This window comes from Coptis chinensis, chromosome 8 (assembly GCF_015680905.1).
Source record: "Coptis chinensis isolate HL-2020 chromosome 8, ASM1568090v1, whole genome shotgun sequence".
Taxonomy (NCBI): Eukaryota; Viridiplantae; Streptophyta; class Magnoliopsida; order Ranunculales; family Ranunculaceae; genus Coptis; species Coptis chinensis.
The window spans coordinates 84,146,603-84,218,208 of NC_141463.1; the positions used below are offsets into that span (position 1 = coordinate 84,146,603).

The 71,606-nt window shown below is 35.4% G+C and overlaps 6 protein-coding genes and 1 pseudogene across 12 annotated transcripts in view; 5 read left to right on the plus strand and 2 right to left on the minus strand.

Annotated features, from left to right (window-relative positions):
• Window positions 1-4,694: 4,694 nt before the first annotated feature.
• On the plus strand, window positions 4,695-9,128 carry LOC147483660 (uncharacterized). Its single transcript, XM_086578141.1, is given in 5 exon segments — window positions 4,695-5,287; window positions 5,452-5,607; window positions 6,812-7,123; window positions 8,595-8,816; window positions 8,818-9,128. Coding segments are annotated over 5 exon segments (1,449 nt in total). The 5' UTR covers window positions 4,695-4,732; the 3' UTR covers window positions 9,022-9,128.
• Window positions 9,129-9,817: 689 nt separating this feature from the next.
• On the plus strand, window positions 9,818-13,069 carry LOC147483661 (protein ABIL2-like). Its single transcript, XM_086576960.1, has 10 exons — window positions 9,818-10,077; window positions 10,227-10,358; window positions 11,004-11,086; window positions 11,183-11,333; window positions 11,533-11,632; window positions 11,734-11,826; window positions 11,938-11,980; window positions 12,068-12,132; window positions 12,248-12,390; window positions 12,688-13,069. The coding sequence occupies exons 2-10, from the start codon at window positions 10,263-10,265 to the stop codon at window positions 12,856-12,858; spliced, it is 945 nt and encodes a 314-aa protein (XP_086433086.1). The 5' UTR covers window positions 9,818-10,077; window positions 10,227-10,262; the 3' UTR covers window positions 12,859-13,069.
• A 2,519-nt stretch (window positions 13,070-15,588) lies between these two features.
• On the plus strand, window positions 15,589-42,407 carry LOC147483662 (Insulinase (Peptidase family M16) family protein). Its single transcript, XM_086580144.1, has 19 exons — window positions 15,589-16,023; window positions 16,784-16,859; window positions 17,363-17,409; window positions 17,572-17,684; window positions 22,160-22,233; window positions 22,351-22,446; window positions 22,540-22,659; window positions 25,552-25,785; window positions 27,046-27,194; window positions 29,278-29,434; window positions 30,195-30,350; window positions 30,993-31,372; window positions 33,218-33,367; window positions 37,973-38,155; window positions 38,818-39,021; window positions 39,164-39,270; window positions 40,310-40,463; window positions 41,140-41,261; window positions 41,773-42,407. The coding sequence occupies exons 1-19, from the start codon at window positions 15,637-15,639 to the stop codon at window positions 42,011-42,013; spliced, it is 3,150 nt and encodes a 1,049-aa protein (XP_086436270.1). The 5' UTR covers window positions 15,589-15,636; the 3' UTR covers window positions 42,014-42,407.
• On the minus strand, window positions 17,712-20,158 carry LOC147483663 (uncharacterized). Its single transcript, XM_086576209.1, has 4 exons — window positions 19,991-20,158; window positions 18,885-19,037; window positions 18,690-18,741; window positions 17,712-18,529 (listed from the first exon to the last, which is right to left on the minus strand). Exons 1-4 carry the CDS (start codon window positions 20,156-20,158, stop codon window positions 18,225-18,227), a joined length of 678 nt encoding a protein of 225 aa, XP_086432335.1. The 3' UTR covers window positions 17,712-18,224.
• Window positions 42,408-47,362: 4,955 nt separating the features above from the next.
• Window positions 47,363-49,400, plus strand: LOC147483664 (expansin-A8-like). Its single transcript, XM_086580146.1, has 3 exons — window positions 47,363-47,972; window positions 48,285-48,597; window positions 48,804-49,400. Exons 1-3 carry the CDS (start codon window positions 47,828-47,830, stop codon window positions 49,105-49,107), a joined length of 762 nt encoding a protein of 253 aa, XP_086436272.1. The 5' UTR covers window positions 47,363-47,827; the 3' UTR covers window positions 49,108-49,400.
• On the minus strand, window positions 47,824-62,175 carry LOC147483665 (pentatricopeptide repeat-containing protein At1g06143 pseudogene; annotated as a pseudogene). Of its 6 annotated transcripts, XR_015205780.1 has the most exons (4): window positions 60,712-62,168; window positions 55,971-58,769; window positions 55,305-55,368; window positions 47,824-47,960 (listed from the first exon to the last, which is right to left on the minus strand). The product of XR_015205780.1 is annotated as a pentatricopeptide repeat-containing protein At1g06143 pseudogene, transcript variant X2 (transcript). The 6 variants fall into 6 exon arrangements; XR_015205781.1 differs by lacking the exons at window positions 47,824-47,960; window positions 55,305-55,368 and having other exon boundaries at window positions 55,643-58,769; window positions 61,500-62,175; XR_015205779.1 differs by lacking the exons at window positions 47,824-47,960; window positions 55,305-55,368 and having other exon boundaries at window positions 55,643-58,769.
• An 8,864-nt stretch (window positions 62,176-71,039) lies between these two features.
• LOC147483666 (superoxide dismutase [Mn], mitochondrial-like) overlaps window positions 71,040-71,606 on the plus strand; it is a 6,315-nt gene continuing 5,748 nt past the window's right edge. The window contains exons 1-3 of the mRNA XM_086580714.1: window positions 71,040-71,391; window positions 71,460-71,506; window positions 71,580-71,606. The exon at window positions 71,580-71,606 is cut by the window's right edge and continues 99 nt beyond it. Of these exons, the coding sequence (XP_086436840.1) occupies window positions 71,088-71,391; window positions 71,460-71,506; window positions 71,580-71,606 (378 nt within the window). The 5' untranslated portion in view covers window positions 71,040-71,087. The remainder of the gene's footprint in view (window positions 71,392-71,459; window positions 71,507-71,579) is intronic.

Genomic DNA, 71,606 nt, shown 5'->3' on the forward strand with positions numbered 1-71,606 from the left:
CTAAGAGCATTTGTGGGAACAAAAGGAAGCAAGATAAAATCTGTATTTGGGATTGTAGAAAAATGCATATAATGTGATATCTAGTGATTTTTTGTTTATAATATGTAACGCAAAAGGAAAATAATTGAAATGAAACGAAAGTAATCCAATAATCGTAAATGGCGCTCATTTTTCGTTTTCAATGCGCTTATGAACATATCATCCTTTGACTGGGTGGTCTGTGAGTTCATATTGAGATTTTTTTTTAGCTATAACATTATTTAATTTGTACTCCCTGAGCAAAGTCTATATGAATTTTTTTGGTTGATTTTCTACATTTAGTTATTATGACTACAATCCGAGGATGGTGCCGAAGACTTGAACACCAAGTGAATGCATAGGATTTTGTATTGTACCTCAATATGTTGTGTTGCTTATCGGTTTGGTGGCAATGAAGACAAGTTCTGATACTGCATTCACAATGACTGGTGTGGTTATTATGGTTCCTATAGTTGTTTTGCTATGTTGATTAGGGATTAGAATTATTTAGTCCCTTCATTGCATGCTAATTAATACAAATATTTAGTCCTATCTCAATTTCTCTTTTAAGTTTACATCGTTCTGGCTTCTCTTTTTCTTTCTCTCTCTCTCTCTCAAATCTCCTCTCATCATTAAAAAAATTAAAAGGCCTACATAAGAAAACCATTAGTCTATTTCTCTAAATCAGGTTTGATTGTTACTTTCAATTATCTAAATCATGCGAATTCCCTTTTATTCATCAAATTTTCAATTTTTTTGAGATCTTGATTGGTTGATTGTTTCATTTGAGCACTAATTATTTGATGAATTGATAAAAAAATAAATAATATGAATTCATCTTTGCTTGGATTGATTCACTGCTCAAAAGTTATTTGAAATATGAAACAGGATTGGTCGTAGATTGTAATAAGGTAATCCACCAACTTAAGAATCAGGTAAGAGTGAGTAATTGTAATCCCTTTGACTTAAATTTTAGATGTTTCAGTTAACTTAGTGTTGGTATCCTTTTTAAAGAAGCCGATTTGGGGATTTGATGAGATCCTTTTTGAATTTGGGATTTGCTTTATACGTTTAATTTCTAAAATTTAGTTTTGGGTATTGTTTACAACATGTAATTTTTGAAATTGGGTTTTGGGATTGAATTAAGAAGTAGGAACTAAAGTGGCTTTAAGTTTTTTTTTTCCAGACTTTATGTTTTTGAATTATATTATGAAATATTTTTTCATGTTTTCTATCTAATATGGCAGTTCGCTTCTCATTTCTTTATTAGGAATTATTTTTCTTGGCCATGGAATATGATTGTTGTTGTTTGTGTTATAAACCAGTAACTAAAAATATCAATATTTACTTACCGGCAAATGTTATTAAGTTTCTAATATTGTTGGAATATGGTTGGAACGTTTCATTAAATTTTTCTTCAAATTTCACAGAGTTCTCTTTTGAGCTTGCAATAAACAGTACCCTTTTGTTGGTGATCATGTTGATTCTTTACTTGAATCAATGTACTTTTATTGCGGCCTTGCAGGTTTCCTTCCATTTGGGGGTAACAAATTTTGCGCTATTATAGGTACTCTTTTTCTAAACTTCACTATTGTTTTCCTTTTATTTTATATACAACATTCAACTTTATAGCATCATATCCCATATTGATCTATGCTTGCTATTTGTAATGGAAACTATTCTCATAAGAACCTTTACAACCTATTTTTGAAATACACTTAATATCTTATGCTTGCTCTTGCGTACAATCTAAGTGAGAGTTTAAATAGGTTTGATATCTACATAGGTTAGACTATAAAACTTGACCTCTATTTCTTAATGGGAGTCTAAATATGTTATGGAGCATTGAGCGTTTCATAACCATGTGAACTGATAGATTCTACTCCATGAACCCCTCTTGAATCTCCAATATATATGCAGAGTTCTAGCAGCCCCTATATATGCGGTGACACGAGCGACTCAATTGAATTACCATAGGTTGTTAATGGTGAATATATATAACAAAAGAATAGTTGCTGCCTCTGCTGCACTGACACATTCATACTATGCATTTTACAAGAATGGGCTAGGGGGAAAGGATAGTAACACTAGCCATGAAATACCTATAACTCTATAAGGGTTTGTGCTATGGCGTTGCATAAGTTGGCATACAGCGTACTCCTTAGTCATGAAAAAAATGACCTGCAAGTAGCAATATCACTTGCAATATAACACTGGAAGGCATGTAGTCACCATTACTGATTTACTTCTTCTCCCACTTTTGTGTTATTATTATTATATTGGATATATGGTTTTATTGAGATGGGTTTTTTTTTTATATCTGCAGCAGCGTTGCAATTGGTTATATCATAATGCAAACCCGGAGCGAGTGGATTTGTGCGAGAATAATGATTAATTTATCAGAGAGTAAGCTTTATTTATTTATTTTTTGGGCTTAATTGAATGCTTAGTACAATGGTTTAGTGTCTCACTGTTACTTAAATCGTGTTAATCAATCCTTGGCGAGAATAATGTGGGAAGCCCATTGAGAGAACCTTAAGTTCCATAGTAATTGAGTACTTGGTCTGTCATTGGCCATTTGCATTGGTGTTGGAGTATGACAATTGGGTATATCAATTCAATGGGAACACCCAAAAAATTGCAATGAAATATTAATAATTTGCACTTAATGTTAATGTTGTCGAAGTTTGACATTTTCTTTGTTTGCCAGGATGATTCATGCTTTGGTTAAATAGTTACACAGTACATAATAACATGGCCAATTCCGCTAACATCAACCCGTCTTACAGCTCATCTCTCCTTGGGAACCGATGATGAAGCCTTACATACTTTGGTCGAAGCTATTGAGATATCCCATAAATTTATTTACTTTATGCACATGACCTTATGATGCACAATCGATTGAGTGAGTAGAATATGATATTTGCTTCAATCAAGTTGTATATTTTGTCTATGTGTGTAGCAATATAACACTTGAAGGCATGCATACTATTTAGGAGCTTAGAAATCTGAATGTGTTATACACATTTTCAGAATATTGCAACCAAGCAACTTCCCATAATGAAGACATTTATTCCACTGCTATATTAGATGGTGGTGTAGTGCATAATTGCATATTTCTTGAATTTAAAGTTGTTTCTCATCTATTTTTTTGTGCCAAATTAAATTGTTTTGTAGGTAGTAATCATTCATTCATGGAGCAAACATACTTTGAATTAGGGGTGGGAATTACCCTAACCCGCCTGGCCACCGACCGACCCTAAGCCAATAAAGCCCTCCACTCGAGTTTAGGGTAGGGGCGGCTAAGACATTTATTCAGCCACCAAGACCAAGCACAGTTATAGTTTCACATTTTCACTTATAAATACACGCGTCTGTAATTGTCCAACTTTTGATGGTGGTGTAAATTTATCACTTACACTCTCGAGGGTATTTCCAATAACTTGACTTATATAACAAAAACTTGTCAACTTATCTAGCGATTGAGCACTAGTCTAAAAAAAACAAGACTTTATTCATTTGATCATCAAATCAAAGTTTTATTATTCTCAATTTATTTTCCCACTTATTTCTTATAAATTATATTTTTATTCACATCCAAATCAAGTCTAAAAAGATTTCCGTTTTTAAAGCGAAATCTGAGTAGTAATGACATTTGTAAAAGAAGAAAATATATAGGTAGGCCTAAAACCCGAAACCTAATCCGGCCCTAAAAGCCTTTAAAGATGGCATTCATTGTGACCGGCCCTCCCCCTATGCTAACTTTAGGGCGGGCCGTCATCCCGGCTTTAATATCCTGAAGGGCTTTTAAATGTTTACATACTTTGAATCCTTGAGAATTATATAACATAAAACATTAGGGTTTAGGTTGCCTCTTAAAACTATTTAAAACATTGGAATTTTATACTCTTCGGTAAGTTTTGTTTGACATCGCGTGCATAGCACGTGCATCTTGCTAGTTTCCATTATGAATGCTTATCACATATATTGACAATTTTCTTAGACTCTTAAGCTTAATATTTACTCCACATCAACAAACAATAATAAAATATTTAAATTCCCATAACGATTACACACTATCATTTCATAATTAATACAACATAGAATATAAATAAAAAACAATACTCTACCTGACATTAAATTTGTCTCAATCACACAATAGTGTCAAATTATGAATATTCATGTAAGAATTAAATTTATTTCCTACTTCATACCCAAATCAATAACCTGATCACCTCTATAATAGTTCGGAACTACTAGTTCCTAAAGCTGTCTTGGTATGCAAACTTGTATTCTTAGTATATTGCAAATCTTAAAACTTTAGAAAACATCTAAGCTCCCTAATGGACCTGCGTTTATGACTTGCGAACTACATACATCAATCACTAAGCTAATGTTGCAAAGAACAATATTTATTTTTTTATTATGTTATTAGTGGTGTGTTTTTTTTATTTAAAGATCTGCGCTAATGCCTCTATATTTCCAACCCACTAGAGCACAAATTGGTAGAATTGTATCTTTTGTAATTGTATAATGTCTCATAAAATTTTGCCTAAAACATTTTGATCGACTAGCAACCAATTTCAAAGTCACGAAAAAGGCCCGTGGATGTTTTTAAGCCCAACAAACTAAAGCCCATTTACTAACATCATTAAAACCCTAACAAGACCGAAAGAAAAGAGGTGGCAGCTCAAAAAACACAGAGAGAGCAAAAATGGTGAAAGAAGAAAGTGAACACGACTACGAAACAGAAAAAGAGAAAAAAAAGATGAAAAAATTACAAAAAAAACTCAAATCAGCCCAACAACAACAAGAATTAATCCAAAAAATAAAACTAGAAGCAATAGAATTAGAAGAAGAAGAAAACCCAGTAAAAAAGAAGAAGAAGAAGAAGAAGAAAAACAAAGATACTACTCAAGAAGTGGAAAATGAAAAAATTGTTATGGAAGAAGAAGAGAAAATAGAGACAATGGAAATAAAGATTGAATTAGTTAAAGAAAACCCAGAAAAGATAGCACCAATAGTTGGGTATTTCCCATCTGGGTATAATTGTTCTTCAGAAGAAAAAAATGGCCCATCAGTCACTGTTTATACTAAGAAACCAAGAAGAGTACAAGTTGTAGTTAGTCCTAATCAAGATTCTAATATTGAGTTTTTTGGTTCTACTCATGAAGGTGAAGGCCCTGATTGTCAGATATGTACTTATGCTCTTGGTGTTCTTGATAGAGATACTCATACTCTGAAAATTGTTCCCATTGCTTCTAACAAGGTATGCTTCTATTTTTTTGCTAATTTTACAAGTAAAGGTATCAAATTTACATTGCTATAGTAGGTTTTTAATTGCATTGCCAGCTTGGACTTTGGAGTTCAGCTACTGGAATTGTAACTGTCAACTATCTTGTGATCTTAGTAACAGGATGTTTATGATTGCAGATACTGAGATTGGAACCAAGAGTTAAAGGTTTAAACTCAGATGAAAAGAAACTTCCCAAGGAGTCAATTGAAGAAGACGTAACTCCTGCAGAGAAGGGTCACCAAAAGAGAATTGAGCTTACGACTGTGTTTGGATCAAAGAAGGACCAGGCGAAGGTATGTGTATTTTCCATAAAATTACAAGAGCTTACTGTAAATTTTCACCGATAGGATCTTACTATTTTAAGAAGATAATGGTAATGTTTGCCAAGAGTATTCTTGGTATTTGGTGTCTAAGTTTTGTTGCATGCTTTATCACGAATAGGAGGGTGTAGTGATCCGATCAATCTATGTGGAAGCAGAATTTAACCCAGACTTGGCGTTTCTTAACCCCGAAAGCGTTACTTAAATGCGAAGATGTCGAGTTAGAATTTGAATAATTATTAGTTAAAAAGAAAGAAAATGTGTAGAAACTATCAAGTTCACGTAGTGACATTCAATACTTTGAGTTTAGTGTCACTGATCAGGATTTTAAATATCAGTTAGAATTCCAAGTGAGCAATTTGTCATCTGACAATACGTTATTATAGTATTCTGGAGGAAAATATGGCAAAAAGGTAGAAATAATTTTCGATAATGAGGCACTAATACATAATAGATACGCGATTTTGCAAAATTTAATAACTTTGTGATACAATTAAATTACTAAGGGCATCTCCAATGGGGTGTGTAAAATTACACCTCCACGTAGGTGTCATTAGGATTTTACACCTCTAATTGTATACTATTGTATAGCTTATAAATATCCACACTCTATACTCCCCAATGGAGAAGTGTAAAAAAAATTAGATTTTAAACTCGGACGTCACTTAAAGTGACGTCCCTCTTTAATTTAAACTAAAGTGACGTCCGAGTTAAAAAATTACTTTAGAATTAGAAAGGGACGTTACTTAAAGTGACGTCCGAATTTTTTTTTGTTCGGACGCTGGTTAAAGTGTCGCCCGAGCTATTTATCAACTGATAGCGAGATGGGGAATTCCCTACCTCCTCTATCAACTAATACTCTATTATCTACGGTATACCACCCCCATTGGAAAGAATTTTTTGATATTTGGAGTGTAAACTTTACACTCTATACGGTTTACACCCTCCATTGGAGATGCCCTAAGAAGGTCCTAACTAATGCTGTATTGGTGAAATACGGGGTTTTGTCTGTCTAGTCATTTTTTTTTTCTGTATGTTTTAGTTACTTATGTTTATGGCTTCTGATTATGTATATGACTCCTTAGCCTTTTCTTGTATGTTTCTTTCTGTTTTACTCTTGGATATTCTTTATAAAACTCGTAATGTGACAGGAGGTAGGTTGTATTGATTTCCACAGGATAAAAAGCATGCGGATATCAAAGAAAAAAGTGCTCCCAAGGGCCAGGCAGTTATTGATAAAATTGACGGTGTCAAAATAAATAAGAAGGCATTAGAAACTACTGTTGGAATTCATTCTCGTAATATCCCGCCTCATGATACAATTGCTGTTACACCAGAAAGGGCATATCCTTTAGACCAGATCATTCTAAGTGCAGAGTGGGATCACCTTCTGGATATTCTGGAACACATGCAGTCCGGAACTAAAATATCCCCAGATGCTTATCCAAGTTATGTTTGCAACCGCATAGATAAACTAATGGAGATCAAGGTAAGCATTATTTGATATTTTGAAAGGAACATGTCTCTACCATATGTTACACTTGCATTTGAGGGTTGGGTTCTGATGCATCTCACTGATGGCTTTGTCAAGTGAGACGTCTAATAGCCCCAATCTTTCCCGTCAATGAACCTAACAAACTTATCTCTTAGAGGACCAATTTGTGATTGATGATTTCAGTTATAGATATCTGCTTAGCTAGTGCTCGATAATATTCACACTAGGGGTTTTATATTGGATTGTCTCATTTGGCTAAGATGGCCTTAGCATCTTCTGCTTAATGTCATACTTCTTTCTGTTAGATATCAAAATAATCTCTGAAACGGGGCATTAACAAATGACCAATGTAAAAACTTGAAGGACAATTGGAACAAGGGGGTAATTCATAGACTTAGGTTCGGAGGCCATAATGAGTGAGCTGTGTGCTTTTGTTATGAACTGAATGAGTTTTGGGAAAGATAAGTTGATATAAAGTTGAATATTTTGGATAATGTCAATCTTTAAATTCCTTTAATATTTTATTCAAATCTCCTGCCTCTCTCTCTCTCAAATATACTAGAATTACTGCATAGCAGTGGGGAAGTGAGCGTAGAAAGGGTAGGAGATGAGAGGAGGAGGAAGATGAAGAGAAGGGCGGAGAACAAAGAGAGTGAGAGGAGGAAGATGAAAAAAGAAACATAAGAAGAGAGAAACTATAGTGCGTTGTGTGTGGTGTGGCGGGGGGGGGGGGGGGAGAGTCATTTTACACCCTCTCAAAAAAATAAACCCAACTCAAGAATGTTCGCATACGCTCTCACTTCATAATTGTTTAGTCTCTTACTGTAGCTTATCACATGGATGCAATAGTTAGTCTTTGAGCCAAGTGTTTCACTCACCGAGACTCTGTATAATAAGTTTTGTTTTGTTTTTGTTTTTTCTTTTCTTATATTTTTTTTCTTTAAACCTAGCATGTTCATATCATGACTGAATGAAGTAGCATACAGGTTATTAGTGCAATGAAAACGAACATTGTGATCAGTTATCCATCTTGTAATATATCATCTAATAGAAATTAGAACCCTCAGCGTTTCTCAAAAGTTTAGGTTTCTACTATTTAATTTATTTTAATGTATTAGTATTATTCTTAACTCAGTTGCTTCTTTGCTGTTAGTTTGGGCTGTGTGGCCTTGTGGGTGTGGTTCCTACTAATTATTATATTTTTTGTGTATTAATATTATTCTTGACTCAATTGCTTCTTTGCTGTTAGTTTGGGCCGTGTGGGTGTTCTGGTTCTAAAATTTAGTAGCTGGCTAAACTTAAGCTTGATGTAAATTGAACAATTATATGAATATATTACCTTTTACAGATCCAAAAAAAAAAAAAAAAAGAAAAATGATGCTCTTTTTTTATTCTTGTTTTTCATTCATGTTCTTGCTTCTCAAGTTATATATTATTTATTTCTAAATCTATTTTTAATTTACAGGACGAGGAGGAAAAGAAGAAGCTTTCCTGCATTTGTTCCTACATAACACACTTGATCAAGTTTAAAGACCAAAGATCAGCTAATAGTGCTTCTACAAAGAACCATTATCTTCCAGGCATCTTGAACAGAAGGTTTTCAACAACATTTGCAGACTCTGATTCTAATCATAAAAGGAATTTTCCTTCAATTGAGAAAAGAAATTTTCTCATCAGTTATGTTCTAGGTGCTTGCACTCATTGTTGATGGGTACCGAACTGATATGTATGACATTGCAAGAGATTTGAAAATTTCAGTTGGTACAGTGAGAGAGCATTATACGAATTTGGGTTGCAAGCTCAAGTTGGAGAACAAAACGCTATATGCTACACTTCCAGTTCCTCTAGAATTCCCAAAGCTAAATACAAGGAAGCGCAAAAGAAGAAACTAGAAAGCTCTGTCTATCCATGCTAAACGAATGGTCTTTTGCTTTTCTTTATGTAGTTTTTCTGTTGTTTGGACCAGCTTGTGAGAATAATGATAATTGTTTTGTCCCCATTCCTCTGCAATTTAAACTTATATTGGTTCAGGCCGTACAGGTTGAAGGTCTCTCTCGCTCTGGAATCATATCTGGAGTCTCGACCCCATTATAAGTTTAACAAAACCTGGTGTGTCCAAAATGTAGCGTGGAGGGACTTTGAGCCACCTTGTTCTTTCGAATGTAATCTCTATGAAGTCATTGCTACATATGATATCCCAAACTTTACGAAAAATGTTATAAGAGAATGTTTGAAACAAAAGTTTGTGCAAAATGTGATTAAAAAACATTTGTCAGAGATTAAAAATTAAGTTGTGTTTTGGACTCTGGGTTGTTTGTTCTATTGCCAATTCTAAACAAGTATCAAAATTAGTTGAGGCATGATATATTAACAAAGTGAGATCTGGCCTGACTATTCCCACTTTTATTAACAAAGGTCAATTTTCTACACCACCTTTCATCATGCAATGTCCTGCTACGTTTGAGCATGAGTGGGATTTGTGTTGATTGTGGATTAATGCACAATCAAGGGTGAAGAGTTGGTCGTGCCCGCGTTAGATTTGAATTGTATTTGTTAGTTTTCTCAGTCAAGCAAGGAGACAGGATAAAAATAAAAAAATGAAGTTGCATTCGCATAATGGTTGGCATTCTGTTAACACCTTTTGTTTGGGACCCAGTATTCCCAATGATTCTGTTTTCACATTGTTTTTGCTTTCAAAACAAGACGACTTTTGCACTCACTCCTGTGGATTCCTTAGACTACCTGCCAACGTGCTTTCCCTAACTGATGTTGTCCCTTCACCAGCACCTTTCTTTCAACTCTCTCTCCAGTTATAAACTTCACTCAAGTCACCATCAATCAAGGCGACAAGGCCTTCTTACTTTTTACTTTTTAAGAACTGATTCTTATATGGGAAGTGGATTTTGTTTTGTAATAGGTACAGCTGCATAAGCAGAACAAAGGAACAGGTAAAGTTTTAAGACACATACCTTCTTTTTATATATATTTTGTTGCTCTTTGTTTACGTACTTTGGTCTGGTTTGGTTATGTAACTTAAGTACTTATATATATTGTTAATGATGCTTGAAATGAGTTTGGCTTTTATTTCTTGTTGCAGAAGAAGGGAAAACTTACGTTTAGCTTCCCTCTCACGATGACCATGTCTTCATCTTCTTCACTGTCTCATGAACCATTTACGCATGATGAGTTATCTATACAACAAAGCATGCTTTTCTCAGATAGCCTCAAGGTACACTTTTCCGTCACTATAGAAAACAATTGTTCTTATTTCTCATTGGTACTTTTGATTGGGAAAGAAATTGGCTCCGAATATATTTGTTAAAGGTGGGATTTTATCTCGACGTGGGGAAGAGTCGTCAAGGTCCTAAAACCTCACAGTGGTAATATATATAGCTGTATAGGTCTAATTGTTGTCTTCCTGAATCTATTGTGTTCAGAGAGAAACTGAATATGTAGCCTTAATAAACGAGAGGCAATTGTGGTTCAACACATGAATAGCGCATTTTTTTGATTGGCAATAGTGCAATTTTGTTGTATAGGGCGTGATCAATGTGAAACTGTTTGCAGCTTAAACTTGGTTGTCTGGGCCATCTTGGTGTATAAGCAAAAGATTGTTGACTAGTATATGTGTGTGGTATTTGCTAGATATAAAGAGTTTAAAGGTCTTGTTAATTTGTCCCACTTCATTTGATGGAACCATTCACAGTGGAGCATTTTAGCAAGACACAATCATAACTCCAACGGTCTTCATAACATCATGAATTCCATTTATATTGCAAGGCTGTGATACCTTGTTTTGATCTTACGCAATTTGTGTGACTTCAGTTGCTCTTTCGTTAACTGGGAATTGGGTACTTTTGCTTATGGTTTACAGGATCTGAAGCATCTGAGATCACAGTTGTACTCTGCAGCAGAGTTTTTTGAGGACTCTTATACAAAGGATAACCAGAAACAAGCGTGAGTGTCGCTGGCAATCGAGAAGCTGTAATTTCTTTTTCTTTTAGTCATTTTTATATCCTGTTTTGATCTGCATGTTTCGTTTTGATCATGTAGAGTGGTGGACACTCTGAAAGATTACACTGTTAGAGCTCTTGTTAACACAGTGGATCATTTAGGTTGCATCACATCTAAGGTGACTGATCTATTGGAAGAAAAAGCTGATGAAATCTCAGGGACAGAGCTTCGAGTCTCTTGCATTGAACAGGTATTCTTAGATTAATTGGTTCTCCTCACATTTAGTTTGATACTAGGTAGGTATAGAACTTTCTAATGCAGAAGCACTGCCACCGAAAGATATGCATGTTAAGAAGATTTAAGGACTGAAAAAGAAAAGGTTAAAGATAGAAATTGAGTTACTATACTGAATTATTGGTTTTCTTTGTATTGGTTGGGATATTAATTAGAGGCTAAGGACCTGTCAAGAGTGCATAGATCGCGAAGGCCTTGCTCAGCAGTCCTTAGTGATGACAATTCCCAAGTATCATAAGCGGTACACTTTGCCAGGCAAATAAAGTTTCCGCTTCTTCTCCTGAAAACTGAATTTCAACATTGTTACTTATGAAGATCTGTTAACGTTTACACTTCTTGGTTCATTATGTGTTCAGTTGGGGACAGCATGCATGGTTCTGAGCGTACTGCGTCAGAGTATCGTGGAGACAGCCTCGGCTATGAAGACAGTTGGAATAACACGAAAAGCAGTACGTATTGTTCATATACTATTTTCCAACAGTGCATCATCTCTATATGTTGTTAGTGTATTTCTGATATCAAAATAATTTTATTGTTTTATTTGTGATTGCTTTATAAAGGTGCTCGAACAACGATAAGAGGACGCCAACCTTCCACAGCCAGGTAATTGTGACCTTAGTATTGTTGTTGTCTAAACTCTATTTCCTAGTTTCACCGTAATTTGTCTGATTTGTTTAACTGGATATGCAGAAAAGGGCGCTCTCCCTCACCTTCTCCCCAAGGTTCATTGCAACCTGTAAACTTTTTATTTACAGGTAGCCGATCCAACAAATTGGTCACTTCTTTCCTGAACCGTTTTAGTTATGGACATTCATTATGTTTAACTTTAAGGATTCCTACTTGTTTGGTGATATCCCTTATGCAAAACAGACAAGCAAAAGGTCTCAGATAAAAGAACAGCATCACCACTGTCCAAGTTTCCTCTCCTACGCTCTGGATCCTTCTCAACTAGGCCGCGAACTCCTAACCCTAGTAGGCCGACAACTTCAAACTCATTTAATACAAGACCACGGGTGAGTACAGGAAAATGTAAATCTACTAATACATTTGTCTGCACATGCAAGAACAGAATAGATAACAGATCATCTGTGCTTAGGAGGCATCATGCAGTAATTAAACCTTTTTCTCTCCTATGTTTCCTTTAGATGTTATTCTCTTCACTTGATATACGCACCTATATACTATACTGCACAATAAGGGAATTCTGTTTAGTATTAAAATTTCATCTTGCTCACCTACATACAAAAGATCTTATAATAAATAAATTTGTTTTCTATAATTTCACTTCACCCTACTGGTTTGCCCTGTAGTACCCTTCGGAGCCTCGAAAGACATCTTCAATGCGTCTTCATGCTGAAAGGGACAATCGAAATGACATGGAACAGTATCCAAGCAAAAAAAGTAAACGCCTTCTCAAAGCCTTGCTTAGTCGCAAGTCAAAGAAGGATGAGGCAGTGTATACTTTCTTAGATGAATACTAGAGTAAGAAATTATACAGAAACACACAATAGAATCCAGCAGCAGGTTCTTCAGTTTCTCTTCTATACCACATTTGTATTTGCTACCTTTTACAAGTGCAGGATATAGCATGTACCATGCCAAACAATCTATGTATTCCCCTTCTATATGTATTTGATCTTTACAGTATGTATATATATATATATCAAATGAAATCCAATTACACTTTGATAACCCTTTTCTTTTGTTCCACTCCCCATCTAAATACTGAATTTCGTTCACAGGAAACGCCTGCTGATCAGTTTTCCTATATAAATTGATATAAAATAAAAAAGGTACTTGCTATGGCACCTTCCATTTTGTGTTGAGACTCTAAAAAAAAATTATTATTACAAGTTTACGGTATCATCATCACCCAAAGGTTTTACCGACTTTGCCAGCACCTGTCAAGGTGACCTATTGCAACCTTCTATTGCCCTTACCCATTTCTCCATCATCATCATAGACTCTCTTAAAACCCAATTCTCTTTCCCTCCAAACTTTAAAGCTCAATCCATTTACTCACTCCTCCCAACCCTAAAAAATAAAATTCGTCCACCACTTAATGATGAATAACATTTTGAAATAATTTTATTGTATTTATTTTAAAAAAAAAAAAAAATAGTTAGTTGAAGTAGTGAAATTGATGAACAATGAACTTATTGATGAAATTGTGTGTTTTTGAGTTGTATATGTTTTTCAATTAATGTCATTTTTATCAAATTGTATGTGTGGACAAATTTGGATTTTAAGTTTATGGATCGGTTTAATTGAATTTGAAGAAAAAAAATCACGTGATTTCAAGAAAATTTTGGGCCAGACGACCAAGATGGGACGCACAAATCACTACCAAACGATACCACCATGATGTAGAAATTAGTCAAAATCGATGCGGCAATGTCACCCCAATATCGACCCCATAAGATCGTTGGGAACTGAGTTATGCGACCTCGCTGGGTCATCTGGCATATAACTAAAGCGGCCAATCAAGTCGCTCGAAATTGTTTCTTGGTGTGGCCTCCACAAGTCGTCTAGGAATACTAATGCCGGTTTCTATGAGTCGTTTGCAAGCCATCATCTCGATTTTTCTGGGAATCATTTATTAGAACTGGGTTGTATTTGCGAAAGTTAGTACTTCTTGAAAGTCAAGTAAGTTCTTGCAACAACTTGTTATTTTCTGTCTTTGGTTTCTATTGAATTGAACTTTATGGATTAATAAGAAAATATGACCTCCATTGTTGTAGTTGTGATAGAGTTGTTGCAACTCTTGGTGCTCAGTTTGTTTTGTGTGCATGCGTATGATTATTGTTGTTGGCTTTTGCATAGTATCTACAAATGGCTGCCTTATTTGTTATTTCTAAGGCATCTCCACATATTGTGTGTGCTTAACTCGATGTTATTTGCTTTTGATGTTGTAGGCAGGTTTTGCTTCCTAAAATGCTTATCTTTCTTGATGGTTAGGAATGGAACCGAAGATGAATGGTCTTGCTTTTTAGATTGCTAATGATAAACTGCTATCATTGTCTAGTATGTTGTAAGGTACAATCAGGTGGATGGAGGAGACGAAGGGTCGAAAATTGTATGTAATTAACTGGTTTCTCGATTTCTTTTCTAGTCGGGCTATTTTTGGTGGGGGTGTATAGACTTTATGTTGTGCCCAACGTAAGTACATACTCCAAATTGAATGGGAGTACACAATTTGGGGTCTGTCAATAATAGGACCCATACAAAATCACAAAGAAAATATTGATTGACCATCATCCGAGAGCGGAGCGAACATTTTGGGAGAAGGGGGGTGGTTGGTTTTGTGCATGGCTTTTCGTCTGTCCTCATCTCTCTTCCCTTTGGTTTTTTCTTCGCCTCTCTCATCTCCCTTTTTTTCTTCCCTCTCTGCATACCACTCTAAATCTCCACTTCTCCTCCATCTCCACTCCTCCATCTTCCTCTCCCACTCCGCTCACCCCCACTGCTTAGCAGTATACTAGTTTACATAGAATAAATACTTTCCTTCTCATCAACAATTGAAAAGGCCAAGGTATATTAGAGCATCTTTAAGAGATAAATCAAAAAAATATCAAAATTTTGAACCAAACCAAATACCAAACCAAAAAAATACCAACTATCTTTAGGAGAAACATCAAATTTTCGACATCAAATGACGCGGTTTTGGATAAACTGCGGAATATAGCCTACGCGGTTTTCTCAACACCACGCACTAAAGCCCATCTTAAAAGCCCAAGCACACGCGGTTTTGGGAAAACCGCGCGATGTGTTGCACATTAACTATCTTATTTATTTTCTTTCCAAATCTCTCACGCGGTTTTGGCAAAACCGCGCCATAGAAGCCCAAGCCCATGCGGTGTTAGAAAAACTGCGCGTTTTTTCCAAAACTGCGTGAGAGATTTGATATAATACCAAAACTGGAACCAAATTTTGGCAGATTTGGTGTTTGGTTTGGTGTTTTCATCAACATGTGACTCTCTTGAAGATGAAAAAACACAAAATTGTTAGAAATTTGGTGTTTGATGCTAAGAAAGTATCTCTCCTAAAGATGCTCTTAAGAAGTCAAACTCGAAGGTTCGCAAAGTTTGACCGAGCCCAACTTAAGATTTGGGCCTAACCTAAGTCCAAACCCAATTGGGCTTTTCGGATACATCCGAACCCGATTAACTAAACACTAAAAAAATAACAGTATAAAAGAGACAGTTGGGAACGCAGTCATTCTCACAACCTCATTTTTTTCAGAAGAAGAAGAGAAAAAAATGACGGTAGCTCGTTCTTCTTCTTCTTCTTCTTCTAATAATAATAATGCAATAAAATCATCATCAGATGATGTAGTAATAAAAGCACCAAATGATAAACGTTTATATAGAGTCATTCATCTTCGTAATGGTCTTTGTGCTGTTCTCATTCACGATCCCGAAATTTTTTCTAATAAAGAAGATTTTGTTAATGATTCTCGTAACAAAAACCTAGAAAATGTAGATGATGATGATGATGATGATGATGATGATGATATGGAAGAAGAAGAAGATGATGATGATGATGATGACATGGAAGAAGATGATAGTGAAGAAGAAGATGACGAGGAGGATGAAGAGGAGGAGATGAGAGAGAGAAAGAGTAGCGGTCCACCTCCAACTAAGAAGGTTTGCTTGTTATTTTTACGGTTGAATACTATGTTATTAGTGTCATTGCAATGCTAATTACATTTGTTGAAGTTTTAGATTACTTCTATTATTAATTCAATATCATTGGAGTTAGGAATCAGAAGTTTTAGGAGCCTAGGATTGTGGTAAATTTTCTGAAGCTTGAAAAACTAACACTAGATTATGATTAAAATTAAACGAAGTGTAGTTGATACACTGAATAGTGTCTTAAGTACAATGAATCGGGAAGCAGGAATAAAGCACACACACATGTTAGACTTTGAAACTGGAAAGCTTTAAGGATTGTGCTAGTGTATAACAGGTTAGGAGTAAAACAAACACGCGATTTGTAGCTGCTATGTTGTTTGTAGAGTTTTTGAAGATTGAGGATTTGGACTGTTGTGTTAGAGTACATTGAATGAGGAATTAGTGCACATGGACTTGTAGTTGATAGGTATTTACTACAGTTCCTGAAGCTTGAGTAACTTAATTGCTGCTCTAGGGTACACTCTATTTGGACCTCAGTGCTCAATTTGTACTTGTTATGTTTTAGATATAGTTTCTAAAGCTTGAAATTTGAATTAATGCTATGAAGCACATGGAGTTAGTGTTTTATCACAATATTGAATATTCGATGTTTCTTACATATCCATCTCGTTACTGTCTTTCATTATTACTATTTTGTAACTATATGGATTTGTTTGTTGGAAAAGGCATTTACTTATTTTTTTGGCCCTCCACCCCCGTCCTCTCTCACCAGGCAGCGGCGGCACTATGTGTAGGAATGGGCAGCTTTTCTGATCCTTTTGAGGCACAGGGTCTTGCACATTTTCTAGGTTTCATCTTCAACTCTTTGTTCTATTTGCTACATTAGTATATTCATAGAGTCCACAACTTTTGTTTTTGGTGTTGGCTGCCCTAATGTAATTAATAACTTCAATACAAACTGTCAATTTAAAACAAGGTTAGTGTATATTTTTTTTGTATATTGATACTATGGTTACTTGCTCATGTCTTTTGTAAAACATACAACTTGAAAAATAAGTACAAATAAGTGCATAATAATAATATACTCACATTCACATTTTCACACATTGCCTTTAGAAAAATAAGAACAAATAAGTGCATAATATTCATCCATGTTCATATTTCCACAAAATCATCTTTAGAAAAATAAGTACAAACTGGGGACATTCTGGATTTCAGTTGAATACAGAAAAAACTAATTGTTGCATCTTATAATTTGTAAAGCTAAATTGCTTCAGTATGTATAACATATCTTTGATGAAATGTTATGACATTTGTTTGGGAGCACTTCTCACTGACTTTTGTTTTGCAGAACACATGCTCTTCATGGGAAGTACAGAATTTCCTGATGAAAATGAGGTATGCTAGTCTATCGTTTCTTTGATACCATGGGTTGCCCATTCCTAGAGCTCTTTTTTTCACCCTTTATCTTTACAAATTTTAAAGTGGCTGACAGCTATGCTGTTAATTTATTCGAATACAGTACCTATTCTCTTTCCAATTGTTTCTTTTGTCTTTTAGTATGATAGTTACTTGTCCAAGCACGGCGGTTCATCAAATGCTTACACAGAAACTGAATATACCTGCTACCATTTTGAAGTTAACAGAGAGTTCCTCAAGGGAGCTTTGGAAAGGTCAGTATTTACGTTTTCTTTTATCTTTCTGTTTTCTCATTATCCTTTTTCATTTTTCTTCTACAATCTTTAGCATCCCCCACACATGCACCACACACACGAATGGTGAAATCAATGTAATTAACTACTTGATTTGGGTATTAACGTAACTACTTGTTGGTGAAATCAATATAATTAGCCTTCATTCTAAACAAAAAACATCCTGCACAAGTACACCATGTGTGTGTGTGTGTGTGTGTACATTGTTGATCCAAGTGCTGGCATGAAATTGTGCTAAATATCGGGATTTACGCTTAGGAAATTGCTTTTGATAGTGATGAGTGTCGTGGAAGTAGAAGCTTGACAGTGGTAAAATTATTATGAAAACTTGGATGAAATTGAAAGGAACATTTTAATCAGTGGCGGAGCCAAGATTATATTTCAGGGTGGGCAAATTAATTTGCAAATCAAAATTCATTACACCAAAAATTGGAAATTCCAAACATGTGTACGAATTATCCAAAAAGAAAGTTTTCATAAAACTTGAAATCAAGCTAAAAATTACAAGTGTCTACGACGAGTATCCATTTTCTGAAAGCGTTGTATGATTGCTTCAGAATCAATGCTTTTAAATATGTCTTTCTCAATGTATGTTACTAAACAATTGTTCAACCACTCATCTCCTATATGATTCCGGAGTCGATTCTTCACAATATGCAAAGTTGAAAATACTCTCTCAACAGTGGCGGTAGCAACTGGTAGAATAAATGATAAAGTAATGAGCAAAAAAACTAATGGAAACACAATGTTCTTTTTAGTCTCGACCATCTTCTTGGCAAGGTCGCTGATCCCATTCAAATTCAAAACTCATTGTTAGAGCTAACATCAAGAATATACGTCTTAAGTTGATCAGGTAGTACCATGAGATCCAATTAAGAAAAGTCAGAGGGATAAAACTGGACGAAACTAACTAGTTTTTGCTTATCAAAAGCAGCAAATGACCATGTGGACTGAGACAAACCATACAGAGAAACAAATCAGTATTTGCTTCATTAAAACGGTCATTTAGCTCTTGTCTCTGTTTGTCGATGCAAGCATAAAATATAGTCTAATGCGGTAGTAATGTAAGTTTGTAGTTTCTTCAGTATTACGTCGAGGTATCCCAGGAGCTACAAACTTATCATCCATCTAAGGAACATAAATGTTATGCTTAGTACATACTGAAGACACTTCATCTAGGAGAGAACCCCACCCACTATCTCTCATTGTTTGTAAACGTGCCTTAGTTATTTCAACTAGTCCCATTGCATTAACAATATCTTGGTCCTTTCGCTGCAAAGCTTTCGACAAATCATGGCTGATTGCTAAAATGTTCTTCATTAAGTACAAACTCAACATGAAATCAAAAGATTGCAATGAATTTAACAATCCATATGCTTCACCTCTTTGTTCTCAAGAGCCATCTTTTAAAAGAACATTTTCATGGACATCAAGAACTGAAGAGAACATAAGAATAAAGTTCAAAAGTGATCCATAATGCGAGCTCCAACGAGTATCTCCTGAACGTTTCAGGTTTGTCTCTTGATTCTTACCTTTTCCACTTGAAATTTCTCCCTTGAAAGTGCATCAAGAATATTTTTAGCTTGTTTTTCTCGAAGAGCGTCACGACGCTCTAACAGTATTTGTCACATTAGAAACAATACTAAAGAGTAATGCAATTAGCTTTTCACTTTTTGCAACATATACAAAACACTGAGCTAGCAACACTTGTAGCTGATGTACAATGGCTAAAAATCAATGGACATAGAATGCAACTTTGTTCCGCTTTTCAACAACTCATGATGAGTGATTTGAGGCCATTAAACCCTCCCCACATAAAAACTTGTTTTCACCCTCATAACCTTGCCCGAAAGAACTAAAAATTGAGTTTCATAATATAATACTCAACCCGTGTTTTGTAAACACTCGAGTGGTCACGTTCTTAAGTGAAACGGCACTTGTATCACTTACATGTACAATGGCTAAAAATCTTTCAATCACACTACCTCGTGAGTCAACATAACGGATGACAACAACTATTTGTTCTTTGATTGATATGTCACGAGCTTCGTCAACCAAAACAACAAACAAAGAGTCTCCACAATCTTTTAGACAATCTTTTAGAATGACATTTGTAGTCTCCACTGTAGCTTTTATCCTAAACATTTATCCTATCTTTTGTTTTATTTATCCCTTTGTATTTTGGGAAAAGCAATTAAAAGTTGGTTTTAGAATGACATTTGTAGTCTCCACTGTAGCATTTATCCTTTTTGTATTTTGGGAACAACAGCATTATCGAGAACAACACTATCAATAGCTTCATTATGTCTAGCTGTATACTTTAAAAGTTCAAGAAAATGTCCATGGTTAATTGATTTTTTTGATTCATCGTGACCACGAAACGCTAGCCCTTCTTGCAAAAGAAATCTACAACAATCAACAATCAACAATTGCATTTAGGCGAACTCGATAGTCACTTCGAGCTTGGTTTGATTGCCTATTGAGAAATGTTCCAATATGCTGAGTTTGATTCATCAAGACTTGAGCTGACTTGTAAGCTTGGTTGTGAGCACTCCCAAATTTCCCAACATGTCTCTCAATTTGTTCTTCTTTCCCCAATTAGTAAATCCATTAAGAGTAAAACAATTTCCACCCCCTTGTGATCCAGTACTACATCTGAAGAGATAACAATACAAACAAAATGCAACATCCTTATCTATGCTATATTCTAGCCAGTCGCCAAACTCATCACACCATTCCCACTTGAACTTTCGATTAGCACGACCATGAGTAGTAACGGAGAAATTGTGATTTCGAGGTTGACAAGGACCTCTTAACAAGTATGCTCTTTGAATAGTTTCCCTATCATTGGGATGATAATCAGAGATTGGGGATCGCAACCCAGGATCTATGGCAAGGTTCAACAAGTCAATTTCTCTGTGAGTTTGTTTTGGAATATTTTGAACTTCATCGCTTCCATATCTTGATGTGCTAGGAGTTTGTTAATCAATGGTTGCTTTTCGTTTGTTCAAGTATTTCTCCAGTGTGTTCACCATTACTAGCTAGTAAAATAATCAAAATCACAATCCAAATCAGTTGTACAAAATATAAAATACAAGTTTCAAGCAAAAAAATAACGGTTCAATTGGTTTATAGTTTTACCACTAATCAAATTCCTAGTACTAAGTACTAAGAGATGAACTGAAGTACTAAACAACTAGAATTAAAAAGATAACTGCTAAGTTTTCCAATTCAAGTTGAAGATTTGGGGAATTAAAGATGAAGTGTGTTAATTAAAAATTGTGAACTCATGGAAGAATATAAATTGCAGAGAAAGGAAGAAGAAGTATTTATGAAAGATTAAAGATGTTCGATGAATCAATGACGAAGGGCAGCAAGTCAGGTGCGAGTTTTGTTTTAGAATTTGGAAAGGCAACAACAAGTTTTGTTTTTGGAATTTGGGAATAGAAACTGACCGAAGAAGAAAGGAGGGGTTTTGTTTTCTTTCTGATTAATATCTAATTAGAAATTTTGATAAGGTGCTCTAAGGGGTAAGGGGTAAGGGGTAGCAAAGTTTCACATTTTTGGGAAAATTTAAAACCAACACACATTAGACATGATCACATGACTACTACTTTTTTTTTTTTGGGAAGTTCAGGGTGTGCAGCTGCCCACCCTTGCACCCCCTTGGCTCCGCCCCTGACTTTAATTAAGACTTCATATGTAACTGAGATAGCATTGTCTTGTAATATACAGTCCAAATTCTTGTGTTAGTGGGAAGGTTGTATGTTGTAACCTCAGAACTTAGCATCTTGCTAAGTGAAGATTGAATCCTTTAGGAATTAATGAAATATATTTTTTAGTGTTTAAAAAAGAAGAAAGTTTCACTTGCAACCTTAGATTTACTGATTCGAATGACAGTGTAACTGGACCTCCTAATATGGTAAGGACTCTAAATTGGAAATATAAAACTTGTAAAATGAGAAACTAATCAACTTAAAACATTGTTCACATTGGTACACATCAAATGTGCATATTTGGCTCAGTGTCACTTTAATGAGGTTCCAAGGAAGTGTCGTTTGAGTTATGTGTCTTTCAATGAGACTCATTCTTCTGCCACTAATGACATGGTAGTGGCTTCACCGGGCTCATTCTTCTGCCACTACTGACATGGTAGTGGCTTCACTGGCTTGTTGTGTAATTTCACTGTGCTTGTTACGTTTTTGTTGTTTCTTTTGTTAATAGAGCTTTGTTAGCGGATGTGTAAGTCTCAATCTTAATAAATATATATTTTCACAACCTAAACCTATTTTTATATCCTTTTGGTTTGTATGATAGATCTCTCCCTCATCAATCAACATTGTTTTTTAAGTTCCCTTGATTATGTTTTAAATGTAAGTTATGTTTTTTGGTCAGTGACTTTGTAACAAACAATGTTAATTAATTTGCTTTCTCAGATTTTCTCACTTCTTCATCTCGCCCTTAGTTAAAGCTGAAGCTATGGAACGAGAGGTTTTAGCTGTAGATTCAGGTAATTTTTTTCTTTTTCTTTTTGTGTGTTTTGCATGATTAGTTTGTGTATCCTTGATTGTCTGATATTCTGGTTTGTTCTCACAATCTTTGTTTTTTTCGGGGCTTTCAAACTTAGAATTCAACCAGGTTTTGCAAAATGATGCTTGTCGTCTTCAACAACTTCAGTGTCACACAGCTGCTCCTGGACACTCATACAATAGATTCTTTTGGGGTAAGTATGCTTAAGTTTCAGTTCTTTCTGATGTATTAATTTATTTTTTGTTTCTTATAAGATCTTAATGCATATGTTTCTACTTGTTATAAGGGAATAAAAAGAGCCTGGCTGATGCTATGGAAAATGGCATTAATTTACGGGAACAAATATTGCACTTATACAAAGAAAACTACCATGGTGGTTTAATGAAACTAGTTGTTATTGGTGGAGGTGAGTTTTCATTTTTTTTTGTACTTTTGACTCCGATTTATTTCTTTGTAGATAAAAACTTAAAAAGGGGTCGTCTCAAATCTGATTCAATATGTTCTATAGCCCCATATATACTAGTATACTGCTAAGCAGTGGGGGTGTGAGCGGAGAGGGAGAGGGAGAGGGAAGAGTGGAGATTTAGAGTGCGTGGAGAGGGAGAGGGAGAGGGAGAGGGACAAAGAGAAAGAATAGAAGAGATGAGGACAGACAGAAACCAACCAACTTGGTTTTTGTCCCCATAACCCCCCTTTTGCCAAGATCGTTCGCTCCGCTCACTCGATTAGTATGCTTGAACACTAAAGCATAGGATTAGGGGTTGATTCATTCATTATTAGGGGGAACTGCTGGAAAGATTGACTTCATTGACTATATACTATACAAGTAAAACTTGCTTCATGAATGATGTGTACAATATTTTATTTCTTGGGAATTAACTTTGTCATATCTTGTTTTGGTGCGTGTGGAAAATAAATGTTTACAAGTTTTGTTCATTTTAAGACGAAGAATTGAATTGATGTAACTATTCGAGGATAGTATTTCTTTTATGGGTAAAAGTGAGATTTAATAGAAACAAAGAAGTAGGTCGAGAAAACTTACAATTACCACAAAACTGACAAAAGGGAAAGATACCCAATGTAAAATTCACGAGGGCCAGATTGTGCTGCCCTAACTCATGTTATAATCAAATCACAGACTTCATATTTATTTTGTTAGGGGCATCTCAAAATAACTTGTTGTTTTTAAGTAGTGCTGGGCTTCAAATATAACCTCAAGAAAGACTCTAACTTATTATAAGGTATTTGCTGAAACTCTCAAATGCATTTAGGGTTTATTCCCACAACCTGTTGCTTGCTGGACTTGGTCCTATTCTGTGTTCTCTGGTTATGATTCTGCACCTAAGCAAAACCACCACTTTCTTGTGTGGTTGTCATAAGAGACTTTACAATCTTTAACCTCTTGATACTAAAATGCACTTTTAGTAGAATCTTTTTAGCGTTATTTAAAGACATGAGAAATTGATTTTAGGTTGTGGGGGTGTGGGTATTATAAGAATGATTATGAACCAAACCCTCTTTGGAAGTCTGTTAAAATGCATCAGCAGAGGAATGCTTTAGACTGAGATGAACAGTAATTTCTTTTCTAAGTTGAGCCTCAGCGGTTGATGGAATGAGGAAGTTATTGGCAGTGATGTTAAAATCATACGATTCCTGAGTTGGACCGTACAATCTGAGTGATCAGAGTCCTTAGGTGAATCGGGAACTTATTGATTTGTTCAGAATTGCGAGTTCAGTTGCTGGAATCAACTATATTCACAATTCAGTGATCCAGAAAAACAGGATCTGACTGGTTACTGAGACTTCTTCTTCAATCCCTGATCTCTTCTTCACGATCTCTCTCTCTCTCTCTCTTGTTCTTCCAGCAGCGTGGGTATCTTCTTGAGTGAAAAAGGTGCACCGGTTTTAGGGTTTTACAAGTGAGTAGGAAGATCTGTTTTTTCACTGGAAATATGAGCTAGCTAATAATGCCCATTTACAGGCAAACTTAACTAGGAATAGCCCCAGGCAGACTTAATTTAGTAATGGCCCATCCCTTTTTCTTTATAAAAGATAATGGCCAATCTTTCAAAAACCGACTCACGAGTAAGTATATGACTGGCCCATGTTATCAAACCTACTTGTATTATTTATAAGCAGGAGTTCCTGGAAATTTCTGAACTTGTGTTATGTTATGTGTAATATGTAAAATTTATATTTTACTCTGCATAACATTTTTTGAATCTTACAATTTACGAATCAATCCGAGTCACGATTCACCACATATGGAAAATGATTCGCGATACAATTCACGAGTTGAAAACTATGGTGATAGGTCTTAGTGGTTGTGGTTTGTATAAACTTATTACTAAGACCACTGTGACTTCCATAAAGATTAAATTTACTTCTCTGGGCTTCTTTTTAGGGTCACTAGTTAGGAGATTCGTACTCATTTTAATCATTGGGAAGGGTAATGAGCTAGATGGTGTAGTATTTCATGGCAGGTACTGACGGCATCGTACTATCTATATCCAATTTGCAAATCATTGGGAAGGATACTGAGCTAGATATGGTGTAGTATTTCGGGGCAGGTACTGACGACATCATACTTATCTATATCCAATTTGCCAATGACAACATAGTCTTTCCAGGAAATAAAGGACCTGTTGTTTGCTTTAAAGTGTTATTGCATATGAGAATCAATATACACAAAAGGCAAGTCTTTTGTGTGATGGGTTGTTGTTTCAGTTGCTTTAAAAATTCTTGTAAGAATCAGCCTGTTCAGAAATAAAAGAAGGAAAAACATCTAATGCTTTTCTGAACAGGCTGAGATTGGGAGTAGTTTTGAGTTTTTCATAAATGGTGCATGAAGGGGATAAAAAAGATTTAGTTCAAACTGGCATAAAGACCTCTCTGCCTGTGAGTTTGTTTGTGTTGAGATGTTTAGTCCTACATGGGATATGTTAAGCCTGGCATTGAAATATATAGGTTCCTGGGCCTCTCCACTTATAACCGATTGGTTTTAAGTTGGATGCTCATCTTCAATAGTTTGAACAGCTGATACGGGAATTTAGTTATTTCTATGGGTGGTTTCTTTCTATTATTGACTGGTGGGGGTGTAATTTTAAGGGTAAGTATGAGCATTGGTGCCTGATGAAAGGTGGTCTGGTTGACTGTATTGAACAATACAGGCAACAAGATCAATCTCAATTCCTTTCTCACTTTTGCCATCCAGAACTGTTGCGCTTTATTATGTTAGATGTTTATTATCTGAAATTTTTGCTTGCATTAAGTATTGGTTTTCCCCTCATTGTGGCAGAATCTCTTGATATGCTCAAGGATTGGGTGGTGGAACTATTTAGTGATGTCAAAGAAGGGCAGCAGTTGAATCCAGAAGCACAAATCAACGTTCCTATCTGGAAAGCCGGTAAATTGTACAGATTAGAGGCAGTCAAAGAAGTTCATAGTCTCAATTTAACGTGGACGTTGCCATGCCTTAAGAAAGAATATTTGAAGAAACCCGAGGACTATTTGGCCCATCTCTTAGGCCATGGTAATTTATTTCACTTCCTTGACTCTCTTGACTGAACTTTTTGTAGAGTACTCTTTTCTTTGTTTCTATGTATATAGGATTTGTCTAATTCATGTGTACATTTGTATTTGATCACTAGAAAGGGACAACATGATGTAGGATTTGTCTAATTTTATGTGTCAATGTATAAGTGAAATTTTATTATTGCTAATGGAGAAGAAAGTTGAGAGAGAAGAGAGTTCGGCTTAGTTAATCTTCAGCCTCCTCTCACTTTTCTTATATAGGAAAATAGTCTGTTTACAAGAACTCTAACAGTATATTTGATCACTACAGAGGGATGATAAGATGTTGGTTCCACAATATCACCGATACATTGGGAAATACCATATAAAAGGTTGATAACATATGGTGGATATAAGAAATGTTGGTATACCAATATTTTCTGATATCAGGAGATTTTTGGCTGTACAGAGTTATCAGAATATTTTCTCTAGACAGAATTAAATTGAGGAAGAAAGTTTGTTCTGCTGTCTTAAAGTAGTAGTGAGGCAATCTTACTTTGTATTTGGTTTATCTATGTTAAGTGTCAGTCTCACAGCGTACAGTATACTGGAAAGGGCAGTAATATAAATAGAAAATCATGTCTGTAATAGGGATAGGACTTTGGAGTCTTGTCAAGCTTCCAGACAAAGGTGCATAATATCAATATCTACGTCATTCGATGTATCAGGCAGCTGATTTTCCGATATATGTTGCCGATATACTGGAGTATATTGACCTAATTTTCATGTCAAGGAAAAATTGGTGTTAAAGTGGTTTGATATATATTGGAAAATCGGTCTCCTATCCCTGATTTTCTGATATAGATGCAGATATTTTCCAAAGATTGGGAAATCTGGGCTGTGTTCCTTGTAACGTTAACAAACTGTTCTTCCTTTTGACACTGTATCATAGCTAGCTATCTGATGTTGTTTCCTTTAAATTGTGGTGAATAAATTTGAAGATGTGTTTTTCCAGGATTTCTCCTTCCAATGATTTTTAGAATAGGATTCTTGACTAACCAGAAGCATTACTATTCAGAGGGAAGAGACAGATAGCATTTCTTTCTAAAGGCTAAAACAGACTATTCTTCCTTTTGACAATGTATCATAGATTCATAGCTATCTGATGTTGTTTCCTTTAAAATCGTGGTCTATAGATTTGAAGAGTTGTTTTCTAGGATTTCTCCTTCCATTGATTTTTAGAGTAGGGGTCTTGACTGACCATAATTTTAATTTTCAGAGGGAAAGGGAAGCTTGCATTTCTTTCTAAAGGCTAAAGGATGGATAACTTCATTATCCGCCGGTGTTGGAGATGACGGAATGAATCGATCTTCTGTGGCTTACATCTTCAGCATGACGATCCACCTAACTGATGCTGGATTAGAGAAGGTACCATCATGGTTTGCTCCCCAAGTGTCTTTAAGTTTTTAATGATAATTTCCATTGCAAAGAACAGTTATTATGTTCTTTTCTTATAAAAAAAACTCTTATGCTCTTTTTGGATATTGTGTTCTTTGCAAGTGGTCCTCATTTCAGTCTTAACTCTTAATTCAATATATATATTTCACTCTCAGAACTAGTTATTTGTGTCTAAGACTCTTTCTTGGTAAAATATGTGAGATCTGTGTTTCATGTATCTTTTATTCTGCATATGCACATGAATGCTGTGAGCCTTATATCTTGTGCGCAACGTCGTCAATATCTTTCGTTCCCTAATTTTTTTTTTTTTTTTCGATTTTCTCATTGACGTATTTGTGCCCATTTAAATTTCTCCACATTGGGAATTACGTTCAACCTCGGTGTTGAACTCATTACGCTTAGGTCACGTCTGGTTTTATTATAGAAATAAATATGCTCAGCAACTGATGCATTGGGTACAACCTGCCATTCTGCCGAGGGTGATTGTAATGGCACTGTAGTCTCACGTTGGCATTTTGCTTTGCCAATTTGATCATATTGAATGATATAGTCATCTCTATGTGTAGGTTGTGATATTAATTGGTCGACAATTTGCTGAATGTCCATCGTTCATTTGCATGGTTAAAAAGTAAGCTTCTATTTTAGCAAACATTTTTTTTTTCTGCCCTATTTTCTGTGGAGGAATGCTAGCGAGCCCATCACCTGTGGGATGGGTTCCGAAACTCTCACTAAATTCCAAATATTATTGACTGGTTACCACTTTAATCTGTCATGTACTTTTATTTCCCCAAAATTCCAATTCAACTATTAAACCTTAACCACCTTCAACAGTCAGTCAGTCGCCACAATTTTTGCCGTTACAATCCCACATCTTCTTCTTCCCTCTTTCTCATTCTCTTTTCTATTCTCTTCTTATCCCGTATGAGAAAGACATATATGTTGGCATTCGCGATTCATTCTATTTAATAGAATCAGTACTTTCATTCAAGTGTTTGATCCCAACACTGAAGTATATTGGTGTAAATTAGTGGTTTAATGCTAAAAAATAGTACCAACTTTTAGATGTGGATTTGACAGTACAAAAATTTCAAGCTAAAGAATAAGTATAATCTGAACAAGTTTGAGAAGGAAAACGATTTATGTGAGTTTCAAGAACTTCTAAATTAAAATCGTTATATATATGTCAAATCTACTTTTGATAAATCAAGTATTCAAGTTAGAAAATATTACTAGTCAGGATTAGGATCTTGCTAGTATATATGATGAGGGAAATAAACACTAAAGAAAAGAAAACATAAAGTATATATGCTGCTGTGCTGGTAGTAGATTAACTGGTTTGGATTTTGGAAGAAGGAAGAGGGAAGAAGAAAGAAGGAAAATGAGAGAATAGGAGAGGCGTGGGAATATGTCAAACTGGCTAGAAGGGTAAGTTAATTAATTTTGTCTTTTAATGGAGAGTTTCGGAGCCCATCTCAGAATTGATGGGCTTGCTAGGATTCCTTGTTTTCCGTGTCTTTTTTTTGGAAGCCATTATGCACTAGATATATAATTATATATGTAGTGGTACGAGTCTCTGCTTAATTCTGTCTAGTTTGCCCCTTAAAAAAGAATTTTTTTGTAGGGTCACTTATTACGTCATGTTATTTCTGCATGCGTGTTTGACACACTGCCTTACTAGATGATTATGGCACTTCTTTTGTTTGTAGCATTGATTTGGGTTCATATGAGAAGTTTATGTCCAGGTTGAAGTTGACTTACTGAAGCTTCAGCCAAAGCATATTTTATCCCGCTCTGTTGTATCATAATATACACCATTATGCCCAAATAGAAAAAAAAATTCTAGAACATTGTTGGTCCCACCTTCTTGTGTTCTAACAAGAGATGACATTTCTAGGTGTTGGTAATTGGACAGAAGCTGTGATTTTTTCAGTCGCCTTTTTTTTATACATCTGAGTGCAAATTTCTTTGTCCATGCAAGCTGCATTTGTTTTCTAGATCGTACGCACTAACACCTTATATATACTTCCTTTTCTCCTTTGGTTATGATGTTCAGGTTTATGATGTAGTTGGGATTATCTATCAGTACATTAAGTTACTGCGCCAAATCTCTCCACAGAAGTGGATTTTCAAAGAGCTCCAAGATATTGGAAATATGGAATTTAAATTTGTAGAGGAGCAGCCTCAAGATGATTATGCTGCAGAACTTGCAGGTTTCTTTTCTCTTTGTTATTGTTGTTTTATCATGATCTAGTTTTGGCACTCTGCCTACTTGCCTTGCTATGACATGTGAAATGTGACTAGGTCAGATAGTATTGTACAAGTTGAGGCATGGAGCCATTACACCCTAAAATATAATCCCTCAATGTTGGAAAATCTAGAGAATAAAACCCAAAGTCCCCTATTATGAGCGTTATGTTAGTCGATTTGGTTATGCAGTTCCTTACCTGGGTAATTTCCACAGGTTTAGATTTCCCTTTGAGGGAATGAGTCAGCTGTGACTAAGTGTGACCTAGAGCATAGAGTCGTGGACCTAAAAAATCAGCTCAAATCCACCATTAACTGCGGGTATCAACAGTGTGACTTAGACAGTTAGACTACCATACCATTTTCCTTGAAATGAATCAGGTTCATGTTTATCCCGTAGAAGAGTTTAGAGAAAAAAAGGAGAGGAAGGACTTGTTGTTAGCTAAAATACTGTTTTACTAAAACTTGGATGCCACTACTTGGGTTTCGCCTATGAACTTGGAACATGTGTCATAAATTACAATGGCTATTTCGTGCGGTCAGGACCTCATTTCCATTTAAGTGGGAATTGATTGATAACCATGATACACGGTGATATGCAGGCATGCAGCCAGAAAATAGTGCCTAAGATATTGTTATATAATACTGTTTAACATACAAAGATAAAAGTTTTGATGACTGTGTGTGTGTGTGTGTGTGCTAACTCTATAAAATGTCTTCTTGCAGCTAATTTGCTTCTGTATACTGAGGAACACATTATCTATGGAGACTATGTGTACAACATTTGGGACGACAAATTGATAGCACATGTTTTGAGCTTTTTGACACCTGAAAATATGAGGATTGACATATTGTCCAAGTCTTTTGATAAGCAGTCAAAAGGTAACCAATTTTGGCAACTTCAAATATCTCATGATTTTGGTAAATTGATATATATGTTAAAATTGACACACGGACACGTTATGCATACGATTTGAAATTAAGTTTTACTTTTTTATTTTTATTTTTATTTTTGTATTTAAAAAAACTTGAAAAACTAAGAATATAATCATAGTTACAACTCCATGATATGCCACTTTGATGGTAGTTTATTTGTAATGAGGCGCTTTTAAAGGTCTTGAGCCCAATAAATAGTCATGTAACTAAATAATAGTAATATTTTTCTTTTTAATTAGCTGTGTCCCCGTTTCCTACATCATATATAGGTCGCCCACTCGGACACTCCGTGCCGGACACCGACACACATACCCCGTGTCAATGTGACTTAAACAGATACAATGAAGGTTGTTTTAGCTTTTGGCTTTTGTTCTTTTTTTCTAATGGAGTTTGTTATGAGGCCAGTATTGAAGTATAAAATTTTTATATATAGAAGTTGTGCGTATCTTTTAGCTTCTGTCCAAGATGTAAGAATGAAAAATTTACTATAGACTGAAACTGAATTTCTTTCATGAAAAGGAAGGAAACAAATTGAATAAAGAAGCTATATTTGAGGTGTTTTGACATCTTTCTGTCTTATGGTTGCAGATGTTCAATATGAACCATGGTTTGGGTCTCAATTTACTGAAGAAGACATTCCAAATTCTCTTATGAAACTGTGGAGTGATCCTCCAGAAATCAACACATCCTTGCATTTGCCTTCGAAAAATGAGTTCATCCCACGTGACTTCTCCATCCGCAGTTCTAATTCATCCCAAAATCATGCAAGTGTTCATCTGCCGAAGTGCCTAATTGATCAACCATTGATAAAGCTTTGGCACAAGCTTGATGAAACCTTCAAAGTCCCTCGTGCAAACACATATTCCCTTATAACGGTCAAGGGGGGATACAGCGACTTAAAAAGTTGTGTGCTGACTGAATTGTTTCTTAACCTTCTTAAAGACGAGCTGAATGAGATCTTGTACCAGGTATGTTCCTTAATTAGCGACTTATTTGTGAGTATCCTCTTCATTTTAGTGCTAGCATTTTTTTCCCTCAATCTAAATTACATCTGAAAACTCATTAAACAACTCAATCAATTTTTGGCTTGGAGGTTACTGATAAGTTGAGTTGCATGATAGAACTCCAGCAAACAACCTAAAGTAATGACGGTATCCACTAGATTTTTTTTTTGGGGGGGGTGGGGGTGGGTGCGCCCAAAGTCAAAGGATCAATTCGCATGATTACCTTGGGGGGTGGGGGGAATGTTTAAGGGTTTGGGAGTAAAGTTACAATCAGTTCTACCAATTAACCCAAAGGAAAGAAGTCAACATAATTTACTCAGCTTAAGTGACTAATGTCTAGACACTTCAGTTTTATTTCTAGTTTAAGTTTATCATATTTGAGCGGTGCTTAGTTGCAAAAGTTTGTCGTTACTGCTCTCTAGGAAGGAAACATGGATTGTGGAGCATCTTCTGAGAGCGATTGTATGGACAGTGTGGAAGGAAAGGATCCTACATGTACTTGAGCAAGTAGAGAAGGGTCCCCACATGGTAGTGGAGGAATCAAGGAGGATCTTTACATGGGGCATGTGCTAATCCTTGTTTTAAAAGGTCTTACCAATATTTTATATGGAATTGAGATACTCTTGTAAATTGTAAATTATTGAGGGTGCATTTGGGGTTAGGGTACTTTTGAAGGGCAAGTACCATCTTGCTACTAGATCCATGTGTAAGTTTTTGTAACAATTACGTCATCAATGAAATGAGTTTTACCGATCAAAGAAAGTAAAAGTATATCATATTTTCTATGTTAAAGTGTTAAACCACTCTTTCACTTTTATTATAATTTGAAATTATTTTACTTGGGAAGTTTTTAGTCTTGGTTGTAAGTGTATGTATATCAGTATTACGCCTTATATTGAGACAACTTTCAAAATAGTCCAACTGGGAAACGAATTATAGTATATTATGAGCATTTTTGAAGGAAGTCATTATGGTCATAAAAAGGCTGGATAGTGTGTTATGACTTGTGAGCATTTATGGAGGAGGTCAATATGGTCATAAAAGGCTATCTATTTTTCTGGTCTAAGGTACATGAGGGGACACAAGGCATTCTGTTTGAGGCTTTGAGCATTTTGTGTGGGGATTGGAATCATTCATGCTCTGAGGGGAGTGTGGGACGTGTTTTGTGGAGCAACCTTTCATTGTTTTCTCTTTAGTTTTTCTTTCTTTGTTGGGTATAGGTATAGTAAGAGTTGGAGGTGTGTCCGCTATGGAATATTCCTTTATGTTTTTAGTCTTTCGTTTTGTTTCTTGTATTTGAAGGATATCTCATTGATCGTGTAATTGTTTGTTCATTATTTATATAAATCCTGATTTTACTGATTAAAAAAAACAATAGTGCGTTATGCTTGTGTGGTATAATACTGCTTTGTGACATTTTACTGCTCATATTTGCGAATACCCCACTAGGCTTGTGTTATTTATCACATGATTTTTAATTTGGTCCACTGAGGTCTTTTCTTTGGATCTGAATCCCACTGGCGTCGGTCCTGCCAAGACTGATACAGCCCAATGAAGTCTTTTCTTTCTAAATAATAGTGCACTGTTAATAGTGGGATTTTTCTTTCTATATTACTAATAAAGATGATTTTTTGCTCACTTCTCATTAAAAATTAATCCAGTAAGCTTATCAAATCAACCTCTGATCGATGTATTCTTTCATTGAAATCCGAATTACAATTTAATTTCACTGATCCTGAATTACAGTTATTGTTGCTATTATTATTTATTGCTCTTCATGTCATGAATCCTCAACACCTTTTTGTGCAGGCTGGTGTTGCCAAATTGGATACTGCTTTGTCTATTATTGGTGACAAACTTGAGCTAAAGCTTTATGGTTTCAATGATAAGCTGTCCAGATTGTTATCTAAAATTTTGAACATAGCAAAATCTTTCACGCCTTCTGGTGATCGTTTTAAGGTATGACTACGGCAGCCCTTATCAAAAAATTATTTACAACCACTTTTGTCCATTTTGAATGGATTTTTCCAGTCCCATGTTTGACCGTCTCACTTGGTTGAAGTTAATTTACTTCTCAGTTTATTTTTCGTATGATTTAGTACATTACTTGACTCAGATTTGAACTTCACCTTTTATGACCCTACATGGTTTACTCGGTTACTCAAATTCAACTCATTAAGAGATACCATTGATTAAGTGGTCAATTTTAAATTTTGTCACCCAGAGTTCTGGAGTTGCCAAGTTTCATTGTGGTTAAAAAACTTTTTTTAACCATAACACACATGCTCAACTATAAAGATAGTGATTACTAAGCTATATAAGTTGAACAGACATTTGGACGGCTTGATGATTCATGCATTGATTGTTTTTCTTTGATTTTATTCTGTATCCGGCTATTTGTGATGTTGAAATTGTGTGGCCTGCATACTGAATGGTTCATTGAGACTTGTGATTAGAAAGTAGTAGAAGTGTGAGAATCTTGGGTAAATCTCTAATGAGATAATTCCCTTTTATATAAATCTAAAGACCTAAATTACATAATTGCCCTTAGGGGTTATTACAATATTACTAAATACATAAACTCCCTATACTCCCCCTCAAGTTTGAGCGAAGATATCAATCAAACCCAGCTTGACCGTGTTGGAGTGAAGAGTTGTACGTCCCAAAGACTTGGTGAACATATCAGCCAACTGCTCTGAAGAGCGAATGGAATCGTGACAATGATGCCAGATTGAACCTTTTCTCAAAGGAAGTCGATATCAACCTCAATATGCTTAGTCCTTTCGTGAAGAACTGAATCTGATGCTATCCAAACAGCAGCCTGATTGTCGCAATGAAGGGGAGACCCATTGTTACTAAAGACTCCTAACTCGGTAAGAAGGGAGTGTAGCCATAGTATCTCACAAGCACCATGAGCCATAGCTCTATACTCGGCCTCTATAGGACAACATTTTGTTTCTTACTTTTCCAAGAAACAAGACAACCACCGTAGAAAGTACAAACACCCGAGGTAGAGCGACGATCAGTGAGACACCCAGCATAATCTGCATCTGAGTAACTAACTAAATCCGGTGGACCATAAGATGGATAGAACAAACCAAGTCCTAGAGAGGACTTAAGATATCTCAAGATCCGATCTATTGCATCCATATGAGTAGATCGTGGGGCATGCATGAATTGGATGACTACACTGAACAACAAAAGCAATATCTGGTCGAGTGTTAGTCAAATATATAAGATGACCCACTAAACGCTGGTAAGGGACTGGATCAGGAAGAATATCGCCAATATCAGCATGGAGGCAATGCTTTGGATCCATAGGAGTTCGAGAGGGTCGACATCCCGTCATACCAGTATCAAACAACAACTCTAGTTTGTACTTCCTTTGAGAGAGGGAAATACCATATCTTGAGCGAGATATCTCAATGCCAAGAAAGTACCGAAGAGGACCCAAGTCCTTAATATAAAAAAAATGGCCCAAATCTGTTTTCACCTTTGCTATGTGTATAGTGTCATCACTAGTGATGATAATATCATCTACATAGACCAAGACTATTGTACGGAGATTAGCTACACTTCGATGAATAAAACATGTATGATTTGACTCACATCGGATAAATCCCATAGATAAGATAACCGTGCTGAAACGATGAAACCATGCTCGTGGAGACTGTTTCAAGCTATATGTGGATTTGAGAAGGCGACACACCTTTCTAGAATACTCCCCCTGAAGGGCAAAACCCGGAGGTTGAGACATGTAAATATCCTCGGTCAAGTCACCGTGAAGGAACACATTCTTTACATCCAACTGGTGAAGAGACCAGTGATGTTGTGCAGCTAGGGAAATAAGGAACCATACGGAAGAAAGCTTTGCAACAGGAGCAAATGTGTCACCAAAATCTTTTCCAGGTGTTTGAGTGAAGCCCTTCGCTACAAGTTGCGTTTTGTAGGCTCTACGGAACCATCATCTTTGTATTTCACTGTGAAAACCCATTTACACCCCACAACCCGTTTACCAATTGGAAGTAAGGCCATCTCCCTTGCGTGATTCTGCTCAAGTGCTTGCATCTCAGTAAACATAGCAACTCTCCAAGATGGGTGCTCCAATGCCTCAGAAACAGTCCGTGGAATCCTAATAGAATCAGTGGCAGCAAGATAGGCACAATAGGAAGGAGAAATACCACTGTAAGAGGCAAACTGAGCAAGAGGGTGTTTAGTTACACATGCCCGCTTCCTTTTGCGTTTAGCAATTGGAAGCTCTAAATCATCAATAATGAGAGGAAATAATGAGAGGAGTAGGAAGAGCAGAATCTGGATTTACTAAATCAGGATGTAGAGTAGTACCTAAGGGCGAGGAAGATTGTGGCGGGGGATAATATTTGTTGGGCTGCCGTGTGTACACCTTGCCATTAGGGCAGGGAATCGGGTCTGGTTTGACCCGAATCCGAATAGTTTGGGTTCGGGTCGATTTTCATATATGTTTATTTATTCGGGTGGATTTGGATTCGGGTCTTCAGGTTTGGGTTCGGGTTCAGATATATTTTTTGGGTTTTTTTTGCATTTTTAGTGTTATCCGATCGGGTTGGTCGGGTTATATAAGATTTCGATTTTATTCGGGTTCGGATATTGTCAAACTAATCGGGTTTGGATTCGGATATAGCCATATCCGATCCGAACCCGACCCGTTCCCTGCCCTACTTGCCATATAATTGTCTCGTAGAGCCGTGACTATGTAGGTATGCACTGTGCAGTAGACTCGTAAAAAACAGGAATAGGTAGCACAGGTGGAATAAGAAGAGGTTGTTCCAGCTCATTAGAGGGAGAAATATAATAAGGAATATTCTCAAAAAATGTCACATCTCTAGAGTGAATGATATGACATGAGATGGGTTCATAGCAATGATAACCCTTAGATTGAGTTGAGTAACCAAGAAAAAGGCACTTAATAGCCATGTCATCTTACTTTGTCCTCTTTGGAGTATGATCTTGTAGACTTGTACAGAACAAATGCAACCAAAGACTCGAGGCTCAATAGAAAAAAGAGGAAGACCAGGTCTGACTAAATGCAAAGGAACCTGGCCATTAAGAATCATGCTGATTAATTAAAAAAGTGGCTGTGAGAACAGTCATACTTCAAAAACGTTTAGGGACATGCATACTGCGAAGGAAACACCTAACAACATTCATAAGGTGGTGATTTTTACGCTCAGCCACTCCATTTTCACTCCATTTTGTTTTGGACTATAAGGACAGGTGAGTTGTTATAGTGTCATCTCTACGAAGACTCGTTTTTGCTCTGTTCCACCTATGTAGCCACATCATGGTCTAGCGGGACCCAAAGGCTAACTTGCAGCCCCGTAGAGTTTAAATAATTACATGAGTGAGAACTTCCCTAGGTGACAATAGTGAGTTTCAAACCTGCCACCTCCCACTAGGCAGGAGGGCTGTGCAACCTTGAGCCAATGGCTCATGTGCCTACATCAATCAGTTGCAAGAGCTTTCGGTCTAAAGTGCTCAGATAGGGGAAGCAAGATACTCATTTTTTTCCCTTTTTATTATATATATATATATACGAGCAGGTTCCGTTTACCATACTTTTTATACCATAGTTTATACCACACCCTTTACAAGATGAGTTAAGTGCTAATAATTTATGGATATGATCTACTAATCATTGATAACATCTCCACAAAAATTCGTCTCATTTAGAAATCTCTAACCTAGTTAAAAATCGTTCTCAATTTTGATTGTTTTTAAACAGCTAAGATTTTACGATTTTGCAATCATCTTTTGACATAGTTAAACATTATCAAATTAGTTGAAATTTTGTAGAGATGATCTTCATGGTTTGTTGAACACATCTACAAAAAATAGGTTATAATTAGCGTTGTACATTAAGAGTTGGGGCATGGCATAAACTATGGTATAAAAAACATGGTATATATATATTTTTATAAGGTGGGCTCAGATGTGGGCATTGGATATGGATACCCATCAAACACGTCAAATAAGCATCTTGCTTATAGTGATGTGCCGTTATTTGAGATTTGAATTTTTCTCTGTTCAAGGAAATAATTGCTTTAAGTACATGTGTCTGGAAAAATAACTCAAAGCAACTCTGACTATGTTTTAAGAAACAAGTTTTTGCCATCCTTTACTCAAGTCTTTCTACTAATTTGCTCTGAGCTTTATTTTTTTAAAAGGAATCTATAGGGTCTAGGTAGACCAACTTGCGTTTATTTTGTAATGTATTCTTCCATTATTTTCCTCCTTTACAATAGTGTCCATAGTTTCATCTAATGGAGGGACAAATTAAGAACATGCAAAATCAGTAGCTAGACTTGCTAAGTAATCAGTTGCCTTATGTGTTTCTATATATACATGTACAAAAGTAATGATTCTAAATTAATAGCTCTTGTATGGCTTTTGTTGTATTCAAAGTTTCAAAGTTCAAACTGTACCAAGCTGTCTAAGTTTGTGTTGCCCGCGAATTGAAAAGTGAGTTTCGGTGTAAGCTACTGTCTAGTAAGCAGTGGCTTTCTAACTGAAGTGGAAAATTTACAGGTTATCAAGGAGGAAATGGAGAGAACTTTCAGAAACACCAATATGAAACCTTTACATCATTCATCTTATTTAAGATTGCAAGTTTTGCGCAAGGACTTCTGGGATGTAGATGACAAATTACATTGCCTTACTGACTTATCTCTTGATGATCTGAAGGCATTTATCCCAAAGCTTCTATCACAGGTACACAAGCATACTGCCTCTCTTCATAGAAATGTTTGGATCATTTCAGTGCATTTATGTTCTTGATATAATGATATCTAAGAATACCTTTCTCCTATTTATTTCTGTTTCTTGAATACTTTGCTTCAACCTATGCTGCCAAGAGTGAAAAACCTGAGACACGAAAATTTGGTCTAGGCGTTGTTATTAATTAAAATTTGAAGCATCTCGTACAGATATGATATCCAATTGTTTATATACAAACAGAGCTAGAACATCCATTTGACACTTTGCCGTGAATAATTACTTAGATCTTAGAGCAGATGAGTTGGATCTTCATATAATGCACCTAACCTGGGAGACCTATTATGATTCTATATTGAAATGTGATGTACGATTTGAAACTTTCAGATTTATGGGACTCCCATTGTTTTTAAACTGCTGTTCCACAGTGCCCAAACATCCAATAATATCATGCAAACTAATAGAAATGTTCATGTGTGGCCCATGATATCTTTTTAGATTGCATTCAGCAAACATGGCGTTGGCACCTAGGGTAGATGTGATAAGCAGTCGTTTTCACAGCTTATTGTTTCCTTAACCATTTATTCATTTAAACTCCCCATCCCCTCTCTCTCTCTCTTTTCGTGCATCTCTCTCCTCTCTTTCGTGCATGTGAGCAGTTGCATATTGAGAGCCTTTGCCATGGAAATATATCAAAAGAAGAAGCAGTTGGTATATCTGAAATCTTTAAATGTAATTTCTCCATTGAACCACTACCAGCAGACCTGAGGCATGAAGAATGTGTGATATGTCTTCCATCTGGTGCCAATCTTGTCAGAGATGTATGTGTGAAGAATCGGTTGGAAGTGAACTCTGTGGTTGAGGTAATTTATTTTGTGGAATGTACTTTGGAATTCTTTATTCCCTTGTATCTTTCAACAGTGCCCTCAATGTTTCTTCTGATCCCCTCCTCTCTCTTTTTTTTTTGCATTATCTTATTTCTTTTGTCACAATGTTCCACTGCAGCTTTACTATCAGATTGAGCAGGACATTGGGCTGGAGATTACCAAATTGAGAGCCTTAGCAGATCTTTTTGATGATATTGTGCAAGAACCACTTTTTGATCAATTAAGGTAATTAATTGTGTTTAAACCGTTTGTCTAAATGATGTAATAAGGATTCAAGTTTCTTTAATTCGTTTTGTCACGCACCTTGTGTCACTTAATCTTAAGTATTTTCTTACTAGAGTAAATCAGTAAATGCAGTTATCATTTATCTTTTTTATGAGATTAACGTATATCGTACTTGAGTAAATGCAGTTATCATTTATTGTTTATGTGGGATTAACATATATCAGATCGCTTCTTAGCACCTAAATGTTTACGAAGACAGGAACATTTTACTGACTACAAGTCTGTTGCTTTGTCTCATGTCAGATAGTAGCACATATTTAATAATAAATATGAAGCCGTGTTTATAGTCAACACAAATTTGGCCAAACAATCAGATAAGTTGTGTGTAGAACAATCTGAAAAATTAGCATCACGATGGTAATGTTTCATAATCAATGACTTGATGGTGTGTTAAAATATGTTCTTGTATACATCTTGTGTTGATAGTTGAACTTCCTTGCAGCTACTCTCTGACCATTCTGGTTTGATACTCATATCTCCCAAAAATAAAATGGGCAAGATCCCATGGTTCCAAATCAAGTTTTGATTGTATAAAGTCTTATGTGAATTTCCTGGGATAGGCTATTGGGTTAGTAATAAGTACCTATAATTTACTTTAAAGTCAGCAAAATGTAGATTTTATGAACTATTGTAATAATATTATTTTTCTTATTTTCCTAGTAGCTGCATATAAGTATATCAAAGGTCTTTTCGAATATTGACTTCAGTTTTCCGATTCACGATTTGACAATATTGGGTTTTGGTAGTGGGACTTGTTTTTAGTTTCTATGTTGACGTCAGTGCTTCTGCGTATATTGAGTTTTGAACTTAAAAGATTTCCCAAGTCGGAGTTGAAGTCTGGTCTATGGATTCTGGGTTACGTACAATTAACTGGTTGTTGAGGTGTCCTATGGACCTTGAGGAACTTGGTTTCTGGTGTTATCAACTTATCAAGGATATACAGTTTCTGATATGTGATAATGTCAATTATTGGATGCAGGACAAAGGAGCAACTCGGGTATGTTGTCCAGTGTAGCCCACGTATAACTTACAGGGTACTGGGTTTTTGCATCTGTGTTCAATCTTCTAAGTATGACCCAGTTTACTTGCTTGGTAGAATCGACAACTTCATAAATGGTGTAGAGGGATTACTGGTATGTATTAAAACTTGTGGTTTCTGTATGAAATTCAAATTTGTTGTATGTTTATTCGTAGAAATGTCAAAAATTTATAGCACATTGAAATCAACAAAATCAGTTTCATTGCAGTTTTTGCAATCTTTGGATTGGAAACAGTAAAATTTCTAAGTTTTGTTGAATTCATCGTCTTTTATATGCAATAACGAAATCAACATATTTTTTTGAGATCTCTTGTGAGGATCTCCTTCACTTTGGGACCGCAGAGTAGAGAATGTGCTGTCCATCCTTGTACTCTTTCTTGCAGTATATTATTTAAGTTTTACTTCTACTAACTAAAAGACAAAATTATAGTAGTCCAATTTGATTCTTGTGTCAGATAAGGCTTCTGATCTACGGAAAAATTGTCAAGTTTTCACCCCAAGAGATTTGTGCTTTTATATGGAGAGCATACACTCTATTTTGGACAAGGTGTTTTTTTTTTCTTCTGTTGGAGACTTAGAGGAATCGTGTTTGTCATAGGACCTGCATTTTAGACAGGGTAACCATTTAAGCAGGTCACTTGATACAGGATAAATGTACCTTTAACCAACAGTGTTTAGGAGTTAAACATAACTACTTAATCCATGTTAGCTTTCCATATTACTTGTGAACTCTAATGTCTGTATGTCTTAACGATATACGGCAAATGCAGGATGTGCTTGATGACGAGTCCTTCGAGAAGTACAAAAATGGGTTGATTGCAAAGAAACTGGAGAAGGACCCTTCGCTCAGCTATGAAACTGATCATCTTTGGGGTCAAATTGTGGACAAGAGGTAATAAAGCCGCTTGTTAATATGATTTGCTGTTATGTTGTAATATCGATCATTGGAACGTAGCCAACTTGAATTGTCCTACTTGGGAGTTGGGATTTTGTTAACATATTTTGTTCTAACCGCAGCAATCTGCCTTTTGTTAATTTTTTTGGTACTATGTGAAATTTTTCGTGGTGGGCTGCTAATGTTAGTATCATCTTTTCATAAGAATTTAGATTAGATGTCTATACTATAGCATTTTCTTTTGATTTGAGATTACCTGTGACCTATAGGCCATAGAACTAGATGCTCTGGGATATCACGATATTTGTCAAGATTCAGTGAAATGCCACGTTAAGCTCTAGTTTAGGAAGGGGATATTCCGTTATGGCAGTCCGATCCTGTGTCAAGATTTCAAGTTTCAACAAATTTTGAAATTTCAGCTATCAAAATTCCAAACCAATCAGATACAAGCGTTTGCGGAAAGTTTTCTCTACCATTTGATGTACTGAAAAATGGCTTTGATGTTCAGGTATATGTTTGATATGTCAGAGAAGGAAGCTGAGGAGCTCAAAAGCATTTGCAAGAATGATGTTATTGACTGGTACAACAAATATCTAAAACCGACATCTCCAAAGCGCCGGCGACTTGCAGTCCGTGTTTGGGGCTGCGACTCAAACATGGAAGAGGGCAGCCCTTTGGAACCTTCCACTGTCATTGAAGATCTTACCATCCTTAAGAAGTCTGCAGAGTTCTATTCAAGTCTCTGCTGAGAGGAAGCCGGCAAATATTGACAGATAGGATGGAATTGGTGTGAAGCAAATGATTGCAGGGGATTTAATGCAACCTGAATACCTGATCAACTTTTGGTAGCAGGGGCACTCATCGAAACAACCTCAATGTTACTTCAACTTAAATTATGTGCAGTAGAGTTTTGCTTTAGAGCAAACAAGCACAGCCCTGAGAACAGTAAATGGAAAACGTCCTGAACGGTGGGGAAACTCAGGACCAAATGTCGAACATGGGCAAGTTATACTGGAAATGGAAGAACCAAAAGCCAAAAGAAAATTTCCAAATTTTTTAGTGTTATTACATAATTCATGTAATTGCCAATTTGTTTCTCAAGAATCAAGATTGTTCTAATAAATTAATTATTTTTTTTTTAAAGTTTTTATATATTTCCTACAGTTGGATTATTTTCAAGAACCAATTGTTTTTGTGCTTGAACTTATTGTTCAATAGTATGTCTGGTATTATGCTAGCATTTAGCATGCCATCGAAGGTTCCATATCTGCTTCCGCCAATTTACTCAATGATGGGAAAAGACATTTTCCACTAACTATTGGTTGGAACTTTAAAGTCGTTTCTTGTTTATTCACTTCACAATTTGTATGTGCTAGTTCACTGTGGTCGGCTTTGATAGAATCAAAGGTATGGGTGTGAATAAATTTTGTTCCATGTATAATCTGATGCAAAATCGAAGCAATTTGTAAGTCCGTTTTTTGTCCTTTACAACCTGAATATTTTCCTTCATGTCGTGAAATCCAGTCCAAGAAGGAAATCAGCAGCAATATTTCTGAATGTGGTACCTGGTGATTTCTAGGCATTTGGTTGCCTAAACTCTTATGGACATTCACTCTTGGATGATGATATCTCTGAAAAAGAAAGGGAGGTCTTTGATGACCATACCGATGTCAACTCTGTTGTTATGCCTCAGATTCTAACTAAATTGCATTCGAATAACGAATGGACTGAGGTTGTGAGACCTAAGAAAGGGGCTAAAATGCAAATATCGACTTTATCTCATGGAGAGATCGATCATCCCACTGTGACAATGCTTAAAAAAGGAGCGTCTCTGTTCAAGAACAAAAAGTTCCGATAACACTGATCTAATGAAGAAGTTTTCAAGGACACGGACTAGTGGAAAGAAGAATTAGATTCGATTTGTTTTGGTATTGTAAGAGTCGTTCTTATGAACTAGTGTTAGATATTGTTGTATTCTCATGTATGAAATATGGATACACAGGAACAAAGTCAAGATGGAAAGAAAGCCTGTCTCAAGATCAAGTATATGGTATAATGCTAGAATTTCTTGGCAAAATACGCTTGAAGCTTTCTCTGACACTAGACCAGGATATGAAGAGCAAAGACAAGACTCTGGAATAATGCAGAATGACCAAACTGAAGTTTTTACAGGGAATACAATTACATTTGATGCCTCCTATCTCAGCTCAAGCAACAGAGGAGCTGCAGGAGTTGTATGTAGAAATCAAGAATGGCGCGCAGCTAGTGGCTACTGCTTACTCAAGGTTTCAGGCAACCAGTGTAGAGCATGCTGAATACTTAGCTGCTAAAACTGCACTGAAGCTAGGACACAGACTTGAACTGGAACACATTCATCTCATAGGGGATAACAGGAATGTCATAAACTCTCTACATGACAACAAGACACCCTCCAGCTAGACCTGCAATGCTGCTTTTAATTCTATTATCAACCTTTGTAGTATATTTATTTCTTTTAGTTGTAAATGGATTAGTAGAACCTGTAACGAAGAGGCCCACAATTTAGCCAAGTGGGCAATGAAAAATAAATGTAATAGGCCTCCCCCATTACCTTTTGTAGACACTCCTGTGATCAGATTCTAGTTAATGGAAAGTTTTATTATCGAAAAAAAAAAAGAACTAGTGTTAGATATGGAACCTCCCTCTTACGAGAAGGTTGTATGTGTTTCTTTTGTAATTGAACTCCCTCTAAAGATCATACTCTTAGGGGAGGCCGTAAGTTTCTTGGTTTTTTTTTAAATGAAACAGGTCAGGGGTCTGCCTTAACCCCCAAACTTACTTTAAAAAAAAAAAAAAAACTCGTATGATCTTTGAACTGAAGACTATTAATATCAGGTGCTGAAGGTATTAAGTGCTAGACATATACCATATTTTAACAGTACAGTGTTTTGTTATTTAGACCTAAAATATAGATTGTGTTGTTCTTGTTAACCATACTTCACATATAATTCTGTTCCGCTCCAACATATTGAGGTGTGGTTGTAGACTTTTACTGACTGGAGCTGAGCACCCATCCAAATTGGCCTTCTCTAAACTCAGGGTAAAGGAATGCCATCGCCTTTGCGGTGTGACAGCCCCAGTCCACACTCGATTCAGATCATTACGTTGATAGACTAAGAGTCTAAGCGCTATCTAGATCAGTTTTTGGGTGTTTGAAACCCAAATGTTGCAAGTTGATTTCCAATTATTCCACAACATTTTACTGCATTTCGAGACTTGATCATTGGCAATGCATACCACAAAAAGATTGGCATCATTGAAAGCAACGTTGAAACAAATTTACGTTTAGGACAGTAGATAAGTTATCTTCCACAACAAAGACATTCTATAAGAAGCATATCATTTAGTTGAGGAAACAGAACGTAGGTATCAGCATCAACATGTTTCCATACTGAAACAGTATCTGCCCTACAACAAAACTTCCCATGTAAATGCACATGGTTGGCTTGCATCCATGGTCTGAGTCTCTGAGATGAAACCAAGCCGACAGTCACACATGGGCCCTTTTGCAGTTACATTGTGTGACCATGACATAATTCCTCTTAAAGAAAATCCATTTATCTCTGTTGGTAGAGCCCATTCCATGTTAAGGGAGATAATGTGTCTCTAAAAGTACAGTATCTGGGACTGTATTACAATTTGTTCTGAAAGACCCTTAATCCAATACTGGTGGATAGGACCACATTCCCTACGTGGATGTGATCTCTGGTTAGATAAATAGATCCCACTGAGAAGGGTGTTGTGGTGCACAATAGAACATAGTGTCATGCATAGCTGACCCAAAACTTAGTGCCTTTAATGACTTGGTGCTACACTGCTACATTCTCAGGCTTTTCCCATCTTCCTACCGAGGAACTCGTTTAAAGGAATTATGGTTACACGTCAAGAGTTGCAACTTCCAACTAGTGAACTTCATACATGATCCATTAACTTTAAGGGGCCATTTGCCAAACATTATTAGTATAAAAGAATTATGTTTTTAAAATCAAAGATAAACCTTTATGGAATAAATGTCAATATTGCTTGTCAAAATTTTGTTTGCCGAAATAGTTTAGTTATATATGCCCATTGTACACTTTAGTGCGGAGAACGTGTTTCTGTTTGTTTTGTTTCTCCTTCCTCTTTATCTTTAATTCATACCAATTAATTTCTTATCTCTTACTCATTTTGGTTTAACTTTCTAATTCGTACTAATTAACCTTTTTATTCCTTTGTGTTTGTTAAATTTTAGTTAATGAAAAGGAAAAGAAATATAATGGGTGGTCCATTGTGAAATGGAATAGAAAGAAAATGAATTAATTTCAAAATGGTGTGTGTTTGGTTAACTGGAGAAAAGATAGTAAAAACGGGAGAAATGAATAATCATATCAAATCAATTTTTGATTTTATGACTAAACTTAAAAATGGAAACATAAATTGTCAAAACCAAAAAAAATAAAAATATGGCAACTCGTTTATAGCGAAAAATTCCATAAATTTTGTTTCTCATTTTTAAGCTACTTTTTATATTTATGTTTTAATGAAGAATGAGATAATGGTTTCTAAAAACTTTTACCAAATAATTTTTTTTTTTTGTCTAAAAACAATTATGAGACTCATAATAATAGACAAATGGATTATCATAATCGTTAGCATAGGTTTCTGCCACACCATAGGTTTCTGGGAATAAAAAATTTGTAGTTGCTACGTTACGAATCCATCATATGCGGTCTATTGTAAGTGGTCCAGTAGATTTAAGATTGGAAATCAACTTGTGGTTGAGAAACAATTGTCAACTGATTTTTGACAGAAACTGTGGGTAGTACTAATTCAGGGAAGGGAAAAAGAAATAAAATACCCTCCAAAACATTGACGGTAACTACACAACTCTAAGCAGCCCAAAACAATTTTAGCGCCACTGATGAAGGCAATGTAGGACTGAGTCAAGAAGAATTAATTTGCAGCCAGTACTTGAACTGTTGAAAGTTATAAACAACTGTAGTTGAATTTGAACTATCAAAACGTCCTAAATAGTTGAAAATGATATTTCACAACGCAATGGACGGAACTACATGTGCCCCTAACATGGTAGGGTCGAAATCCTCACCATTTTAAAATATTAATAGAAAGTTTATGAGAAGTTTATTCGTTGCTATGAAGATCACCTAACCTGAAATCAAGGGGTCTACTGGATTATGTCCAAATGTTATTTTTCTCTTCTCTAACAAACTAATTTTGGGGCGGGTGGGTTAAATAGCACATTTTATATGAATGAGGAGAATCTTCTTATATAAAATAATGTAACACAGACGCGCTTGAACATCTCGTTGCTTTTAGAATCAAATCTGATATGTTTTTTATCTGAATACTGACAGTCGTTAGTATTATGTATGTATCACTGGACAATCTCTACCTCTCTAGCAAAATCTTAAAAATCTCATTTTAGCAGAACCATTTAAATTTTAATACAATAACAAGCAATGCTATAAAACCCATGTCCGGGCATGGGCAATCTGAATCCATGAATACAAAAACATAACCTCTAAATATTGTCTTCAAATAAAGTTAAAACTTAAAACTACTTATCAAGCAAAGATACTATGCGGTACATTCATCAATTGTATGAAGTTGTTGAATCAGCTGGTGGCAGTTCATATGTTGTCCTTGAATAAAATTTGCATATTAAATGCATCGAATATGGCAGATTGCTAACCAAGGACAAGACATGAGACATGCTGGAGATGCAATAGCCTCTTTCTTGAGGTAAGAAGCAAATGTACCTTTAAAGGCTTTAACACTTACTGACAGAGCATACAGAAATCTATTGATCATCCCAACGAAATTGAAAGTGCAGTTTGATTGGGGAATTAAAGCATTTAACAACATTAGATACTAACACTCATTGACCTACAAAAGAGAGCCAAAAGAGAAACAAAAACAGAAATGGAATAAATTCAAGAATCAACTGCAAGTGTAAATGTGGTGAAAAGTGCAAACATCTAATGAGAATGTGCATCATTATCCAAAAAGAAAATGAATAATGAGGAAGTGCAAAGGTTTATGCAAATTGCACTTATAACCTCTCCAATATACGGTTACCAGAAAAAAAACTTCAATATACAAAAACTACATAAAGAACAGTCAATGTAGTTGGAGTTACACAACTACATAACTGTGAAAATCAGGTAAGAAAAGGCTTAACATTAGTGAGAATCAGTTGCAATATGCATGTGCGGGTAGGACCCTTTAGGTGAAGCAGTTGGTAATCGAATTGGAACATCTGCATGTGCACTTGATTTCTGCAATTAAACTTACAAACTGCTTTGTAGCATCTCAAACTGAGAATTGCTAACTTGTCTCTTTCTACAGAGTTTGTTAACAACCATGCGACATCACCATATCGCCTCCCCCTTTCACCTGCCCTTCCTCACTAAGTTTCTTATATAAACAGACATGCACCCTCCCTTCTTCTACAAGCAAATTGTACTAAACAAACCAACTCAGCTAAGTCTTTCTCTAGCTCTACTTCTTGAGCTCCTCTTGCGATGGCCATTCAAGGGTGCTCTCTTGCTCTTCTCTTCTCCTTCGTCGTCTTCAACCTACACTTACATGGCATTTTCGGAGACTATGGAGGTTGGGAGGGCGCTCATGCCACATTTTATGGCGGGGGAGATGCTTCTGGCACAATGGGTGAGTTTGAGTTAGCATTGAATCCTATTGCGTGTTTAAGTAACTCCTAGAAAGCAAGCAGATACAGTGATCGCCAGCACAAGAAAAAAAAATAACATAAAAACTACTATGAGAAATTCTTAAACATTTATACAGCGGTTGAATTGCGTCAAAAGCATAGTACAAAAACAAAATAAAAATTTAATGTGGTCATCAATATCACGGTAAGGGACCTGATAATAGGCATAAGAGTGAACCTCTCTGTTTCCAATCCTATTTGATGCAATGTCATGTTCCTAAAGTTTGTGTTTCTAATGAAATGTATGTTTGCAGGGGGTGCATGTGGATATGGAAACTTGTATAGCCAGGGATATGGAACTAACACTGCAGCACTCAGCACAGCCCTTTTCAATAATGGGTTGAGTTGCGGGTCATGTTATGAGATGAGATGCAACGATGACCCCAGATGGTGTCTCCCTGGAAGCATTACAGTTACTGCAACAAACTTCTGCCCCCCTAACCCTGCTCAGTCAAATGACAATGGTGGCTGGTGCAATCCTCCTCTCCAACATTTTGATCTGGCAGAACCTGCTTTCTTACAAATTGCACAGTATCGTGCTGGAATTGTTCCAGTATCCTTTAGAAGGTAATATTTGCTAACCTCTAAACATCAATTCTCAACTCCAAGATCCAACTTGTGCATTCTTTATCCCAAGTTTAAGTTTGTAGGGTTGGATGATATTATTAAGAAGTTGATTCAGAGTATATAGTCCGTTTTCATACGCTGAGAACAAAGTGAACAGTTTGAGAACCATTCGTTGAACTAATATTTGTTATTACTACTTATGGCAGGGTACCTTGTATGAAGAAAGGAGGAATAAGGTACACCATCAACGGCCACTCTTACTTTAACTTGGTCTTGATCACTAACGTCGGAGGCGCAGGGGATGTCCACTCAGTATCCGTCAAGGGTTCAAGAACAGGGTGGCAACCCATGTCAAGGAACTGGGGTCAAAACTGGCAGAGTAATTCTTACATGAATGGCCAAAGCCTCTCCTTCCAAGTTACCACGAGCGATGGGAGAACAATCACAAGTTACAACATCGCCCCTGCTGATTGGCAGTTCGGGAAAACATATCAAGGAGGTCAATACTAGAGTTTTGCTACAAGAACTAGCTTATCAATCATATATAGTATTTGTAAATCCATGATTCTTCTTGCATGTCTGGGAGAGAAAATAGTAGGGAAACACTAGCAATGTGTCGTCTGATGCTGAGGTGGCTAACTATCACCCGCTAAAACTATAGAAGAGATTGTGAGATAGTAATTTTGTCTCTCACAATTTTATAAAATGTATATGGCAGCCAACTGGTAAGGAAGTTTCGAAGAATGTAATCCGATTAGTTAAGATTGTTTACATGAGAAAATTTACATTTTGTTCTACAAGAATTACTACTCCAGTAATTACAATATTTGAATACCAAAAGTCTATTAAGTCTACTATCTATATACTAAAGTAGAGACCTCTAATTGAGGATTTTCTCTTTCCTATGTGGCACTCTAATATGAGAGAGTTAGTTTTTTCTCTCTCCTATGTGACACTCTAATATGAAAAATAGTCTTTTCTAATAACCTACAATCTCACATACATAGAACCTCTTAGAAGAGTTTGAGTGTATTTCTAATTATTATATTTGGAGAGTTTGAGTGTATTTCCAATTCTTATATATTTGATCAAATAAAAAAAATTACTAAAAAATAGGTGATTTGTAAAAGGTAATTTCATATTATGAATCAAACAATTTTAGTGTTCCAATTATTATATATTTGATCAAATAAAAAAATAATAATAATAATAATTTGTATAATTCCTTATTACAAATCATACAATTTTAGTGTCTATGATAAAACACCGACTTATTTCGAATATATTTCTTAACACGGCCTCAAAACATAGTTAAAAACAATTATACAAAAAATAACATCACAAAATATATAATAGAAAATAAAAAAAATAACGGCAAAGCAATAATAACGACAAATATTTTTAAAATTGCTAAAAAAATAGGTGATTTGTAAAAGGTAATTTTCACATTCTGAATCAAACACTTTTAGTGTTCCAATTCTTATATATTTGATCAAATAAAAAAAATTGCTAAAAATATGTAATTTGTATAAACTAATTCCCTACTACAAATCATACAATTTTAGTGTCTATGATAAAACACCGACTTATTTCAATATATCATTAACACACCCTCAAAACATAGTTAAAAACAATTATACAAAAATAACATTACAAAATATATAATAGAAAAATGGAAAAAAAAAAAAAAAAAAAAAAAAAAAAAAAAAAGCAAAATAATGACAAATATTTTAAAATATATGTAATATTGAATGAAACTAATGTAAAAAAACAATTAATGGGGACCAAAACCGGATGCAAATGTATCGAACTAACCTCAAATAATATTTAACAAAAAATCAAAATTGGATGCAAATGCAAACATTAAACTAATCTTAAAAAGTAATTAATAGAAAATTGGAATATATATAGATACAACTTGTATTAAAATAACCTCAAAGAATAATTAACGGAAAATCAAAACTTGGATGCAAATACATCAAACTAACATAAAAAATAATTGTCGGCAAAATCGAAACCTGGATGCAAATGCATTGAGCTAACCATCAAAGATTAAATTAATAGGAAATCGAAACTTGATGCAATTGCATTGAATTAACATCAAAGAAAAAAAAATTAATTATTAATTGGAAGCATGATGCAAAATGGGAACTAATATTAAAAAATAATTAATGGGAAATCGGAAACCGGATGGAACCGCTACCGAACTAATCTCAAAAATAAACCTGGATGCAAATGCATTGAACTAACCTCAAGAAATAATTAATGGAAAATAGGAAACCTGGATGCAAATTCATTGAACTAATCTCAAACAATAATTAATGAGAAATCGAAACTAGATGCAAATGTAACTTTATCAAATAATAAACGAAAATCGAAACCTGGATGCAAAATCGCATTAAACTAATCTCACAAAATAATTCTTGAAATCGTAAACCGGATGCAAAATGCATTGAATCGACCTCAAAGAACAATTAATCAGAATTGGAAATTGGATGCAAATGTATTGAACTAATCGAAAAGAATAATTAACGAGAAATCGAAAACTGGATGCAAATCAGATTGAACTAACCTCAAAATATAAATAACGGAAAAATCGAAACCTGGATACAAATGCATTTAACTAACCTCAAAACATAGTTGGGTTATATGTTGTGGGAATGTCTCGATAAGTATAGTTTTGCATTTAAAATTATGTTTACCTTATCTCTTTCCGTATGATTGGGAACTCTTTGCTATTCAAGTAGCTACAATATATATGAACTTCACCTTATTAGGCAATCTCACAAAACTTCAATCAAACTTTTATTATTAAACAACAAAATGAAGTTGAAGGGTTTTATTAAAGGTACATGAGTTATTTTTTTTTTAATGGAGAATGAGGTTTTCACGTTATAAGAAATTTGGTTGAGTGATCAATATAATATTAATATATAATAGTTTTGTATATTTGCAAATATTTTTCAAACTAATTAATATAACAACACCCGTTCGTAGATAATCTTTGAATATTCTACATAGTAAGTCATGCATAATTTAAAGAATAATTAATGGAAAATCGGGAACTGGATAATCTTCAATGATCCCACATAATAAATCAAACATAATTTACTTTTATGTTATGTTTTGCAAGGACACTTCTGAGATGGATCGATAGAAGTTGATATTATACACCACATTGGATAATTAAAAAAAATCGAAATGGATCCAAATGCATAACCGAGCTCAAAAGAGTAATTAACGAGAAATTGGAAACTTTATGCAAATGCAATAAACTAAACTAAGAAACTAATTAACTATAAATTGAAAACTGGGTGCAATTGCATTAAACTAACGTCAGATAATAACTAAAGGGAAATTAGAAATTGTATGCAAATCTTTGAAAAATATTTAACGGAAAATCGGAAACGGTATCCAAATACATCAAACAAACCTCAGATAATAATTAATGGGCCGAGAAATCGGAAACTGGATGCAAATGCATTGAACTAAACTCAAAAAATAATTAACATAAAATAAAAAACCGAATGCAACTGCATTAAACTAACCTCATAGAATAATTGGTGGGAAATCGGAAACTAAATGCAAATGCATTGAAATAATCTCAAAAAATAATTAACGGGAAATAAAAAACCAGATATAATTGCATTGAACTAATCTCAAAGCATAAATAATCAGAGACTAGATGCAGATGTATTGAACTAATCTTAAAGGGGAAATCGAAAACTGTATCCAAATGCAATGAACTAATCTCAAAGACTAATTAACGAAACATTGAAAAATAGATGAAACTACACTGAACTAACCTAAATGAATAATTATCGGAAATTATAAATTTGATGTAATCGCATTGAACTAACCTCAAAAAATAATTAACTTAAATCGAAAACTTGATGCAAATGCATTGAACTAACCTCAAAGAACAATTAACATAAATTCGAAATTGGATGCAACCGTTTGAACTAACCTCAAAGAATAATTAATGAAAAACCAAAAACTAGATGCAACCGCATTAAACTAAAATAAGATATTAACTAACGGAAATCGAAATTGGATGCAAATGCATTGAAATATCATAAAAAATAGTTAACCGGAAATCGAAGTCGGATGTAATCAAGATCACACCGACCTCAAAGCATAAATGTCCGCTTTTTAGCCTTCTCACATGAGTAATTACGAGTAATTAGGAACCCAAAATGAAAGTGAATTTTAAAAACGGACTCTTACATGTATGCAAACCGTATAGAAATTGTAAACTATCGAACTAACTTAGAAAAACAATTAACGAAAAACGTGAAACCTGATGCGATGATGTATTGAACTAACCTCAAAGAGTAATTAACGAGAGATTAGAACACGGATGCAAATGTAATAAACTAATCTCAAATACTAATTAACTAAACATAAAAAATTGGATGCAACATCATGAATTAACCATAATGAATAAGTAACTGATATCATAAAATGGATGCAATTGACCGAACTAACCTTAAATAATAATTGATAGGAAATCGGAAACTTGATGCAACCGCATTAAACTAACCTCAAAGAATAATTAATGAGAATTTGGAAACTGAACGCAACGCATCTACATTAAACTAACCTCAAAGAATAATTAATGGAAAATCATAAACTTGATGCAAATGCATTCAACTAATAACCCTAAAATATATTTGTATTATATGTAGGGGGAATAAATGTCTCGACAAATATAGTTTTGCATTTTAAGTAGTGTTTATCATACTTCTTTTATTGTGATTGGGAATGCCTTGCTATTCAAGTAGCTTCAATATTATCTTCACCAAATTGGACATTCTCAAAAAACTTCAATCAAACTTCTATTGTTAAAACTAACAATGAAAAGAAGTCGATGAGTTTTATCAAGGTTTGATGCTTCCTTTTTATAGAGAGTGGTGCAAGAAATTTAATTAAGTAATTAATATAATTTTTATATCTCATAACTATGCATAGTTGCTAATATTTTTTTGAATAATTTAATATAACGACACCCGTTCGTATGACACGTTCATGTGATAAAAATTTTCAAGTGGGAGTAGTGTATTCTTTGAGGATATGAAAACAATCAATCTGTTTTAGTGATTTGTACACATTAGTACGTAAGCTGAGCGGTGATGATTTACCGTTAAATCACCATAAATCTAATAAAACTATTATACAAGCTAGATCGAGTTTAAGATAATTTCATTTGAAAATTACGGATTAATATCCTAAACTACAAAGTGAAGAGGCTATCTCAATTTGATCCCTTAGTTTCCAAGTACTTATGTACCATAATCATTTTGCTTTCGGCTATCTCAATTTGATCCCTTTAGTTTCCAAGTACTTATGCACCATAATCACCGCTCATTAACGATTTCGGTTTATTTTCAATAAAAATATATTCTCGATTCAAAATTTGTCGCTAAATCACCATAAATCTAAGAAAACTATTATACAAGCTAGATCGAGTTTAAGATAATTTTATTTGAAAATTATGGATTAATATCCTAAACCATAAAGTGAAGATGCTATCTCAATTTGATCTCTTAGTTTCTAAGTATTTATGCACCATAATCGCTGCTCATTAACATATTTAATAGATCCCGGGCGTATGCCCGGGTCCAAAATCTAGTTTCAGTACTAAAGTAGGTACTCCAAGTAATACAAAAATGAAAACCTCTCTTAGTTGGATCTTGGCAGCCTAAGCAGTAAGCACAGAGAAGAGAAAATGATGCTGATGCAAAAGAAGAAAAAGAAGGAGACACTAGGTTTGTTTGATTATTTGAGACTGACTACTGCTTTAAAGTTCATGTAAGTTTGTTAGCATATCGTAGGCCCATTCCTCTCTTTGGTGAGGTAAATTATAAAGATAGCTTGCCCTTGAAGGTTTGAAATGGTCCATGTTCTTATACGGTTATACCACCAACCACCAAGCATGCAGCTCATCTCTGGCAGGTGTTTCCAAATTAGACAATTAACTGTTTCTAAGTAGAAGCATCCCAATAATTTTATAGAAACCAGTATAAAAAAAAGCAACAATCTAGCTTACCCGGCCGTCCCTGTCATTCATATCACTCATAGTAAATCGACCCTTCGTCACAATACAAGCCTAATGCAGGATTGAGCATTAAAACAGCAAAAAAATCACTCGTAGTTTAATACCATTGCAGACATGCTTGAGCTTGTAGCTTAGATGGTTCCCTATGGCCTCACATATGACATCTTGGTTTCAAGTCCAATTTGCACAGGAGAAAAAAAGAGGGTTGGAATCTAAACCAAGAGTGCTATTCTTAGCATTGGTAAAGGTATTGTTCAACTAACTGGACGATCTAACTATTCTTAGCAGTACGTCCTTTCACACATAAAAAGGAATAAAAAAGGAGAACTAGCATGAAGCTCGTGAGCATCCCATGTGAATCAAAAGGATAAACAAAATGTATATAAATTAACCACACAAGTGATTTTTTTTTTTTTTTTTTGATAGTGAAACCACACAAGTGAATTAAACACTTCGTTTCTTTGATACACAAAGTGGAAAACAAAAATTAAACAAAAAAAAATTGTTAAGTTTGTCAGCGTGTGTACCTTGAAAAAAAATGTTTTCCTTCAGATATACTGAGCTTCTACTGTTTGAATTGTGTCGATAGACAGAGGACAGACAACAACGACATAAACAAGCGTAATCAACAGATGTGCCCTGTTCGTACCTATAGAATCAGATGGTTGAAGGATGCATTGCCACTGCAAAGTTTTGAGCACAGCTCAGCCTACCTAGAGAAAATTAATAAGTGAAAACATTAAGCTTCTTTTGAACAAGATTGAACTAACGGTAATAAATGGTTCCAGATATGCTTCTTTTAACAAAGAAAGATTTGAAAGTTAAAAATTGACATAAGAAACAGGAAATGCATAGAAAAAGCCAGAACTCTATATATCCCAAACCTATCAAGGTTGTAAGGTCATGAAGAATTAATAGTTCCACCTTATATATTGCATACGCCAATGGATATGTAAATCAGTATGAGACACAATTAACAAAACAGTGTAAGAGATTAAATATCCATAATCATATAACTAATGCCAATAAGCTGGATAAACACAATTATAACTAGATCCTTTCACATCCATGAATTTCACCCTATAGATCTGGATTACTTATTCTTCAGACTTAACCATCTCACAATAAACTTTGGCCATTATCAATATTAAGTGATTTGTACAATAACGTGCTGTCCAGCAGGTATACATTTTGTGAGACGCGTTATAGAATTTGATTCTTCAGTGCAGAATTTCATTGGCTGATAATTGTAATACAAGGAGAAATGAAACAATCCATCCCAATGAACGCTCTTGTAGATGGTGTAAAAATTTACCCATAGCTTCTTAGGACAGCAAATCAATTTTTCTGACTTGGTTCTACGGAACCAAGGTCGAAAAGATTGAAAAAGCACGCAATCCTTCTCGTTTTTGAACTTGTATTTTCTAGGGACCCAAAGTTAGGGAAGTCAGTGTTTTGCTCCTTCCTAGCGAGTACTACTTTCTTCAGAGTGCCAAATACTGTCCCATTTATAGAATTGGTAATGCCATTCTTCACGTGGAAATCCGTGGAAGGTGCAGCAGCTTTTATGAGCATGAAAAAGCAGCACAGTAACTCTTTGCCTTATCCTTCAAGTCTTGATCCCTATTTTTCTTTCAAATCATTTAACCCTATAAGAGAATAATCCTACTGATGCACCATGCACGGAATATTAGTTCTCACGCTCTCGGCACGATGTTAAGTTATTTAATTGCAATCTGACTAGAACCGGGTTTCTTCAATACTCCTAATTCTATCATCACATTCCTCATTCTTTCAACGTCTTCCCATTTCTCCATGTCAGCATAGATGTTTGATAACAGGACATAATCACCATCTTTGGGGGGCTCTAATTCAGATATCATCGAGAATGCTTCCTCTGCCAACTCCACATTTCCATATGTCCTACAAGAACCTAACAGTGTCCTCCACAACACAGAGTTCGCATCAAATGGCATTGTCTTGATAACCTGATAAGCTTCATCCAGTTTACCCCATCTGCTAAACAGGTCAACCATGCAGCCATAATGCTTCATATCAGGCCTAATGTTATATTTGTCAATCATACGGCGGAAATAGCAGCAACCTTCTTCGACCAAACCCTTATGGCTACAAGCAATTAAAACACCAATAAATGTAATCCTATCAGGTACAACTTCCTCACATTTTGTTTCCATGGTAGAAAATAATTCCAGGGCATCCTCAGAGTAACCATGGACAGACAAACCCATAATCATTGAATTCCAACAGCTTACATGCTTCATCCTCAACATATCAAAGACTTCACGAGCCACATTCAAGCTCCCACACTTGGCATACATATCCACAAGAGCAATGCCTAAATACCCATCGATCTTAAACTCTTTCTGTTTTAACAAATCGTGAATCTCCCTACCAAGTATCAAGTCTCCCGACTCTGCACATGCACCAAAAACTGCTATAAGTGTTATTTCAGTCGGCTCAACTCCATTATTCTGCATCGCACGAAATAGCACCAAAGCCTGTCTATAGTCTTTAATCTGCACATAACTAGAAATCATTGAATTCCAAGAAATCACATCTCTAACAGGCATTTCCATAAACACTCTCTTTGCCGCTTCAATATTACCCATCTTACTATACCTCGCAATCAACGAATTCCACGAAACCACGTTCTTCTCAGGACTCAACTTAAACAACAAATTCGCCGACTCAAAATCATCGACTCGATCATAAACAGCAATCACAGTGTTCCAAGCCGCAACAGTTCTCTGCGACATTTCATCAAACACCGACCTCGAAAAATCAACCAACCCACACTGCCCATACATATAAATCAAAGAATTCTGCACAAACTCATCACAATAAAACCCATCACGAATAGCCCTACAATGAATCTCAGCACCCTTTCTACCAAACAAAAAGGCCACCACCCCCTCATCTTGTTCCCCATTTCTCTGCAACGAAACTCGCCCACAAGCCTTAAGTACAAAAGAGTATGTAAAGCTATCACATTTAACATTCACACAATGCATTTCATTATAAATATGTATCCCCTTGACAGGAAATATACTTTTAGCATAAGCTCTAATCATGGTGTTATAAACAAACGCAGTTTTAAAATCCGTTTGGTTGAAAATAGCTTGGGCATATTCGAGATTACCTGAGGGAGATATTGCGGTGAAGAAGATGAGTTTGGGGAGTATAAAAGTGTTGTTTGTGAGACCTGTTTTTGTGATTAGAGCTTGTGTTTGTTTCACTTCTTTCATGGTGGAAAGTTTTTGGAGGCAACTGAGAATTAGTTGAAGCCTCATTTAATCATTTTCCATGTTCTCTTTTTTGAAAAGGTTGAGTTTGGAGGGAAGTTGTGGGTTGTTTTAAATTTGGTACTTGGTTTAGTTTGGTAATTATTTTAAGAGCCGGACTATATATATGCCTGGGCTACCCTGAGGATATCCTCATAGGGATGAGGTCCGTGGACCGTTGGATGTGTAATCTAATGGTCTGAAAATCAAAAGCAAAAAAAATGAGAGAGAAAATGAGATGATTTTGTATTTCTAAACCGTTGGATCACACATCCAACGGTCGCAGATCTCGTCCCTATGAGGATATCCTCGGGTAGACGAACTCGTATTGTATTTCTAAACCATTGGATCACACATCCAACGGACACGGACCTCATCCCCACTCTATATATATTAAAAGCTCCAAGGAAATAAATTATGATTCAACAGACAACTTGGAAGAGGCCTGATGCCTTGGCCATGGCTAGCCCATTGTGCCAGGTCACGTACCTCCCCATTAAATAGCCTGTTAATCCACTTAAACTGACAAAAACTAAAAACAGCCTAGGATCTCAAAATAGAGTTTCTGACAGTAGCTAGCATCCAGTGACAGGGGCTAATCAAACTTTGTAGCACTTGTATGATTGAGGCATTGTCACCCTCAAAACTATACCGAGCTCCACCCAAGTGATACAGCCAACTTCACTGCAACTTCCACTGCAATCATCTGTACTTCCTCTGCACTGCAAGCCTTAAACCTCCTAATAGGTGCTCCCACTGCTGTGCCTTGCCCATTCCAAGCTATTATTCCAACTCCAGCCCAACATGTACTCCTGTCATAAGCAACATCCATTTTAATACAAGTTCTATGAAGTTGAATAACAGGTAAGCATTCAGAACTATTAGAGTGACTAGAGCTAGTAGAATTAGAGTTTAAAGTTGATGAGGATAGTTATAATAACTAACACAATTATTATAGGATTTCCAAATCAGAAACAGAAAAACGTTGTTACGTAAAAAAATCACTAAAAAAGATTTCTTATTATTAAATTCACAACTTATCACAAGAATGCTTGCAAACTACTGGAACAACATGATAGTGTAATACAATTTAGTCCTCAACAACAAGTTAACATAAATGACATGTAATCTTATATATTTTGTTTCGTGCAAATAAAATTCATCTCTTAAATAAAGGTGAACTAGTGTTACCCCCTACTAGATGAGCCAATTAGGATTTCTCCCCCACTAGATGGGAAATTAGGATCTATTTGCATCAAAAACATACAGCAGATTTGGAGATAGCAAACAACTGTACATAAATGCCCCAGGCTTAAAATTGAATATTTTCTTTTTGTAAAAAATAAAATTTTCAAAATTTAAAAAATTAAAAAACCAAATTGACCGCCCTACCAAGGACAGTTAGAATCTAGTGTTTAGATTTAAATAACAGTTGAATGCAAATATAAAAGCAGTTACCTATGTTTAGATTTACGAACAGTTGAACACACATGCAGTACCTATGCTTTAAGAAGACACGTACCTTCATATACGGCTAATTGGTAATGTTTAATCTCTCTGGCAAAACAGTAATAAGTGACATTACAGTCAAATAGCCAATGACATGGTGCCGACTTCCGACCAAAGAAAGCATAAAAAATATTTCTAAAATATAATCAAATAAAGGGTGGGGGGCTCAGGGCTGCATTTGATTGAGAAGAGGAGGGAACACAAATAGATCAGACAACTCATTGTTGCACACTTGAAGAATCGATGGGAGGAAACTTTTGGTCAAAATGGTTGTATACTTTCTTTAGACTGTATCCCAAGTATTATCAACCATCACTGACAGACATCGCAGGAGGAGGACATGATAATTGATACACCTACTTTTTAATTTGTTGTAATCATATCATTATTACGGTACCATCTACTCAAATAATGTTCAAATAAAGACTTGGTAGTAATGTATAAAAGGAACTAATTTCAAAAGATATCCACTCACTCTTTTAGGTAGAAGTGCAGAACCCAAAAGTTATTCTCGGCCCATATTTCCCAAGTCGCATATGAAAAACCCCAAACAAATTCTAACAAGATTCGAGTGTGGCATTGCATACATCAAGATACAATGTTTGGCAAGACAGTCAAAGACAAGTTCAGCAATCCTACAATAATGAGTTTGGGCAAGTTTCAACCTCTCTGTAAAATACCACTTCCACTTAAAGTTTGAACGGCTGCAGGAAGAAGTAAAGCTTCCTGACCGCCACTGGCAAGTACCTATTATCCAACCCACGGGGCTTCACAGCTCACTTGGTGTTTAGCAGTCTTTGGCTACGTACGCAAGACTGCAAGAGGTCAACCAGAAAGAGGAAAGCCATGTTTTTCTAAAACCATAAGCAGCTAGGCTTTGTATTTTCTTTTCGACAGTGATTTGGATTCACACAAGTGCATCAATCGAGCATGAGCATGCAACAAATGAAACCACTGATTTAGATTCACAAATAATTAGAGCATGTTATAACCTGTAAGAATAAGTCAAAGAATGTAACCTTTGTTTTTGTTATTTTGTTTTGCATTGATAAAGTTTAGTTCACCAATATAATCTACTTTAACTCAAAATGGTTGGGGCACAAATAACAATTTTCAAGTAATGGACTCAATGACAAATTAGCAACAGACCACATGAAAGAACGGACAGACAGTACAGAATTGACACTGGGCAAATCAAAAGATACAAGTGAAAGCATATCCGGAGAGGGAGAGTAGGAGATGCACCTAATTTGCCGAAATGAAAGAGTAGACATCAAACCCAGGGGCCAAGTAAGGTTCGCAGCGGTCTACAACAGCATGTAGGCGACCGTGACGAGTGGTACCAACCCAAAACCTTAAGCAGAGAACAACGACCTCCTTTTGCCATTGTTGATGATCCTGGTACCACATCATACATAACTTACCCTTGCCTAAATAAAACAGGTGGGTTCTATGGCCACTCTCGGTCATAATCTTAGTCTCTTCCTCCAAACCACAAACCGGGGTCTGAACTGGTTCGGGCTGGGACAAATCCCAGGCATACAACTTCTGGTTGTGAAAATCGTAAAGAAAGTCACCCACAAGGACAGGTGTAGATCGACCGTGGACCATAACCGGAATTGTGTTCCAGGAGCGGGTTTCCAAGTGAAAAGAGAGGGCAGGACTCTGAAATGCAGGGAAGACAATGATCCGTCCCCTCTCCATGTCATGCACGCAGCTTAGTTCGCGGCCAGGATAGATATGCGGAGGATCAGGAAGAGGTTGCCACGTACCCAACTGTGGATCAAAGACCTCGCCGAAATTGCCAGGAGAGTAACAAGTGCCACCGAATACAAAAATCTTGTTGTGGACGACTATTGCTGGGGGCCGTTTTGCCCTCGGTGAAGACATGGAAGGAAGTTCCACCCAGACAGGGGTGGGGACGAAATATCACACACCAACACATTTGGATAGATACAATCTATTTTATAATTTATACCATAAGTTGAACCACCGATAGCATAGAGTTTGGAGTCCAATGATACGAAACTTACACCATTAGCGGGATAACCTTTGGGCATTGGGGGAAGGAAGAGGTCGAGGAGGAGGGGAGGATCTTTGGATTTTTTTGTACGCTTATTGGGATCTATCTTGTACAAAATATATTCCGAAACAAAGGGATTGCTTGGCGATGGCAGCGGAGAATTACCACGAGCTGTGCAGCAAATGTAAATAGTCATCTTCTTATGCTCTTCCTCTGCCTTGGGGAACGACATGGTCACGAAATCGGTTTTGGTGGTGGTGGTGGTGGTAGTAGTGGTGATGGTTCTGCTGAATACGGTTGTGGTAATTAGAGACTCCCTCCTCCTCCTCCTCCTCTTCTTGTCCTTGGAAGAACACGGCCTCAGCTCGAGTGCCAGTCCTTTTCTCTTCTTCTCGCAGCGCCGTAGACCTCCAACCTCTAGAGATGCCTTCTCCGATCCCTCCTCTGTGCTTTTCGTTGTCGTCATCACAGCTTCTTTTTCCTTCTCCAGCTGCTACGGGACTGTCCCCCGGGACTGGTAGTAGTCTGGTACGACTTTAATTTATTAGGGTTTAACTGATTTTGAACCCGGGCATACGCCAGAGATCTTTTCGGTATTTTGTTGGCAATATTCGAACATTGTATGCTCCAATGTCCAATGCGTACTCTATCAATTCAATGTTTCCTTGCAGTCCAAGTAATGTATCCATTAGGGGTTGTGGTTTTGGTCCGGCACTTTTTGATGGGAAAGATTTAAGTTATATGAGTCTTTCACGGAAGTCTCCACTACTAATATTACTAACAATTTGTTTCCTCTGTACAATCTCTCTCCTTAAGTATCACTTTTATAATGTGTGATTCATGTAATGTCAAACTGAGTGGACCAATAACATGTTCAACAAAAAATAATGCAAAGAACATAGTGTCTAGATTATTTTTGAACGTACAATTTAATTTTTTTAATTGACTTTTGTTTTGTGTAAATTTAAGTAAACAAACAAACTAATAATTGAAACAATGTAAATCTTCAATAATCATCGCTAAATATTGATGAATTCTTTTTTGTCATCGGTTATGCATTACCAGTGGTGAAGATGAAAAAAAAATCTGAAAAGTTAAGGTCAACAATTAATTTCTGAAGATCCCAATAGACGTTTATGCATACTCTCCCATATAAAGGTTTATATCAAAAAGTTCCCAGCTCATAAACATTGCCTCTTAAAAAAAAATTAACCAATAACTTCTGTGTTTGATGGACTATTTAATTAGACTTCAAGGAGGACCAACTGTTTGCCTATTCCCATGGTTGACCCCAAGTCGGCTGGAGTTATTATTTGAAGCAGTTCCAGTGCCTTACTTGGAGTCCTTGTGCTTATTTGGAAAGTTAAGTTAGATGATTCTTTGACAACAAAGGGGGATAATATTGAGATCTCTCAGCGGGTTCAGGGGATTAGAAAAACTAATTTTCTCCCAACTCTAAGCCATCATCTACGTCTAAACTATAGCATATGAGAAATTTTTATGAACTGTTCATTTTGTTGATAGTACGTAGATTATGAAAGATTTCTTAGGGAGTCTGGGGATTCAAGTTAAAATTCTACTGTTATACAACTATCTCTTAATAAAAACCACATTCAAAGTGTTGATGTTCTTGAATACATATCGACTATCTATAGACAATATATAGCTTGCAAATTCAAGGATCTTCTATAACTTATTATCTTACCTTTGCAAGAGCAAGTTGCAATTTCGTACTATATATATATATACAATCTATAGCTCACACATTCAAGGATCTTATATAGTTTATTATCTCCCTTATGCAAAAGCAAATTGTCGTTTCTTGAGAGTATAGATGGGAAGATCGAAGTAAAGAACTTGATCGTGTAGGAAATTATGAGAAGCAAGACTGAAAGTATATATAGAAATTCCAATTGTATTATTTTGTTTGCCAATGAATCCGGAAAAGAGATTGGACTTGTACATAATCGAAATTGGAAATACCAAAATACATACTCGAACTCCTCGGCTATGTGTTCCAAAGAGAAACTGGACTTGTACATTATCTATTTTATGGAAAGTGGAAATACCGAAAATACCATAATACACTCAAACTCTTCAAAGAAGCTATGTGTGTTGTGTTGTACATAACTTATTTTCTACAAAGTGGAGTTAGATACTGACTTGTTGTGGACTCTGTAAAGATTATGTATATTTACTAATGTTGCATATGGAGCAGACGTATATAATTTTCCTAGCGAAATTGAAGATTCCCCACTTTTCGCCAGGCCCTGAGTCTCTAGAATGTTGCATGTTTGCTCTGGATGATATACCATTTGATTCTCTGACATTTTCATCAATGTTGGTTACCTTAAATATGGTATGTATGGTTCAGACGGCTATATTTTTGTAGTTTTAGATAGTACAGATATTTAAGCTATATTATGGTAGTTTCATAGAGTACACACACTTGGTCATTGGAACATTCTCTGGTTTAGAAAGGAAACTAACGCTTAGATCTCACTTTATGTAGTTCTGTACACTAAAGACTTATTGAAGGCTGGGAAACCCAAGTTTCACCGCAGTACCATAAATAAGAGGTATTTGAGTGTACGCATACCAAAAGTTCATAGTTTTTCATTTTTTTTTTTAGAGTTTTACCTGCTTCCAGTGAATGTTACTCGGTCTTTTTGAGGTTCAAGCACTTTTATCCTCGTGACATAATTCATAGCTCTAGTTTTTCTGGGGTTCTAATCCTTTTTATTTTTTCATGTTTTGTGGGTGTATGTCTGTTGGCAGAGCTGATACTGGCCCATCTGATATCCATAGCTTCACTTTGGATGATTACTTCCATTGCTAAAACAAACGGTGTTTCTTTAGAATAAGATGCAAGAAGAGCCACCAAGAGAACATTAATCATCAGCATTGAAGATCATCTAATCGATTGAATCTTCTTATATATTGTCTCTGAAAAAAAGCTCAACACCACCAATCTTCCTGTCCTTAATTGTGGGCTGGTATTTTCCAACGGATTAATTCTATCAACGTATTAAATTTGGAGGTCTTTAAGTTTCTTAAGAAGTCAAGAGTTTTAATTGAGAGAGAAGTCTACATGGCATTGTAGGAGCTATTAGAAAAGGCTAACTCTCGTATTAGAGTGCCACCTAGGAGAGAGAAAACCCTCTATTGGAGGTCTCTACTTTACTATATAGATAGTAGATTTATCTATCTATTTATTCGTATCAACATAAATGGTCACATGAGATGGAGCACGTTGCCAAAAAAAATGATTTTCTTCTGGGTCGATTAGGGTAACTGGTATGTACAATTAGAAACCGCCACCTAGGATTTAGTTCCAAAGATTGAGGTGCTAAATCAATACATACGACACAATTTTCATTATTACTTAGAACGTGCCACTTGTAAACGAGACTAGCAAATTCTTTTTCTTTTTGGGACATTGAACATTTCAGTGTACCATTCTAGGCTTGAACGTTTCACCATTTTCATGATAGCCTACTCCTTGGCTTACCTTGAGAAATGCCTTGTGGGTGGGCAGGACTCTCTGATAGGGGTGAGAATTTGGCTAGGGCTGTCAACGGGCCGGACTTGAACAAGACTCACCTATGTCCAAGTCCCGTCCAAATTATATTTACATCTAGAAGGTCCAAGTCCCGATCTAGGTCCGTTGGACATGATCGGATTCGGGCCTGGCCTAGGTCCAATAAGGTCACATGGAAATAGTGTATTATTATTTTTTATTTCTCTAAAACAAACTTGGCACTACAACACTAATCCATCAAAGCCTCTTAACATTTTATGTATACTAGTAGTTACAAATTTAATAGTACTTATTTGAAAAACTAAAAAAAATAACCTTAGTTTTCGGGTCGGGCTGTTATCGGGTCGGACACTCGGACGAGGTATGTCCATAATTAGCCCAATGGCCTTATCGGACAACATTTAAGTTCTAAGTCTCTATCTTATTGGTTCGGATTCAATTGGGCTTTGGGCCTAGCCCGGCCCATTGACAGCTCTAAATTTGGCCTTATCCTGACCCTGACCCTAATCTGTGCAAGGAAATATTAAATGCTCCAGGTGGCCTTGGAGACGACTGACTTGTCTTTAGTTACATGGGTGACCTTGTCAAAGTCAAATATTGGCAGATTGTTGCTGATGAACGGAGGAGAAAGTCATATGTTATAACTCGTTTTGATAAAAATGTACCAAATGAAGAAGTTTGGGGCCTAATTCAGGATATGTGTCTTAGCCCAAGCGCCTCTGCCTTCTGCTTTTCCAGTTATTTCAGAATTTGAAGGTACTAATTCAAATCCGTATTCTCTCGATGCATTAGCTGTTTTCATGTTCTGTGTATTTCAGCGAGTTAATTACCCTGGAAATCTTGACAAGACATGTTCATCTGTTAGTTACACGTTGCTAATGTTTTATGATAAATATCCAAAACTGTAATATAAATCTCGTAGAAATATTACATTTGGATCAATTATTTGTTTAATAAATATAGATTAATGGTATTTTCGTGCTTAAACAGGTTTCGGCAGTCAACGACAAAATTCCAGTAAAACCGACAGTTTAAACATGTGAACGAGACAAATATGCAAGTTGATAACAAACTTTTCCATCAAAGCTCAAAAGAAGCCTATTACTCAGTGTTCTAAAAATTGGGCTAGGCACTAGGCAGTGCATAGCCAAACTGATTTGGTATCTAATAGTTGAAGTAATCGGTGGGCCGATTAGACGGGCGGTTGATTATTAATCGGCTTAGGCGGGGCTAGCTGGACGGTTTAGACGGGCTGTGTTTTGGGCTTTGTTATGTAAAAATTATAAAGTCCGATTAATCAAAATAAAAAGGACATTATATTACAAGCCCAACACAAAAACATAAAATGGCCCAATAAGACAAGCTACCATAAAGGCCCAATCGGGCAGGCTAGAATAGATCGTGGTCTAGAGGTCTTCTTCTTTGGGATTTTTGACAAAACTCACCCTTGAAATTGCCCCCGATAATCAGTTACACCCCTAAACTTTTTTCTAAGCGAAAAAATTCCTAAAGTTGCTAATGCCAAATGCAACTGTTAGTTTGTTTGATACCGTTAGCAACATATATATGATGTATTTCGTTTTTTAGATGACGTCATATATAATTTTTTTTACCTGGCGTGTGCCTAATGGATGAGGTAGAATTCAACGCCAACTCTCAATTAAAAATTCCCACACCCACAAATTAAAAACCAACTAAATATTTAAGGAGAATTAGCGATACCCCCCACATTTAAAGATTGCTTTTGCGATACCCCCCACATTTAAAGATCGCTTTTGCAATACCCCCCACATTTCCAACTTCCATTAGTCTTTCATTAATTAACAATTAGATGACCAAGTCAAACCGACAAAAAAAAACTAAAAAATAATAATAATAATAAAAAGTCGACCTAATTAAATAGTGGAGGTTACCAAAGTACTCCTAGATCGTTTTCCTCACAAACCATACTACCAAATTTTTAAAACAATCGCCAAATTATTTATAGTGAAATTATTAAATTTAAAACAATTGCAATTAATTTAAAGTGAAATTATTAAATATATATTATTGTGTATTGGATTTAAAAATCTTGAAGTTAAATGGTCAGTTTAGTGGTGGGGTACTTAATTTGGTAATCTCCACTATTTAATTAGGCCGATTTTTATTTTATTTTATTTTTTTATTTTTGACGGTTTGATTTTTATTTTATTTTATTTTTTTATTTTTGACGGTTTGACTTGGTTAGCTAACTGTTGACTAATGAAAGTTGGAAATGTGGGGGGTATCGCAAATGATCTTCAAATGTAAGGGGTATCGCTAATTCCCCCAAATATTTAACACCTTCCCTTACACAATAAAAAAGAAGGTTAAAATATTATAATAGAAACAACTAAGATATATATATATATATATATATATATATATATATATATATATAAGCAAGGTTAAAATAGATTAAAACACTTACATTCGGAGCTACTTTAAAATGCTCATAAGCATTTCGTTGCTCTTGAAGCAAATCAACAAAAGTATTATCAAAACGTTTGTATGTTGTAGATGTCCTCTTTTTCTTTGGGGCGTCTGTTAATGAATCCTGATAAGCGTTGTAGTCGTGATTGATGTTCATTATCACATCTGACCCCCATACTTCCCAATAATTGCGTCGACCAAGAAACGGTTTGTACTCCATCTCATCATACAACCTGTCAGCCCGTACAACAAACATATTTTTATATGTAACTGGTAACCCCTTCTTTGAGTCCATACAGTTTTTATGCATGGTCTCCATAACTTCAACCCGCTTCTTTGTACTCCACAAAGCGCAGTGGGAATTGATCAGATTCTCCTTCCTAGTCTCCATAACTTCAACCCGCTTCTTTGTACTCCACAAAGCGCAGTGGGCATTGATCAGATTCTCTTTCCTGGTCAAAATAAATCAAAGACTTAGTAATTAAAGAATACAATGTTGATGCCTCAAAGAACATAAACTAGTGCTGAATTATATTGGTAAGTATTAATTTAAAGTTCAATGTGAATGATCCTTCTCTTTTAACACAAGCCTAATAATGATTGCCTAACTTAACACTTTAACATCTTAAATGTCAATAGCTTGGCTAACTGAAATAATAAGCGGTCCTATAAAAGACTTTCCTTTGCCCGAATATGTGTTGTGATTCCGATGAATCACAAGTATGAACCGACTATCAAGCTAAAGGTTGAGGATATGGAAGTGGTGGTTGGAGTAGAATATACATGGAAACCATCATCTCGTGAGAAATGCAAAAAAAATTGGACACACCACTACCCAAATGCAATTAGAGGACATTGAGGACTACACAGACTTGGACTGCTCGGACACCAGTGGAACATGGAAGCACTAGTGGGAATTTAAACCAACAGATAGTGGGGAATGGAATAGATAGTGGATGCAAGGAAAGTCCGCATAAAAGGAAATGAGGAGCCAAGGCACTAAACAAATAGCAGGACAGAGTAAGCAAATATCAAAGATCTGCTTTAAGCACTAAAACATAAAATTTTATGTCAAATATCAAAGATCTTTAAAAGTAAAACTCACCCTAGGGGATTTTCCAGAAGGGAGAGAAATGAAGAAATCTCGCATGGAATTATAGTTTATAGGTTATGGAGGGTGAGAAGCCTCCTCAAGAAAATGCCAATATCCTTGTAGTCATGAATTCTGTTTTTGGCAGTTGATTCTTCTTGTGAGGTTTTGATTAGAATCATGTCGTCCAGGTTGTTGTTCTTGAATGAAATTCTAGATTCGACTTTACTCCCATAGAGGAGGGCTACGCCGTCGTTGGCAGCAACGTAACTCGTCCAAGCAGCACCTGCCAAACAAAATAAATAAATAAATCAAGAAATAAAATGTAACTAATTTACGAAAAGAGAAATTAAAAACTTACTGAATAATAACCATGAAATTTTCAGAAAAGCGAAACACATTGTTGTTTGTGTTTGTAAACTCCCACACACAACAACAATTTGGACGCATTTCCATTCAAATTCTTTTTGAAAGTCAAAAACTCTATCTCTATCTTCATCTGATGTTCCTTCAATATTATGTCTTCGATATGCATTATTGTTGTAGCTCCAGAAATAGTCTCGCAAAAAGATCGATCCTTATTAGTACTAAAAAAAAGCAACCACCGGGGTTGTGAAAAAAATAAATAAAGATTTAATAAAATACAAAATTACACTATGTGGAATACAATTTACTATCTAATGACTAGTATATATGTCTATGAGATGCAATAGTGAATGCGAACTTTAATTTGGCCAAATGTTCACAAAAAAAAAAACAAATCTTAAAAAAAAAACGTTAAATATATTGAAGATATTTGTATAATATTCAGTAGGTGAGAATTTTGAATTTTAAACAAATTTTAAGATGAAATGAAACAAAACAACAAATTGAAATGTTTGACTATAAATAAATTCTCTATTGGTTCCGATTTAAAGGGGAAAATAATATCTATAATTATCAGTCTAACAAAACAATTGATGATGTGAGATGATTAATACACCACCATTAAACAAGAAAATACGTGTTAAGAGACCAATTAATTGCAAAAACTCAATATTTATGAACTGTTAGATTTTTTCTTAAAAATGACATCCATTTTTATCTAGGTTAGAAGTTTCCAAATGAGTCACAATTTTGTAGAGGTGATCTTTATGGTGAATATGTCATATCCACAAAAAATTACGTTTGAATAAAATTTCTAAGTGAAGTTTTGATTACGTATTTATTTTAACTTAAAATAAGTATGTACTTCTAAGATCGGCTATATATATATATATATATATTTATATTTTTTATATTTTATATATATATATATATATATACAAAATTTCATTTTTTGAAAATCTTCATTTTTACAAAAATTCAACATTTCTAGACCGTTAGATTTATTTTTAAATATGACAACAATTTTTATCTATGTTATTTTAAACGAGCTAAAATTTTGGGAAGATAATCATTATGGTGAGTACTTCTAACAAAATTTTTTATAGGTGAAGTTTTATTTTATTTTAAAGTTAACTCAAGTAATATTTTTTTAGAAAATGACTATATATAAATATATCTTAATATTAAAACTCCCATTTTTTGAGCTCTATTAAAATTCCACATCATCACCTCCTATTTATTTTATATTAGATACTTCTAATTAAAACGGAATCAATTTTTTAAAACATAAATTCCTCCTCTATTAGAAAAAAGAAATTTAACACTTCTAATTAAAACGAGAAATTTTTCCTATTGAAAAGAAAAATATAAGATATCTAATTAAAGCGAAAATCATTCTCCTATTAAAACGAAATCATATTTCTAAATTAAGTCAACTTTAAAACAGGGTTAAAAAATGGGTTTATAAAACTTAATTAAAACAATTTTTAGAAAATTAAAACGGGTTTTAAAACTTAATTTATTTTTAAAAATTACAATAGGTTAACTTACTAAAAACGGAATCACGATTTGTTAGAAAATTTCTATATGTATATAGTTATATTTTTGTTTTCAAAAATGACTATATATATATATATATATATACACTTTTATGAGATGCAACGATAAACACAAATTTTGGCTAATTTTTTATAATAGACATCCAAGGAAAATAATATTGATGTTGATGGCCGGGAAGGATACCATTTTGATGAGGAGAGATTAATCCTAAAGTGGAACGATTTCGATCCGAAGAAGAAAAAAAATCTCGAACAAAAAAATTACATTTAGCCGAACATTAACGTAAGTAACACAAACAATTTTATAATGTTTTTTTTAATATATGGCAAAACCTATTAGCAATGCATTCACAAAAAGTAACTAATATCTAATCAAAGATTATTCGAAAACTTCCCATGAAACCAAGTAAAATGGAGAAAATTTAGATGTGTTACACGGAGCCCTCTTCATGTTTTTGGTCTTAAAAAATGTTTTAGTTTTGTTTTTGTCTCTTTGCGGAGTTGCTCCAATGCAATTCTTTAAAATGTCAATTTGAAACATTTATTTTTTTCCACTTGAACAATCATCAATTCATAAAAATAAAAACAGGCATGGCTCTTCGAACAATCATCGTGAATAGAAAATTAGGGTTAGGGTTTAAGAGAAACCTAGTAGGGTTTAACAATCAAGCTAGGAGGGAGCTACAAACATGTTCATTACCCGATCTTGGGTATGACTATGGTGATTTGGAACCAGCAATTAGTGGTGAAATAATGAAGATACATCATACAAAACATCACCAGACTTATGTTACTAATTACAATAAAGCCCTTGAACAGCTTGATCATGCTGTGACAAAGGGGGATGCTTCTACTGTTGTTAAGTTGCAGAGTGCCATCAAATTCAACGGCGGAGGTATAAATCATTTTGTTTATTTAGCTTCATTGTTAATGTGATTAGTAAACATTTGAATATGTTTGCAGGGCATGTCAACCATTCAATCTTTTGGAAAAACCTCAGTCCCGTTAGTGTGAGTTTTCCCACCATAATCTTTCAATGCATTATCCCAGTGTGGAATCATTAAAAGCTTAAACTTTTTACAGGAAGGAGGTGGTGAGCCGCCACACGGT

Coding starts and splice junctions, on each gene's coding strand:
- LOC147483661 (XM_086576960.1), top strand. CDS start 10,263: ATGACCATGTCTTCATCTTCTTCACTGTCTCATGAACCATTTACGCAT. Junction 10,359..11,003: donor TTTTCTCAGATAGCCTCAAG/GTACACTTTTCC, acceptor TATGGTTTACAG/GATCTGAAGCATCTGAGATC. Junction 11,981..12,067: donor CGCCAACCTTCCACAGCCAG/GTAATTGTGACC, acceptor CTGGATATGCAG/AAAAGGGCGCTCTCCCTCAC.
- LOC147483662 (XM_086580144.1), top strand. CDS start 15,637: ATGACGGTAGCTCGTTCTTCTTCTTCTTCTTCTTCTAATAATAATAAT. Junction 25,786..27,045: donor GGCCCATCTCTTAGGCCATG/GTAATTTATTTC, acceptor TTTAATTTTCAG/AGGGAAAGGGAAGCTTGCAT. Junction 33,368..37,972: donor CTTCTGGTGATCGTTTTAAG/GTATGACTACGG, acceptor GAAAATTTACAG/GTTATCAAGGAGGAAATGGA.
- LOC147483663 (XM_086576209.1), bottom strand. CDS start 20,158: ATGCAATTGTTGATTGTTGATTGTTGTAGATTTCTTTTGCAAGAAGGG. Junction 19,038..19,990: donor GTGTTGTTCTCGATAATGCT/GTTGTTCCCAAA, acceptor TACTTAATGAAG/AACATTTTAGCAATCAGCCA. Junction 18,530..18,689: donor AAATACTGATTTGTTTCTCT/GTATGGTTTGTC, acceptor TCTAACAATGAG/TTTTGAATTTGAATGGGATC.
- LOC147483664 (XM_086580146.1), top strand. CDS start 47,828: ATGGCCATTCAAGGGTGCTCTCTTGCTCTTCTCTTCTCCTTCGTCGTC. Junction 47,973..48,284: donor AGATGCTTCTGGCACAATGG/GTGAGTTTGAGT, acceptor GTATGTTTGCAG/GGGGTGCATGTGGATATGGA. Junction 48,598..48,803: donor GTTCCAGTATCCTTTAGAAG/GTAATATTTGCT, acceptor TACTTATGGCAG/GGTACCTTGTATGAAGAAAG.